Source organism: Amphiura filiformis, chromosome 12, assembly GCF_039555335.1.
Source record: "Amphiura filiformis chromosome 12, Afil_fr2py, whole genome shotgun sequence".
In the NCBI taxonomy this organism is placed as follows: Eukaryota; Metazoa; Echinodermata; class Ophiuroidea; order Amphilepidida; family Amphiuridae; genus Amphiura; species Amphiura filiformis.
This window is the reverse complement of record NC_092639.1, coordinates 52,893,420-52,946,479: the sequence shown is the minus strand read 5'-3', so window position 1 is coordinate 52,946,479 and position 53,060 is coordinate 52,893,420. Positions and strand designations below refer to the sequence as shown.

The window sequence follows — 53,060 nt, the reverse complement described above, 5'->3', positions numbered from 1 at the left end:
GAATAAAAGTATCTTCAGTAGTAGGCTGTGAGTATAAAAGTATCTTCAGTAGATTAGAGGACGTAATTATAAAACTATCTAGAGTAGATAGCAAAGTTTGAGTATTAATGTATCTTCAGTAGATAGCAGGGTATGAGTGTAAAACGAGCTAAAGTAGATGACAGGGTATGCGTATTAAAGAATCTGATGTAGATGACATATCTAGAGTAGATATCAGGGTTTGAGAATAAAAGTATCTTCAGTAGATTGCAACATGCAAGTATAAAACTATCTTCAGTAGGTAATAAAGTGTGAGTATCAAACTATCTATAAAGTTATAGAACCGTGACGCCGCAGAATGAAACCCCGATCGCATTAATAAGTCGGCCTACATAATCAAACTGGTGGTGTGATTATTGCGAATATTCGCAATAATTATTGCGAATATTCGCAATTATTGCGAATATTCGCAATGTTATTGCGAATATTCGCAATATTATTGCGAATATTCGCAATAATTGTGCGAATATTCGCAATATTATTGCGAATATTCGCAATAATTATTGCGAATATTCGCAATGTTATTGCGAATATTCGCATGTTATTGCGAATATTCGCAATGTTATTATTGCGAATATTCGCAATAATTATTGCGAATATTCGCAATAATTATTGAGTATAAAACTATCGACAGTAGATAGCTGGTGCAAAATGTGAACATAAAACTATCTACAGTAGATAGTGTGTGAGTAAAAACCTTTCTAAAGTAGATAGCAAAGTATGAATAAAACTATCAACAGTAGATATCAGGTTATGAGTATGACAGTAGGCCTATATATAGCAGATACCAGTGTGTGGGAATAAAAGTATCTTCAGTAGATAGGAGAGTGTGATATAAAACTATCTACAGTAGATAGCAAAGTGTGAGTATAAAAGTATATTCAGATAGTAGGGTATGAGTGTAAAACGAGCTAAAGTAGATGGCAGGGTGTGCGTATAAAAGAATCTTAAGTAGATGATAAGGTGTCAGTGTATATATATCCACAGTAGACAGCACAGTAGAGTAGATAGCAGGGTGTGAGTACAAAACGTTCCAAAGTAGATTTCAAAGGGTGAATAAAAACTCCCAAGTAAAAATCAGGGTGTGAGTATTTATAGTAGATATTAGAGTTTGAGAATAAAAGTATCTTCAGTAGTAGGCTGTGAGTATAAAAGTATCTTCAGTAGATTGGAGGGCGTAATTATAAAACTATCTAGAGTAGATAGCAAAGTTTGAGTATGAATGTATCTTCAGTAGATAGCAGGGTATGAGTGTAAAACGAGCTAAAGTAGATGGCAGGGTATGCGTATCAAAGAATCTGATGTAGATGACATATCTAGAGTAGATATCAGGGTTTGAGAATAAAAGTATCTTCAGTAGATTGCAACATGCAAGTATAAAACTATCTTCAGTAGATAACAAAGTGTGAGTATAAAGATATCTATGAAGTTATAGAAACATTTGCAAAGTATCAATGAGAAGCTCTGTCTTTCTGTCTTTTCAATATATATCTCATGATCATAGCACCTAAAATAAACAAGAGGAGTCTTTCAAAAAGACACAGTTCACGGATCAGGTGTATAGTAATTTGTTCTAACTTTTCATTTTAATATCTAACCTACTCTGCACTGATCTTACAATAAATTAGTGATTTGACGCATAATGATACCTACATCCTGACTCTAGCTTATATAACTCTCCATCCAGCAAGAAACTCATTGAAATAGAAACTTTCAAATCACTTACACTATCATAGGCCTATTGAAATTCAATAAATATACCATACAGATAATAACCTTGGCCCAATAATTATTAGGGATCCAATTATGATAAGCTAACACCACTGGGTAGATAACAGGAACTAGATTTTGTCAGTTGGAAGGAATTGAGTAAATCGCCTGTATCAAAATAGTAGTGTATTTTTTCATGCAGTAATATGCTCAGCCTTATCACAAAATAAACAATAGCATTGACCTTACCCACCAATCAGTAAAGCCTATTATAATCATGTGATGGCTCAATCCAATAGTGAACATGCTTAGAAAAAGCAAAAAAATAGTCTTGGCTGCCATTGTCTCAATACAAGATAAGATGTGCTAAAAAGTCCTTATCATGTGGGGCAGGATTAGATAAAGCCGGATACAAACCTGGGTATGAGACATTAGGAATTATTTCCTAGCCTCTTAACCACAGGGTTGTTGGGCTACAATAGCTACTTAACACACAGTGTATATAAGGGATAAACTGTGCATATGAGATATGGGTTCAAGTGGGGAAAATGTTCACTCCGTGAACAAAAAGCGCCAAATAATTGGGCGCCAAATCCAAAAGTTGGTGACCACCATGTGAGATCCCTTGTTATAAGCTTTTATTGATATAAGTATCATCCTCACAGCAACTACAATAAAAGAGCGCCCCATTGGGAGCCAAATCAAAAAATGTGATATGATCAAGGTGAATGAGTCACATGTCGGCAATTTTCAATTAGAAGTTTTATTTTACAGCATTTTCTGGCAGTTTATGAATGCTACATTTTGGTGCAAACCCCATCAAAATCAGACATCTGGTTACTGAGTTATGAACAATTTACCAATGGCTGAAAAATATAAAACAAATGAATTGGAACACTGTTTTTGCCAATATCTCAAAAACAATATTAACGACATCCGACTCATTCACCTTGATTATGTCACAAATTAGTGACCATCATGTCATCTCTTGCCCACCGTGACAACCCTTAACCCACCCTAACACCCTTACAGCAACCACACCCCTTGACCCACCATGGCAACCCGTTGATGTTGTCCGGGATGTTGTCCAGGAAAGAAAAGCAACTAGATGTCACAGCTGTGTTTTATCAAACACGAATATATATGCCCGTGGCCCCCTATGCTCACAAACGAAAACTTGGTGACCATCATGTAAAAGCCCTTGTTAAAAGCTTTAATTGATATCAGAATCATCCTCATAGCTCTTAGAATAAAAAAAAACGCCAAATTGGGCGCCAATTCCAAAAATTGGTAACCATCATGTGAAAGCCCTTGTTATTAACTTTAATTGATATAAGTATCATCCTCATAGCACCTAAAATTAAAAAGCACCCAATTGGGCGTCAAATCCAACAGTTGGTGACCACCATGTGGAAGCCCTTGTTATAAACTTTAATCGATATAAGTATCATCCTCATAGCACCTAAAATAAAAAAGCGCCCAATTGGGCGTCAAATCCGACAGTTGGTGACCACCATGTGGAAGCCCTTGTTATAAACTTTAATTGATATAAGTATCATCCTCATAGCACCTAAAATAAAAAGCGCCAAATTGGGCGCAAAATCCAACAGTTAGTGACCACCATGTGAAAGCCCTTGTTATAAACTTTAATCGATATAAGTATCATCCTCATAGCACCTAAAATAAAAAAAGCGCCCAATTGGGCGTTAAATCCAACAGTTGGTGACCACCATGTGGAAGCCCTTGTTATAAACTTTAATTGATATAAGTATCATCCTCATAGCACCTAAAATAAAAAAGCGCCCAATTGGGCGCAAAATCCAACAGTTAGTGACCACCATGTGAAAGCCCTTGTTATAAACTTTAATCGATATAAGAATCATCCTCATAGCACCTAAAATAAAAAGGCGCCCAATTGGGCGTTAAATCCAACAGTTGGTGACCACCATGTGGAAGCCCCTGTTATAAACTTTAATTGATATAAGTATCATCCTCATAGCACCTAAAATAAAAAGCGCCCAATTGGGCACCAAATCTAACAATTGGTGACCACCATTTGGAAGCCCTTGTTATAAACTTTAATTGATATAAGTATCATCCTCATAGCACCTAAAAATTTTAAAAGCGCCCAATTGGGCGCCAAAACCAAAAGTTGGTAACCATCATGTTGAAGCCCTTTTTATAAGCTTTAATTGATATAAGTATCATCCTCATAGCACTTAAAATTTTAAAAAGTGCCCAATTGGGCGCCAAATCTAAAAACTGGTGACCACCCCTTGCTCACCCCCTTACAAACCTTGACAACCCTTTACCCTCCTAACACCCATTAACCAACCACACCCCATGTCCCACAATGACAACCTTTTGAGGTGGTCCAAGGCACCAATATCAAAATGCCTACACATTCCCTTTTAAGGGAGTTTTTGTCAAGGATCAATTTCCTTGACGTACGATTCAGGCCGTTATCATTGTAAACCCATGTAGCTAACGAAATGCTACCTATTGCGTTACACTGTGTTAATAGGTCGTACCTATTTTGCCTTTTAAAGCCTTTGAACTTTGACCTTTGGGGTTGCAGCTACCATAGGATACATCTGGGGCCATGGGCCATCATTGTACCAAGTATGAACCCTGAGGGCGCTGTAGTTCTTGAGCTAGAGCTGTTTGAAATTTTACACATATTGGTCCCTGTAGCCCATGACCTTTGACCTCTGGCGTCGGGGCTACCCCAAAAAATTTATAGGGGTCATGGGCCATCATTATTCCAAGTATGGGCCCCGAGCCTACTTTAGATATTGTGCAAAGTTATTGCGAATATTCGCAATAACATTGCGAATATTCGCAATAACATTGCGAATATTCGCAATAATTATTGCGAATATTCGCAATAATTATTGCGAATATTCGCAATAATGTATGGGTGGCCGATAGCAACAAAACACGTCTAAATTATACGCCTGATCAAGATGCAATCTTGGACGTCCAAAAATTTCGCGGCAGACATAAATCGACGAATCACAGTGTCAGAAATCTACTGTAGATAGTTTTATACTCACACTTTGCTATCTACTGTAAATTCTTTTATACTCCCACCATGCAATCTACTGTAGCTCCTTTTATACTCACACCCCGCTATCTATAATGTTAATTGTTATACTCACACTTTCCGATCTACTGAAGTTACTTTTGTAGTAACACTCTGGTATCTACTGAAAATTGTTTTTATACTCACACCTGATATCTATAGTAGATAGTTTTATTCGCATCCTGCTATCTATTGTAATTTTATACTCACTTAAGTAGAGATTAAAGTGCGACAGGGTCGGAAATCTACTGTAGATAGTTTTATACTCACACTTTGCTATCTACTGTAGATTCTTTTATACTCACACCATGCAATCTACTGTAGCTCCTTTTATACTCACGCAAAATGCCATCTTTTGCACTATACTGCGTTAATAGGTCGAACGTCTTTGCTATTGACGTACGTTAAAATCCGTCATCATTGCAAATACAGGTAGCTACCAAAATGCCATCTTTTACACTACAATGCGTTAATAGGTTCAACGTACGACTCGTATTTGATATTGACGTACGTTCCAATCCGTTATCATTGCAAATACAGGTAGCTAGCCAAATGCCACCTTTTGCACTACACTGTGTAAATAGGTCGAACGTTTTTGCCTTTTAAAGCCTGTGAACTTTGACCTCTGGGGTTGCAGCTACCATAGGATACATCTGGGGCCATGGGCCAACATTTTACCAAGTATGAACCCTGAGGGCGCTGTGGTTCTTGAGCTAGAGCTGTTTCAAATTTTACACATATTGGTCCCTGTAGCCCATGACCTTTGACCTCTGCCGTCGGGGCTACCCCAGGAAATTTCTAGGGGTCATGGGCCATCATTATACCAAGTATGGGCCCCGTGCCTACTTTAGATATTGTGCAAAGTTATTGCGAATATTCGCAATAATTATTGCGAATATTCGCAATAACATTGCGAATATTCGCAATAACATTGCGAATATTCGCAATAATTATTGCGAATATTCGCAATAATTATTGCGAATATTCGCAATAATGTATGGGTGGCCGATAGCAACAAAACACGTCTAAAATTATACGCCTGATCAAGATGCAATCTTGGACGTCCAAAATTTCGCGGCAGACATAAATCGACGAATCACAGTGTCAGAAATCTACTGTAGATAGTTTTATACTCACACTTTGCTATCTACTGTAGATTCTTTTATACTCCCACCATGCAATCTACTGTAGCTCCTTTTATACTCACACCCCGCTATCTATAATGTTAATTGTTATACTCACACTTTCCTATCTACTGAAGTTACTTTTGAAGTAACACCCTGGTATCTACTGAAAATTGTTTTTATACTCAAACCTGATATCTACAGTAGATAGTTTTTATTCGCATCCTGCTATCTATTGTAATTTATACTCACTTAAGTAGAGATTAAAGTGCGACAGGGTCGGAAATCTACTGTAGATAGTTTTATGCTCACACTTTGCTATCTACTGTAGATTCTTTTATACTCACACCATGCAATCTACTGTAGCTCCTTTTATACTCACGCAAAATGCCGTCTTTTGCACTATACTGTGTTAATAGGTCGAACGTCTTTGCTATTGACGTACGTTCAAATCCGTCATCATTGCAAATACAGGTAGCTACCAAAATGCCATCTTTTACACTACAGTGCGTTAATAGGTTCAACGTACGCCTCGTATTTGCTATTGACGTACGTTCCAATCCGTTATCATTGCAAATACAGGTAGCTAGCCAAATGCCACCTTTTGCACTACACTGTGTAAATAGGTCGAACGTTTTTTGCCTTTTAAAGCCTTTGAACTTTGACCTCTGGGGTTGCAGCTACCATAGGATACATCTGGGGCCATGGGCCAACATTTTACCAAGTATGAACCCTGAGGGCGCTGTGGTTCTTGAGCTAGAGCTGTTTGAAATTTTACATATTGGTCCCTGTAGCCCATGACCTTTGACCTCTGCCGTCGGGGCTACCCCAGGAAATTTCTAGGGTCATGGGCCATCATTATACCAAGTATGGGCCCTGAGCCTACTTTAGATATTGTGCAAAGTTATTGCGAATATTCGCAATAACATTGCGAATATTCGCAATATTACATTGCGAATATTCGCAATAATTATTGCGAATATTCGCAATAATTATTGCGAATATTCGCAATAATGTATGGGTGGCCGATAGCAACAAAACACGTCTAAAATTATACGCCTGATCAAGATGCAATCTTGGACGTCCAAAAATTTCGCGGCAGACATAAATCGACGAATCACAGTGTCAGAAATCTACTGTAGATAGTTTTATACTCACACTTTGCTATCTACTGTAGATTCTTTTATACTCCCACCATGCAATCTACTGTAGCTCCTTTTATACTCACACCCCGCTATCTATAATGTTAATTGTTATACTCACACTTTCCTATCTACTGAAGTTACTTTTGAAGTAACACCCTGGTATCTACTGAAAATTGTTTTATACTCACACCTGATATCTACAGTAGATAGTTTTTATTCGCATCCTGCTATCTATTGTAATTTATACTCACTTAAGTAGAGATTAAAGTGCGACAGGGTCGGAAATCTACTGTAGATAGTTTTATGCTCACACTTTGCTATCTACTGTAGATTCTTTTATACTCACACCATGCAATCTACTGTAGCTCCTTTTATACTCACGCAAAATGCCGTCTTTTGCACTATACTGTGTTAATAGGTCGAACGTCTTTGCTATTGACGTACGTTCAAATCCGTCATCATTGCAAATACAGGTAGCTACCAAAATGCCATCTTTTACACTACAGTGCGTTAATAGGTTCAACGTACGACTCGTATTTGCTATTGACGTACGTTCCAATCCGTTATCATTGCAAATGCACTACACTGTGTAAATAGGTCGAACGTTTTTTGCCTTTTAAAGCCTTTGAACTTTGACCTCTGGGGTTGCAGCTACCATAGGATACATCTGGGGCCATGGGCCAACATTTTACCAAGTATGAACCCTGAGGGCGCTGTGGTTCTTGAGCTAGAGCTGTTTGAAATTTTACACATATTGGTCCCTGTAGCCCATGACCTTTGACCTCTGCCGTCGGGGCTACCCCAGGAAATTTCTAGGGGTCATGGGCCATCATTATACCAAGTATGGGCCCCGAGCCTACTTTAGATATTGTGCAAAGTTATTGCGAATATTCGCAATAACATTGCGAATATTCGCAATAATTATTGCGAATATTCGCATAATAACATTGCGAATATTCGCAATAACATTGCGAATATTCGCAATAATTATTGCGAATATTCGCAATAATTATTGCGAATATTCGCAATAATGTATGGGTGGCCGATAGCAACAAAACACGTCTAAAATTATACGCCTGATCAAGATGCAATCTTGGACGTCCAAAATTTCGCGGCAGACATAAATCGACGAATCACAGTGTCAGAAATCTACTGTAGATAGTTTTATACTCACACTTTGCTATCTACTGTAGATTCTTTTATACTCCCACCATGCAATCTACTGTAGCTCCTTTTATACTCACACCCCGCTATCTATAATGTTAATTGTTATACTCACACTTTCCTATCTACTGAAGTTACGTTTGAAGTAACACCCTGGTATCTACTGAAAATTGTTTTTATACTCACACCTGATATCTACAGTAGATAGTTTTTTATTCGCATCCTGCTATCTATTGTAGATAGTTTTATACTCACTTAAGTAGAGATTAAAGTGTGAATAAAAACTTCATCAGTAGATATCAGGGTGTGAGTATGAAAGTATCTATAGTTCTATAGTAGATATCAGAGTGCGAAAATAAAAGTATCTTCAGTAGAAAGCAGGATGCGATTATAAAACTATCTGCAGTAGATAGCAGAATGTGAGTATCAAACTTCTAAAGTAGATAGTAAAGTGTGAATAAAACTATTAACAGTAGATATACGGTTGTGAGTATAAAATTATCTACAACCAGATTTCGCGGTTCTCGGGTTGGGTGGTTCTCGTGACAGGACTATCTCTAATTACCCAACACCCGTTACCCATATAGGCCTACCTACCCTGACCTTTGAAACTACTATGATAATATACGTCTACTGTATGGCTTCTGTACGTGTGCCGTATTGAAATTGGGGAAAATAGGCCTCCGATGAGATGCACCTGCACGGTTAACCACACTGTTTGCAATGTTTGCCGATGCTCGCACTCCGCCCGTCGGTACCCTGCGCTGTAGTTGAAAGCCATCATATATAATATGTGGTTTCTCTCCTTCATGATCTGCTTTATTCCTGGTTATAAGCCATCTTCCTTGTATGTGCCGCCCCATAAGCCACCTTAGGGCCTTTTATGTAGTGCCGCCCACAAGCCACCCTCCTTCTATGTTTCACGACGTAGGCCCATTACAGTAACACAGCGTGATATACCGTTTTCCACTCCCTCTTTTCTCCTGGTTAAAAAACAACGTGCCGCCATTGATATGCGACTGACAAGCGTTTTCTCTCCTCCTCCCTCTACTTTTGTCCTGGTTACAAGTCGCCCTCCTTGTATGTGCCGCCTCACAGGCCGCCCTTCTTCACCAGCTTTCACCTATATTTATAACGCCTGTTGTATTTTTCCACCGCCCCTTTCTCTTGGTTACAAGCCAACATGTGCGGCCCTATAAATAGGTGGCTGATAAGCTTTTTCTCTTCACCTCTTACTTTTTTCCTTGTTACAAGCCGCCTTCCTTGTACATGTATGTGCCCCAAAAGCCCCCATACTTCTGTGTTCTTCCCCACAAGCCACCCTCCTTGTAGTGCAGGCCCATAGTTAAAACGTGTGATCTATCTTTTCCTTCCTAGTATGTGCCGCCCGTCACAAGCCGCCCTCCTTGTTATAGGTCACCCTGTAGGCATATTACGGTATAGTTATAACGCTTGTTGTACTTTTCCATCCCCTCTTTTCTCTTGGTTATAAGTTTACCATGTGCTGCCGCCCTTTATGGGTGACTGACACGCGTTTTTTCACAAGCCAGCCTCCTTGTACCGCTCTTCTTGTGAGTGCACACCATGTAAATACAAGTCTCCTACACCCTGGGAGGAAAAATCAGTGTTTCAAACGAGGAATCGTGCCAAAACGACTAAATTAAATACATTAGAAAAGGCTTAAAACCCAACTATTAGGCCCTGATTCATATTTAATCCTCATTTAGGCCTTGACTAAACTTTCAAAATGTGTTACATTTCAGAAACACCAAGCTATTCGTAAGGTGGCGTAGGCTGCATGGGCTATAGGGTGATCTAGTCGGCATTTTCTGGGAAAAATGCTGGACTCATATATAATTTCTACAATGGATGTCTTCATCTGACCTTCAACTTGCAGAAAGGGTAAGTTTTGAAGAACTGAGTCGCTCTGGAGTCAGTGCACCCTTGTATGTCGCCCCATAAGCCGCCCTCCTTGTATGTGCCACCCTGTAGGCCTAATAGTGCTCTCTCTCTCCTATTATTGCCTGATTACACACCACCCTACTTAAATGTGACACCAATATAGGTGATATGCGTAATTTTCTTTCTCCTTTTTCATCAGGGTTCATACTTGATAAAATATTGGCCCATGGCCCTAGATGTATCCTATGGTAGCCGCAACCCCAGAGGTAAAAGTTCACAGGCTTTAAAAGCAAAAAACGTTCGACCTATTTACACAGTGTAGTGCAAAAGATGGCAATTGGGTAGTACCTGTATTTGCAATGATAACGGATTGGAACGTACGCCAATAGTAAACACGTTCAACCTATTAACGCAGTGTAGTGCAAAAGATGGCATTTTGGTAGCTACCCTTATTTGCAATGATAACGGATTTGAACGTACGTCAATAACAAATACGTTGAACCTATTAACGCAGTGTAGTGCAAAAGATGGCATTTTGGTAGCTACCTGTATTTGCAATGATAACGGATTTGAACGTACGTCAATAGCAAATAGTTTGATACTCACACTTTTGATCTACTGTAGATAGTTTTATAATTACGCCCTGCTTTCAACTGAAGATACTTTTATTCTCGCACTCTGATATCTACTATAGAACTATAGATACTATCATACTCACACCCTGATATCTACTGATGAAGTTTTTATTCAATCTCTGCTTAAGTGAGTATAAAACTATCTACAATAGATAGCAGGATGCGAATAAAAACTATCTACTGTAGATATCAGGTGTAGATACCAGAGTGTTACTACAAAAGTAACTTCAGTAGATCGGAAAGTGTGAGTATAACATTATAGACAGCGGGGTGTGAGTATAAAGGGAGCTACAGTAGATTGCATGGTGTGAGTATAAAAGAATCTACAGTAGATAGCAAAGTGTGAGTATAAAACTATCTACAGTAGATTTCTGACCCCGTGATTCGTCGATTTATGTCTGCCGCGAAATTCTTGGACGTCCAAGATGCAATCTTGGACGTACATGGTTAGGCGTATAATTTTAGGCGTGTTTTGTTACTATCGGCCACCCATACATTATTGCGAATATTCGCAATAATTATTGCGAATATTCGCAATAATTATTGCGAATATTCGCAATGTTATTGCGAATATTCGCAATAACTTTGCGAATATTCGCAATGATTTTGCAAATATTTCAATAGCTTTTCTCAAGATCTAAAGTAGGCTTGGGGTCCATACGTGGTATAATGATGACCCATGACCCTAGAATTTCCTGGGGTAGCCCCGACCCCAGAGGTTAAAGGTCATGGGCTACAGGGACCAATATGGGTAAAATTTCAAACAGCTCTAGCTCAAGAACTACAGCGCCCTCAGGGTTCATACTGGGTAAAATGTTGCCCCATGGCCCCAGATGTATCCTATGGTAGACGCAACCCCAGAGGTCAAAGTTCACAGGCTTTAAAAGGCAAAAACGTTCGACCTATTTACACAGTGTAGTGCAAAAGGTGGCATTTGGCTAGCTACCTGTATGTGCAATGATAACGGATTGGAACGTACGTCATTAGTAAATACGTTCGACCTATGAACGCAGTGTCGGGCGCAGTGTAGTGCAAAAGATGGTATTTTGGTAGCTACCTGTATTTGCAATGATAACGGATTGGAACGTACGTCAATAGCAAATACGTCTGACCTATTAACACAGTGCAGTGCAAAAGATGGCATTTTGGTAGCTACCTTTATTTGCAATGATAACGGATTGGAACGTACGTCAAGAGCAAATACGTTAGACTTATTGACACAGTGTAGTACTGGTAGCTATCTATATTAGCAAAGATAAGGGCTTAGAACGTACGTCTTGATATAAAACTTATATAAAATTCCCTTAAAAGGGGAATGTGTACGCATTTTGCTTTTCTTTCTTGGCGTCCAATTGGGCGCTTTTTTATTTGAGGTGCTATGACCTTGAGATATAAGAAATGAAAGCTTATAACAAGGGCTTCCACATCGTGGTAATCAAGTTTTTGTTTGAAGGCAGGGCAAGGGGGGGGGGAGATAACGGATATTATATTCGTGTTTGCCTAAACACAACAGTGCTTTCTCGTTATCTTTCTTTTTGTCTTTCACATCCTGCTATCTGATGTAGATAAATTTATAGTTATTACTTTTTATACTTCACCCTGATATCTACTGTAGATTATTTTTTATTAACATCCTGCTATCTGATTTACTCAGACCACACTATCTATAATTTTATACTCTCACTTTGCTATCTACTGAAGACATTTTTGTAGTTACACCCTGGTATCTACTGAAAATGGTTTTCATACTCACACCCTGATATCTGCTGTTGATAGTCTTTATTCACTCTTTACTATCTACTTTGGAAGTTTTACTCTCACAAGCCTGCTATCTACTGGAGATAGTTTATACTCACACTTTGCTATCTACTGTAGATAATTGTATTATCATACACTGATATCTACTGAAGATAGCCTAATTTAATCTCACACTCTGATATCTAGGCCTACTATAGATACTTTCATACGGTTGATAGTTTTATTCAAACTTCGCTTATACTCACAGCCTGCTATCTACTGAAGATACTTTTATTTTCAAACTCTAATATCTACTATAAATACTCACACCCCGATTTTTACTTGTTGGTAGTTTTTATTCGCCCTTTGAAATCTACTTTAGAACGTTTTGTACTCATACCCTGCTATCTACTCTACATATTTTTATACGCACGCTTTGCTGTCTACTGTAGATATATTTACACTAACACCTTGTCATCTACTTAAGATTCTTTTATATACGCACACCCTGCCATGCATCTACTTAAGCTCGTTTTACACTCATACCCTGCTATCTTCTGAATATACTTTTATACTCACACTTTGCTATCTACTCTAGATCATTTTATAATCGCACCCTCATATCTACTGAAGATACTTTTATTCCCACACACTGATATCTGCTATATATAGGCCTACTATCATACTCATAACCTGATATCTACTGTTGATAGTTTTATTCACACTTTGCTATCTACTTTAGAAAGGTTTTACTCACACACTATCTACTGTATATAGTTTTATGTTCACACTTTTGCACCAGCTATCTACTGTCGATAGTTTTATACTCAATAATTATTGCGAATATTCGCAATAATAATTATTGCGAATATTCGAAATAACATTGCGAATATTATTCGCAATAACATTGCGAATATTCGCAATAATTATTGCGAATATTCGCAATAATCACACCACCAGTTTGATTATGTAGGCCTACTTATTAATGCAATCGGTGTTTCATGCTTCGGCGTCACGGTTCTATAACTTTATAGATAGTTTGATACTCACACTTTATTACCTACTGAAGATAGTTTTATACTTGCATGTTGCAATCTACTGAAGATACTTTTATTCTCAAACCCTGATATCTACTCTAGATATGTCATCTACATCAGATTCTTTAATACGCATACCCTGTCATCTACTTTAGCTCGTTTTACACTCATACCCTGCTATCTACTGAAGATACATTTATACTCAAACTTTGCTATCTACTCTAGATAGTTTTATAATTACGCCCTCTAATATACTGAAGATACTTTTATACTCACAGCCAACTACTGAAGATACTTTTATTCTCAAACTCTAATATCTACTATAAATACTCACACCCCGATTTTTACTTGTTGGGAGTTTTATTCACCCTTTGAAATCTACTTTAGAACGTTTTGTACTCACACCCTGCTATCTACTCTACTTATTTTTATACTCATGCTTTGCTGTCTACTGTAGATATATTTACACAGACACCTTGTCATCTACTTAAGATTCTTTTATACGCACACCCTGCCATCTACTCTAGCTCGTTTTACACTCATACCCTGCTATCTTCTGAATATACTTTTATACTCACACTTTGCTATCTACTCTAGATAGTTTTATAATCACACCTACTATCTACTGAAGATACTTTTATTCCCACACACTGATATCTGCTATATATAGGCCTACTGTCATACTTATAACCTGATATCTACTGTTGATAGTTTTATTCATACTTTGCTATCTACTTTAGAAAGGTTTTTACTCACACACTATCTACTCTAGATAGTGGTATGTTCACACTTTGCACCAGCTATCTACTGTCGATAGTTTTATACTCAATAATTATTGCGAATATTCGCAATAATTATTGCGAATATTCGCAATAATTATTGCGAATATTCGCAATAATATTGCGAATATTCTCAATAATTATTGCGAATCTCGGCAATGTTAGTGCGAAGACTCGCAATAATTATTGCGAATATTCGCAATAACATTGCGAATATTCGCAATAATTATTGCGAATATTCGCAATAACATTGCGAATATTCGCAATAACATTGCGAATATTCGCAATAACATTGCGAATATTCGCAATAATTATTGCGAATATTCGCAATAATATTGCGAATATTCGCAATAACATTGCGAATATTCGCAATAATATTGCGAATATTCGCAATAATTATTGCGAATATTCGCAATAATCACACCACCAGTTTGATTATGTAGGCCTACTTATTAATGCAATCGGTGTTTCATGCTTCGGCGTCACGGTTCTATAACTTTATAGATAGTTTGATACTCACACTTTATTACCTACTGAAGATAGTTTTATACTTGCATGTTGCAATCTACTGAAGATACTTTTATTCTCATACCCTGATATCTACTCTAGATATGTCATCTACATCAGATTCTTTAATACGCATACCCTGTCATCTACTTTAGCTCGTTTTACACTCATACCCTGCTATCTACTGAAGATACATTTATACTCAAACTTTGCTATCTACTCTAGATAGTTTTATAATTACGCCCTCTAATCTACTGAAGATACTTTTATACTCACAACCAACTACTGAAGATACTTTTATTCTCAAACTCTAATATCTACTATAAATACTCACACCCCGATTTTTACTTGTTGGGAGTTTTATTCACCCTTTGAAATCTACTTTAGAACGTTTTGTACTCACACCCTGCTATCTACTCTACATATTTTTATACTCATGCTTTGCTGTCTACTGTAGATATATTTACACAGACACCTTGTCATCTACTTAAGATTCTTTTATACGCACACCCTGCCATCTACTTTAGCTCGTTTTACTCTCATACCCTGCTATCTTCTGAATATACTTTTATACTCACACTTTGCTATCTACTCTAGATAGTTTTATAATCACACCTACTATCTACTGAAGATACTTTTATTCCCACACACTGATATCTGCTATATATAGGCCTACTGTCATACTTATAACCTGATATCTACTGTTGATAGTTTTATTCATACTTTGCTATCTACTTTAGAAAGGTTTTTACTCACACACTATCTACTCTAGATAGTGGTATGTTCACACTTTGCACCAGCTATCTACTGTCGATAGTTTTATACTCAATAATTATTGCGAATATTCGCAATAATTATTGCGAATATTCGCAATAATTATTGCGAATATTCGCAATAATATTGCGAATATTCTCAATAATTATTGCGAATATTCGCAATAACATTGCGAATATTCGCAATAACATTGCGAATATTCGCAATAACATTGCGAATATTCGCAATATTATTGCGAATATTCGCAATAACATTGCGAATATTCGCAATAACATTGCGAATATTCGCAATAACATTGCGAATATTCGCAATAATTATTGCGAATATTCGCAATAATATTGCGAATATTCGCAATAATATTGCGAATATTCGCAATAATTATTGCGAATATTCGCAATAATTATTGCGAATATTCGCAATAATCACACCACCAGTTTGATTATGTAGGCCTACTTATTAATGCAATCGGTGTTTCATGCTTCTTCGGCGTCACGGTTCTATAACTTTATAGATAGTTTGATACTCACACTTTATTACCTACTGAAGATAGTTTTATACTTGCATGTTGCAATCTACTGAAGATACTTTTATTCTCATACCCTGATATCTACTCTAGATATGTCATCTACATCAGATTCTTTAATACGCATACCCTGTCATCTACTTTAGCTCGTTTTACACTCATACCCTGCTATCTACTGAAGATACATTTATACTCAAACTTTGCTATCTACTCTAGATAGTTTTATAATTACGCCCTCTAATCTACTGAAGATACTTTTATACTCACAACCAACTACTGAAGATACTTTTATTCTCAAACTCTAATATCTACTATAAATACTCACACCCCGATTTTTACTTGTTGGGAGTTTTATTCACCCTTTGAAATCTACTTTAGAACGTTTTGTACTCACACCCTGCTATCTACTCTACATATTTTTATACTCATGCTTTGCTGTCTACTGTAGATATATTTACACAGACACCTTGTCATCTACTTAAGATTCTTTTATACGCACACCCTGCCATCTACTTTAGCTCGTTTTACTCTCATACCCTGCTATCTTCTGAATATACTTTTATACTCACACTTTGCTATCTACTCTAGATAGTTTTATAATCACACCTACTATCTACTGAAGATACTTTTATTCCCACACACTGATATCTGCTATATATAGGCCTACTGTCATACTTATAACCTGATATCTACTGTTGATAGTTTTATTCATACTTTGCTATCTACTTTAGAGAGGTTTTTACTCACACACGATCTACTCTAGATAGTGGTATGTTCACACTTTGCACCAGCTATCTACTGTCGATAGTTTTATACTCAATAATTATTGCGAATATTCGCAATAACATTGCGAATATTCGCAATAATTATTGCGAATATTCGCAATAATATTGCGAATATTCGCAATAATCACACCACCAGTTTGATTATGTAGGCCTACTTATTAATGCAATCGGTGTTTCATGCTTCGGCGTCACGGTTCTATAACTTTATAGATAGTTTGATACTCACACTTTATTACCTACTGAAGATAGTTTTATACTTGCATGTTGCAATCTACTGAAGATACTTTTATTCTCATACCCTGATATCTACTCTAGATATGTCATCTACATCAGATTCTTTAATACGCATACCCTGTCATCTACTTTAGCTCGTTTTACACTCATACCCTGCTATCTACTGAAGATACATTTATACTCAAACTTTGCTATCTACTCTAGATAGTTTTATAATTACGCCCTCTAATCTACTGAAGATACTTTTATACTCACAACCAACTACTGAAGATACTTTTATTCTCAAACTCTAATATCTACTATAAATACTCACACCCCGATTTTTACTTGTTGGGAGTTTTATTCACCCTTTGAAATCTACTTTAGAACGTTTTGTACTCACACCCTGCTATCTACTCTACTTATTTTTATACTCATGCTTTGCTGTCTACTGTAGATATATTTACACAGACACCTTGTCATCTACTTAAGATTCTTTTATACGCACACCCTGCCATCTACTCTAGCTCGTTTTACACTCATACCCTGCTATCTTCTGAATATACTTTTATACTCACACTTTGCTATCTACTCTAGATAGTTTTATAATCACACCTACTATCTACTGAAGATACTTTTATTCCCACACACTGATATCTGCTATATATAGGCCTACTGTCATACTTATAACCTGATATCTACTGTTGATAGTTTTATTCATACTTTGCTATCTACTTTAGAAAGGTTTTACTCACACACTATCTACTCTAGATAGTGGTATGTTCACACTTTGCACCAGCTATCTACTGTCGATAGTTTTATACTCAATAATTATTGCGAATATTCGCAATAATTATTGCGAATATTCGCAATAATTATTGCGAATATTCGCAATAATATTGCGAATATTCTCAATAATTATTGCGAATATTCGCAATAACATTGCGAATATTCGCAATAACATTGCGAATATTCGCAATAACATTGCGAATATTCGCAATAATTATTGCGAATATTCGCAATAACATTGCGAATATTCGCAATAACATTGCGAATATTCGCAATAACATTGCGAATATTCGCAATAATTATTGCGAATATTCGCAATAATATTGCGAATATTCGCAATAATATTGCGAATATTCGCAATAATTACGAATATTCGCAATAATCACACCACCAGTTTGATTATGTAGGCCTACTTATTAATGCAATCGGTGTTTCATGCTTCGGCGTCACGGTTCTATAACTTTATAGATAGTTTGATACTCACACTTTATTACCTACTGAAGATAGTTTTATACTTGCATGTTGCAATCTACTGAAGATACTTTTATTCTCATACCCTGATATCTACTCTAGATATGTCATCTACATCAGATTCTTTAATACGCATACCCTGTCATCTACTTTAGCTCGTTTTACACTCATACCCTGCTATCTACTGAAGATACATTTATACTCAAACTTTGCTATCTACTCTAGATAGTTTTATAATTACGCCCTCTAATCTACTGAAGATACTTTTATACTCACAACCAACTACTGAAGATACTTTTATTCTCAAACTCTAATATCTACTATAAATACTCACACCCCGATTTTTACTTGTTGGGAGTTTTATTCACCCTTTGAAATCTACTTTAGAACGTTTTGTACTCACACCCTGCTATCTACTCTACTTATTTTTATACTCATGCTTTGCTGTCTACTGTAGATATATTTACACAGACACCTTGTCATCTACTTAAGATTCTTTTATACGCACACCCTGCCATCTACTCTAGCTCGTTTTACACTCATACCCTGCTATCTTCTGAATATACTTTTATACTCACACTTTGCTATCTACTCTAGATAGTTTTATAATCACACCTACTATCTACTGAAGATACTTTTATTCCCACACACTGATATCTGCTATATATAGGCCTACTGTCATACTTATAACCTGATATCTACTGTTGATAGTTTTATTCATACTTTGCTATCTACTTTAGAAAGGTTTTACTCACACACTATCTACTCTAGATAGTGGTATGTTCACACTTTGCACCAGCTATCTACTGTCGATAGTTTTATACTCAATAATTATTGCGAATATTCGCAATAATATTGCGAATATTCGCAATAATTATTGCGAATATTCGCAATAACATTGCGAATATTCGCAATAACATTGCGAATATTCGCAATAATTATTGCGAATATTCGCAATAACATTGCGAATATTCGCAATAATATTGCGAATATTCGCAATAATTATTGCGAATATTCGCAATAACATTGCGAATATTCGCAATAACATTGCGAATATTCGCAATAATATTGCGAATATTCGCAATAACATTGCGAATATTCGCAATAACATTGCGAATATTCGCAATAATTATTGCGAATATTCGCAATAATCACACCACCAGTTTGATTATGTAGGCCTACTTATTAATGCAATCGGTGTTTCATGCTTCGGCGTCACGGTTCTATAACTTTATAGATAGTTTGATACTCACACTTTATTACCTACTGAAGATAGTTTTATACTTGCATGTTGCAATCTACTGAAGATACTTTTATTCTCATACCCTGATATCTACTCTAGATATGTCATCTACATCAGATTCTTTAATACGCATACCCTGTCATCTACTTTAGCTCGTTTTACACTCATACCCTGCTATCTACTGAAGATACATTTATACTCAAACTTTGCTATCTACTCTAGATAGTTTTATAATTACGCCCTCTAATCTACTGAAGATACTTTTATACTCACAGCCAACTACTGAAGATACTTTTATTCTCAAACTCTAATATCTACTATAAATACTCACACCCCGATTTTTACTTGTAGGGAGTTTTATTCACCCTTTGAAATCTACTTTAGAACGTTTTGTACTCACACCCTGCTATCTACTCTACATATTTTTATACTCATGCTTTGCTGTCTACTGTAGATATATTTACACAGACACCTAGTCATCTACTTAAGATTCTTTTATACGCACACCCTGCGATCTACTTTAGCTCGTTTTACACTCATACCCTGCTATCTTCTGAATATACTTTTATACTCACACTTTGCTATCTACTCTAGATAGTTTTATAATCACACCTACTATCTACTGAAGATACTTTTATTCCCACACACTGATATCTGCTATATATAGGCCTACTGTCATACTTATAACCTGATATCTACTGTTGATAGTTTTATTCATACTTTACTATCTACTTTAGAAAGGTTTTTACTCACACACTATCTACTCTAGATAGTGGTATGTTCACACTTTGCACCAGCTATCTACTGTCGATAGTTTTATACTCAATAATTATTGCGAATATTCGCAATAATTATTGCGAATATTCGCAATAATTATTGCGAATATTCGCAATGTTATTGCGAATATTCGCAATAACATTGCGAATATTCGCAATAATTATTGCGAATATTCGCATAACATTGCGAATATTCGCAATAACATTGCGAATATTCGCAATAACATTGCGAATATTCGCAATAACATTGCGAATATTCGCAATAATTATTGCGAATATTCGCAATAACATTGCGAATATTCGCAATAACATTGCGAATATTCGCAATAATTATTGCGAATATTCGCAATAATATTTCTAATTTTTTTTTTTTTTTTTGGCACTAATATGCTTCCGTAGTTTACTTCGAGTTAACTTGTTTTAATAATATATTCAAAAATATAAAAAATGTTAATTTTTAATAGCTTTTAATAATTTGCCATAAAATTTGTATTATATCGCGAATTTTAAAAAAAATCAAAATTATTTAATATTAGAAGGAAATTGTCTCGTACACTCATAGAAATTGTTCGTTGGCATTACTCAGTAAGTTGATGTAAGTCGTTGCGTCAACTTTCCGAGTAATGCCAACGCGTACAATTTTGAGTAACGCTGACTCGATATCATTATGTTGGTCGCACTCATTTGAACTTACTTTATTGAGTTGTTACAACTCAGAAAATGAAACTAGCCTAGGTTAGCATAATTTTCTAGAGGTGTGCTATAGTATACAAAATTTTGCACTGATTACAAAAATAAATATTTGAATACTGCTAATTGTGCAGAAAATTATCCAATTACGTGAATTAAGTAACAAAGTACCACATTGGAATAACTTAAAACAATAAGTACCAGTAACTTAATATGAACGAGTTACATCAACTTACATGTTGAGTTACAATAACTCAACTAATTGGTTCTTTGAACCTTGTTTATTTTTTTTAGTTTCCTGAACTTGAATTCAGAAGTTGGCATTACTTAAAAAGTTGACGCAACGACTTACATCAACTTTTTAAGTAATGCCAACAAAGTTGATTAGTTGACGGAACTTTTTGAGCTTTTTCAGCATTTTTTAAGTTCGGATAACTAAAATGAATTTAGTTTTGGCAACTTTTACACTATTTTTGAGTTGTCCAAAATTACTCCTTTTGAATTGCGCCAACAAGGCGAACAAGTCATTTCTATGAGTGTAGTCAGAATGCAATTTGGTGTGTCTGATGTGCTCTCAGGTCTCACAAACATACTACAAACGTCGCTATCCGAACCCTTAATGAGCACGCTTCAAGCAAACTCGCATTATTCTATAACAATTTCGTGTATAAGTTCATGTACCAGTAAAGAGTTATAAACGGTTCCATCAACGTCAGCCACCCCCCCCCCCAGACATTTTGGTATCATCCCAAACCAACTTGATCAATTATCTTGTTTAAAAGAGTGAGCGGGTCAGGGGGGTGACTTAATGAAGTTTAATTTCAATTTTAATGCATTCTAATAGTGTGATAATGAGCGCCAGCAAAAAAATGTGTTTTACACTATTTTTGGCCATGATCGGGGTAAAAAAAGGACTTTATCGGTACAATGTTGTAAAATTGTATGCTCTTCTTCTTTTGGTATTTTCTTGTTTAAAACTTTTTGACCCCCCCTCCTTAAGTAATCAAAACTTTTGCCCCCCCTTTGTGCAACTTTTTGTCCCCCCCCCCCACGTTTTACCCAGCCCCCCTCCAAAGTATTTATGAACACTCCCTAAATAATCATAAAATGTTTTTGAATGTTATGAAAACGTTTTATACGGTAACCCTTTATCGCTCATTCTACAAAATCGGGTGCCAATCGCCTTTTTCCCATTCTTTGGTCCACAAAAACTTTGTCGAGCATTTAGGGCATCAAATATGTTGTTTTTCTGGTAGAACTCAACGAGATCTACACGGACATATATAGTTTTCCATACTTTAAATGCTTTCTTCAGCCTAATTAACCCTTGCAAAGGCTCAAAAATCGCTAAAAATGTGTTTCCACTGCTCAAGTGTCAAATCTGACCCTTAATATTTTCTTTGCATAAATGCGTTTCCTTTCCTTTTTGTTCTTTTTTAATCAGATAACGCACCATCATTATTGTTTATCAACATTATTTTTTAGTGATTAAAACGTCTTTGTGTAATTCTAAAATAAATTGCACTTTCCACCAAAACGCTGAGCTACGTTACCCCTTTTTAACACACGTTATTGGAAAGAACTAAAACAGAGGTATCAATGTAGTTTGCGGTTTTTGAAAGGAAACACTCATCAGTCATAGCTTTTTAAAAATGACAGTAAAAATCGTGATGCTGTAGCATTTTTGGCATATAAATGTTGTAATTTCTATGCATCATTACATTGAGTTTTAGTGTTAAAATTTTGGAAAATTGGTTATGAAAAAGATTAAAAAATGTGTTTTCCAAAAAATTAGAATACAAAACTTGAATATTAGTCTTTGTACAAGTTTTGGGGCTTGATTGTCACAGTATACGAAAAACACCATAAAACACATGTTTTGGCACATATTTCCAATAATTCACCAAATTGGTAAAACACTATGATCATATTTTTAATCCAAAGAAATAGTGCTATGGAAAAATATGGATAAAAAAAAAAAAAAAAGACCTAATCTAGGTCAAAATTTTCAATTGATCGTCGGCTTTTTATCCCACCTACATACGAGGGCCGGTCAAAAAGTTCGTAGAACTCGGTATGCTACTTTATCGCACGGTACTGAATTTGGTCTCATTTGAAAGCTTGTTCCTTCAAAACATTACTGCAACGATATTACATTTTTGATTCACTGTATATGGGCAGGACACTCTTCAGAGGAAGACTACCTCCATGAATTCACAGGTACAACCAGAAGTGAATAGAGGGTCATCATGGAAATTTCTCCCGACGGTGGTGAAAACTCAAATATACTTTAACAATGTAGAGTTGTTGTAAATGGTAATGAAGTCCTTGGTATTCAACAGCAACGAAATGGTTCTTAGAGTTCAAGAATGGAATGAGCGTCCTTGAAGATCATTCAAGGTCCAAAAGACTTGCTGACGTCACCACTAATGATATACGCACTGGTACAATGGCATTGATAATGAATAAAGAGCCAAATAAAAAAGATGAGATAGCCACAAAATATGACAACTCTGATGAATGTGTTTTCAATATTAATCCAATAACATTTGGGTGTTCCAGGGTGTCTTCTAGATGGGGTCCCGCAATCTTCATGTACCAGTTGACATATTCAGGTCCACACCTTCTATACACTTAGAATGAGGACCAAGGCGAGTTTAATCTATATGTGGCTCAAGGCAATAAGGCATACATTAATCACTGGAATTATGAGTGAATTTAGTGGAACGCCTGGACCTTACACCCTTAAGAAGATCATCACTCGGTCACCGCAGTGCAAGGTCTTAATCGCTGTTTCTGAGATCCAGGGATAGTCTTGATGACAGATCATTTGCCAAATGAAAGTACAATCATAGGCATATATCAAACAATTTTGATAGCAAAATTGAGGCAAGCCAACATGTGAAGAAGGTTGATGGAAGGAATGTGGCTGTTCTCGGATTATGTCCTGTACGCTATTCTTAGTTTGCCAAGCTGCTATTCACGACAGAGGGGTCAGTTAATTAAAGTAACCATATTGTGGTCCAGGCATGGCCTCCAGTTAGTGAAACCTATTTTAGAATTTTAAGTCCTACCTTCATAATATCAGGTTTGCTGGTGATCAATGCTGGTGAGCCTTCACTGAAGAGTGGCTCAAGGAGCTATCGGAAGACTTTCATTTTGTTGACATAGAATGTTTCAAGAAAAATTGCGACGGGTGCATTAAATGTAGTGACCATGCTCAAGAGAGAGACAGAAAGAATTTGGCTAGTACTCTTTTAAGTACCTTGTTCTACGAACTTATTGACCGCCCCTCGTACACTTTAAGTATAAATCATCATATTTATAAAGTTTACTTCGAGTACTGTTAAATATCAAAAATATCAATTTTTAATGATTTGCCATAAAATGTGTATTACATAAATTTGCGAATTTCAAAAAATCAAAATTATTTGATATCGGAAGGACATTCTTCGTATTCAGAATGCAATTCGATATGTCTGATGTGCTCTAATGTCCCCAAATAAATAAATACAGTGACTTTAGCCGTGTGATAGTATACAAATATTAACTGTCTTAAATTCGTGTAATGGTCGAAATATAATTACTCGGTGAAAGATGGATTGTTCCATTCCACGAGCCGGAACGGCGAGTGGAATGGAACAATCCATCTACATCACATTCATCATTTTTTAACATCACTTGCAAAAAGCACATTGCTTTCAAGAGATGCATCATAGTATTATTAGTTTTATAATAATTATTATATTGTGCCCAATTTTTGTGGGCAAACTAATTACTGGGTGGCCAATATTGGGCAATGGGCAAGTTTGATTTACTGGGTGGGTAAAATAATTTACTGGGGGGAAATACCCACCCAGTTTCCTGTTATTTACCTTTTTGTTGCTACTTTGTATCATCTTCATTGCAAAATACAGCCATTTAGGAAATTTGCGGCCAAAAAGTTTCTATAATAGGCTTTTTAGGCTTCAATTTGTGTTTGACAACTCTTTGAGTAATTTAATCAAGAAGAAGCATCGATAATTCAATCAAAGTTAAGCTTTTCCTGATCTATAGGTGTTACACATTCAAAAACACTTTTTATGGTTCAGTGAATAAATTAAAATGAATGCTGCAGGTAATGTCTCAAAGGTCCCCCTTCATGTGAGATGGCTTCCAAGCATCCCTCATCTCTGCTGGTCAAGCTGGTTCCCCGCATGCTGCAGGATGAGTTTGTGATAGATGGACAGTAGATTGGGGTGACGCAAAGTGGTTTGAAGAAAATTGCGTTCAATGATAAACAACATCGGTGATCAACCAATTCAGAGCCCCCTGGATCGATTCTGCGCCCCCTCCAAGCGGTGAAAGACAAATTTCGCGCGCATTTCAACACAAATATCATTGAAAGACCATTATTTTTCAAGACCAAAATTCAACCTGATTATTATTTGTGCAATTTTTTGTGCGCTACGCGTATACGCGAGCAATTGTTTCAAGAATTGGGCGGGTGCCATATGCTGTATCCTTGCTCCTGGGCACCATAACCACTGTCACCCTGTATAGTCTTCAATTCAGCGGCTCCTGTGCTCTAAATCTAGATAGCTCTGTTACTTGCAGAATTCTGTAAAAAATGTAATAATTTAATATCAAACATCAATATACAGGAGGCTTCATTATGGTCTATTACGATTTCTAATATTACGCCCCACTTTATTATGAACTTCACTAAACTTTCCAAATTACCGAATAAATCATTACGTTTACAATGAACCGATTTCTTTTGCATATAAAGCTAATGAAAGTCGAGTCCCAGTTTCTCGTTACATTTTTTTTTCAAGATTGAGTAGGGACTTTTTCATTATTCATTATCACAGTAAATGCCGCATCTGAACTAGTCTGCTGTAGTAGACCATTTTAATTTATCATCCCTCTAATCATGGAAAATCCACCAATTACCTGTTCTAATCCAACAGCTAGCTATCCATGATTTCTCTGGGCAGGACAGTCACTGGGGAATGGGGATGTGTTGTGTTTTATGCATGGAATGGTATGAATTGTTTATCAAAAAGGGAATGCAGAGCAGTCTGCATCTGAACTAACATGTGACTAATGCAGACCTGTTAAATTACGATTGCGACGCGAACGATGTCAGGATGTCAGTTGAGTGCATTTATACCCCCCCCCATACATGTATATCCAAAAAGAAAATACTTGTAAGTATTTTCTTAAACTTAAAAGTTTATGTATTTCTGTCTTAGGTCCGAATCAAGTGAAAGTTTGGAAATACGCTTTTTTTTCGTGTACCATTGAGCCATTATAGGCCTATACCCAAAATGATGATGCTGAATTCCTGGGCTGAATTATGAAATACCCCTTTAAGTTACACTGGCGAATTTAAAGTTCGTTTTCCCACGCAATTCCTACTTACCCCGTACATATCATAGGTATAACATGCAATCCAGCAATAACATAGAATGCAGTCGCTGGAATGGTAGATACAGTAGCAGCATACACGGCATTGAGTAAAATGGGTGAGAGAAATACACCGATGTTTTCTACACTGTTTTGAAAGGCAAACATTACGCCTACAATGTGGGGAAAAAAAGAAATAGTAGGTATTATTGGTTACAAAGTCAAAGCCCGAATTGTTTTGGATGGATTTTAGTTTCATATTGTGATGTATACCCTGTATAATCCTGTATCATGAAATAGGGGAAGTTACCTTTATAATCATGCAATAGTTTGTTTATTATGACATCACTTCCTGAGGGGAATCCTGGGGTGTCATTCTTTCTTTACAGTCTCGGGGATTTTCCCCTTGACATAAATAGTCTTGATATATGATGTTTTCTTGCATTCATCTTAGAAAGGTAACTTCCCCTATTTCATGATACACAATTACACAGGGTACATCACAATATTCACTGTGTAAATAATGATCTCCTGTTTTACATTTCTTCTACCTGCAGTTTAAAGTTTAATACAGTATATACACTGTAAATCCCAAGCTGTAACACTTCTTAAACACGTCAGGCGTTTCGCCAAATTTTGATTATTATCTACATGTACTTTTTAGAAAAGGGTTTCATATCTTGAAACCTATTCTCCCACACACATCACAAATCCAAAATAACATCAACACCGTCCCTTTGATTTACAAGTTATGGCACTTTGAATTTGTATCTAAACACATACTAAACACTTATACCCCATCCTAAACACTTATATCCCATCCTAAACACAATGTTGTTAATTTTATTTTGGATTTGTGATGAGTAGAATGGGTTTCACAATATGAAACCTTGTAGATAATAATAAAAATTTGGCTAAACGCCTAACGTGTTTAAAAAGTGTTACAGCTAGTGAATTACAGTGTATACACACACAAAATATCCCCCCGGTCAGGACATAACATCACCACACAAATCCACTATTTTGGGCCTAACTCGCCCAATTTTAGGAAAATATTCCGATCCATCCAAACATTCACTTTGCTCCACCCCCTGAAAGTAAGTAGTAATCATACCTTGTTCGTGAGTGGTCACCAACTTAGACATGGTTGATCTCACCATTGGCGTGGCTAGTGTTCTTAGACATCCAACTGATGTAGCTGAAAGAACAGATGAAGTACCGTAGAGTTACGTCTACAAGCATATGCCTCTAGAATGAGTGATTTTTTTAACGAAAGAGACGAAACGCCGACACCCTCCACAAAAATAACAATAGATTGGTCTTATTAACTTACACCTATTTAGAATGAACACAATATATTTGACGGTTCAAAAAGTGAATGTTGTTTACTGAGTGGTATACACATTTATAAATGAGCTCAAACCATTAACCACCTTGCTCGTGAGTTAGAGCATACCTAACGTTATCAGGTTATGTTGTTGTTTTCAAATAATTTTCAAAGAGTATTTTAGTTCATTTATATTAGCCTTTATACAAAATGACAGGTTACCAATCTGGGTAATTACGCAGTAAAAAGTCTGCTTAATTAAACGGATATTTCCGGTAACGAAGTTGCCGAAACTGTTCCAGACAAATGTTTTAAAAACTATATCTAAAGTAAATATTAAATTACCTTAAGAATAAGTAGAATTTTTATTTTGTTACAGAAACGTTTGAAGGTTTCCATTCATCCAGGTACAATTAAATATTTAATTGGAATCATAAAATATTCAACTGGACTTACGAGGCTACGGTATCGCACCTTATCCTATGTGCATCTGCAGGCCGACTGTTGATCTGGCAGCAAGTGGTCACTGACCTGTGACAAGATGGGATGCCAGAGGTCGTTGATTTTGATTCAAACTTCTTATTAATGTTTTTGATTACAGAGTAATTCAATGTAAAAGACCGAATTAAAAAGACTAGTGTGCGTATGACGTCCTGTCAACCAGACTCAAAATGTTGTACTGCGCAGGTCAGCAACCAATCACGTCGCGCCTTTATCCTGACGGCAGACGCAAACTAGTCTTTTTGAATTCGGTCTTCAATTATAGGCCCCTTTAGCAACACCATCTCGTCACAGGTCAATGATCAATTGTCACCAGATCAACAGTCGGCCTGAAGATGCACCTACAATCAACGAAAAAAGTCTTGAAACGCTTGCGCTTAAATAACGGAAAACTGTCACCCCCTCTCCCCATCAGTCTTCAGCGGTTTCCCAATGTGTTCCAACATTGATTGATGGGGAGAGGGAAGGGTTAATCATTGTTGTAGATGTCATGCTTGTTCCCAGGCAAAATATACGTCATTTCCATGATCATATGAAATTCTGCACGGAATTTCGACAGAGTGTACCAAGCGTTCCAAGGACTTTTTTCGTAGATTGTCTCTGCCGAATGCAAAATATTTCATCTAAATTTCGTTTTTGGCTCATAACTCAAAAACGGAATGTCGTATGAGCTTCTCAATGCACACGATTTGAGAGTGGATTATATGCTTTGGAATCATAACAAAATTGTTGATAAAGAAATTGGTTTCTTTAGGAAGTGGTCACTGCAATCACCCCTATGCTAAAATACACACATTTGCAATTATAGCTCTAAACTGCTCTAAAATGTCGTTTTTGTCCCATAACTCAAAAAACAGAATGTTGTATGAGCTTCATATTTCACAGGATTTGGAAGTAGACCATGTACTTAGGAATCATAATACAATTGCTGATAAAGAAATTGGTTGGTTCAGGGAGTGGGCACTGAAACACCCCATACCCCAACTTACACGCATTTAATGAAATTTTTATGCTATATCTCAAAACCGAGAAATCGTTTCAAACACATATCTCGTAATTACGGCTCTAAGCTGCATGATTCCGAGTTGCCTAATTTATTTTTAAAATTAATATTAAAGTTCACCTTCATAGCACTTGTCAGATAGGTGAATGAACGTTAGAAAAAGAAAATTGAGTTTTAATTTAATACTAAAACCGCATGTACGTTACGATTTGTAATGAAGTAAATAATAAACTACGACTATCTTCAGTAGATAGCATTAACTTGTTTTTTGACATGATGTAACAACTATCTTCAGCAGATGTGTGCTTCACAAATTTGTGTATGTATAATGTGTGGGGTGTGTGCGTGCATGGTGTAGGGCGTGGGATGTATCTGGGGTAGGGCGGAGGGGGTTTGTAGGACTATTATAAGATCACATTTAAATCGGAAAGTATTTCATTTGGGAGCTTTTGGGAAAGAAATAAAGAAATGATAAAATCAAATAAAATCAAACATAGAGAAAGAAAGGAAGAAAAAAAAGACAGAAAAAATAAAGCCAAAATGTATACTTCATGTATTTATAATAAACAAAAAAATTTCACCAGGTTCACCGTCGCAAATAATAAATGAGACAGAAAAAGTGATACCGCCTGGGAATCGAACTCAGACCCTCAGGTTTATAAGACCTCTGCCTTAACCACTTCGCCACGGGAGCTTCGTGATTAAGACGCTTGTAATTTGAACCTATAAGCGGTCACTTCAACTTTTTTTCCACGTTCATGTTTTTATTTATTTAAAATGTCTTTCGTTCATTCTTTCATGATTGAAACTAAGTATTTTATTTAAAATGACTTTCGTTCATTCTGTCATTGATTCATTATTGATCTTTCTTTCCTTCTTTCTTTTCTTTCTTTCTTTCTTTCTTTCTTTCTTTCTTTTTTCTTTCTTTTTAATACGAAGAAAGAAAAAAGAAGCATAGAAATAATGAATTCATAATTTAGCAATGATTCACGCAATTAAAACACGAATAGTCAAATGGTGTAAAGTGTAAACCCATAATGGTAATCTGTAATGGTAAACTGCTGCATTAAACAACGTGCATACTGAGCAGTTTGCCCTGCATTGATATTAATATATACGTATAGATATCTATTTCAATTCAAAATGGTAAACTGCTAACAAATTTCATAAATGCGATCAATGTGTCATTACTTTTGTATTCAAACATTCTCAATTGGTATAGCCAATGTAAGCGAACATCACGCTTCATGAGATGCGGCCTAAAAACCATAAAAGGTCGATTTTGGACCATTTTGTCATTATGGTAAACTGATACACTTTGCCGTTTGCACTATACAGCTTTACACTTTCCCCGATACCTGACTACTATAAAAGACCAAAACTGGTTACTTCGATTGCGAAATGGCAGCGTGGCGCAACGGCTTAGTCCTTCGACTGGTAATCTTTTGACTATTGATTGATGCGAATGGTTCGAATCCCCGTGGTGGTCGATTTTTTTCTTTAAGTGTATTCAATTGTTGTTTTCTTTTTTCTTCTTTTTTCTCACCGCAAAAGCGTATTTTATTATAAATAATATCCAGAAATGAGTTGTTTCAAATTGTCACATCATAATCTTTCTGATTCGTTCGGATAAGCCTATACTCAGCAAACACAGATTTTACAGAAAACATTTACATGTTGGGTTATATTATAAAGGGTACAGAACGTTTTAATAAAATTCAAAAACATTTTGGAAAACATGCTGCAAAACATTGTAATATTTTTTAAAAACTATATTTGTAGTGTTTTTGAATTATGAGACAAAAACGGGATTTTAGTCATAATTACGAAATGTGTGTAATTTAGCATAGGAGGTGTTTTCAGTGACCATTCCCTAAATAATCCAACATCTTTATCAACAATTTTATTATGATTCAAAGAGATATTATATATTCCCAAATCGTGTGCAATATGAAGCTCATACAACATTTTGTTTTTAAGTTATGGGACAAAAATGACATTTTAGAGCAGTTTAGAGCCATAATTACAAAACGTGTGTTGTTTAGCATAGGGGATGGTTTCAGTGACCACTCCCTAAATAAACCAATTTCTTTATCAACAATTTTGTTATGATTCCAAAGCATATAATCCACTCTCAAATCGTGTGCAATATGAAGCTCATACGACAATCCGTTTTTGAGTTATGAGCCAAAAACGAAATTTAGATGAAATATTTTGCATTCGGTAGAGACAATCAACGAAAAAAGTCTTGAAACGCTTGCGCTTAAATAACGGAAAACTGTCACCCCTCTCCCCGTGCAATGTTGAGAAATACCAAAGTCTTCAGCGGTTTCCCAATGTGTTCCAACATTGATTGATGGGGAGAGGGAAGGGTTAATCATTGTTGTAGATGTCATGCTTGTTCCCAGGCAAAATATACGTCATTTCCATGATCATATGAAATTCTGCACGGAATTTCGACAGAGTGTACCAAGCGTTCCAAGGACTTTTTTCGTAGATTGTCTCTGCCGAATGCAAAATATTTCATCTAAATTTCGTTTTTGGCTCATAACTCAAAAACGGAATGTCGTATGAGCTTCTCAATGCACACGATTTGAGAGTGGATTATATGCTTTGGAATCATAACAAAATTGTTGATAAAGAAATTGGTTTCTTTAGGAAGTGGTCACTGCAATCACCCCTATGCTAAAATACACACATTTTGCAATTATAGCTCTAAACTGCTCTAAAATGTCGTTTTTGGAAAATAAAAAAAAAACAGAATGTTGTATGAGCTTCATATTTCACAGGATTTGGAAGTAGACCATGTACTTAGGAATCATAATACAATTGCTGATAAAGAAATTGGTTGGTTCAGGGAGTGGGCACTGAAACACCCCATACCCCAACTTACACGCATTTAATGAAATTTTTATGCTATATCTCAAAACCGAGAAATCGTTTCAAACACATATCTCGTAATTACGGCTCTAAGCTGCATGATTCCGAGTTGCCTAATTTATTTTTAAAATTAATATTAAAGTTCACCTTCATAGCACTTGTCAGATAGGTGAATGAACGTTAGAAAAAGAAAATTGAGTTTTAATTTAATACTAAAACCGCATGTACGTTACGATTTGTAATGAAGTAAATAATAAACTACGACTATCTTCAGTAGATAGCATTAACTTGTTTTTTGACATGATGTAACAACTATCTTCAGCAGATGTGTGCTTCACAAATTTGTGTATGTATAATGTGTGGGGTTTGTGCGTGCATGGTGTAGGGCGTGGGATGTATCTGGGGTAGGGCGGAGGGGGTTTGTAGGACTATTATAAGATCACATTTAAATCGGAAAGTATTTCATTTGGGAGCTTTTGGGAAAGAAATAAAGAAATGATAAAATCAAATAAAATCAAACATAGAGAAAGAAAGGAAGAAAAAAAGACAGAAAAAATAAAGCCAAAATGTATACTTCATGTATTTATAATAAACAAAAAAATTTCACCAGGTTCACCGTCGCAAATAATAAATGAGACAGAAAAAGTGATACCGCCTGGGAATCGAACTCAGACCCTCAGGTTTATAAGACCTCTGCCTTAACCACTTCGCCACGGGAGCTTCGTGATTAAGACGCTTGTAATTTGAACCTATAAGCGGTCACTTCAACTTTTTTTTCCACGTTCATGTTTTTATTTATTTAAAATGTCTTTCGTTCATTCTTTCATGATTGAAACTAAGTATTTTATTTAAAATGACTTTCGTTCATTCTGTCATTGATTCATTATTGATCTTTCTTTCCTTCTTTCTTTTCTTTCTTTCTTTCTTTCTTTCTTTCTTTCTTTTTCTTTCTTTTTAATACGAAGAAAGAAAAAGAAGCATAGAAATAATGAATTCATAATTTAGCAATGATTCACGCAATTAAAACACGAATAGTCAAATGGTGTAAAGTGTAAACCCATAATGGTAATCTGTAATGGTAAACTGCTGCATTAAACAACGTGCATACTGAGCAGTTTGCCCTGCATTGATATTAATATATACGTATAGATATCTATTTCAATTCAAAATGGTAAACTGCTAACAAATTTCATAAATGCGATCAATGTGTCATTACTTTTGTATTCAAACATTCTCAATTGGTATAGCCAATGTAAGCGAACATCACGCTTCATGAGATGCGGCCTAAAACCCATAAAAGGTCGATTTTGGACCATTTTGTCATTATGGTAAACTGATACACTTTGCCGTTTGCACTATACAGCTTTACACTTTCCCCGATACCTGACTACTATAAAAGACCAAAACTGGTTACTTCGATTGCGAAATGGCAGCGTGGCGCAACGGCTTAGTCCTTCGACTGGTAATCTTTTGACTATTGATTGATGCGAATGGTTCGAATCCCCGTGGTGGTCGATTTTTTTCTTTAAGTGTATTCAATTGTTGTTTTCTTTTTTTTTCTTTTTTTTTTCTCACCGCAAAAGCGTATTTTATTATAAATAATATCCAGAAATGAGTTGTTTCAAATTGTCACATCATAATCTTTCTGATTCGTTCGGATAAGCCTATACTCAGCAAACACAGATTTTACAGAAAACATTTACATGTTGGGTTATATTATAAAGGGTACAGAACGTTTTAATAAAATTCAAAAACATTTTGGAAAACATGCTGCAAAACATTGTAATATTTTTTAAAAACTATATTTGTAGTGTTTTTGAATTATGAGACAAAAACGGGATTTTAGTCATAATTACGAAATGTGTGTAATTTAGCATAGGAGGTGTTTTCAGTGACCATTCCCTAAATAATCCAACATCTTTATCAACAATTTTATTATGATTCAAAGAGATATTATATATTCCCAAATCGTGTGCAATATGAAGCTCATACAACATTTTGTTTTTAAGTTATGGGACAAAAATGACATTTTAGAGCAGTTTAGAGCCATAATTACAAAACGTGTGTTGTTTAGCATAGGGGATGGTTTCAGTGACCACTCCTAAATAAACCAATTTCTTTATCAACAATTTTGTTATGATTCCAAAGCATATAATCCACTCTCAAATCGTGTGCAATATGAAGCTCATACGACAATCCGTTTTTGAGTTATGAGCCAAAAACGAAATTTAGATGAAATATTTTGCATTCGGTAGAGACAATCAACGAAAAAGTCTTGAAACGCTTGCGCTTAAATAACGGAAAACTGTCACCCCTCTCCCCGTGCAATGTTGAGAAATACCAAAGTCTTCAGCGGTTTCCCAATGTGTTCCAACATTGATTGATGGGGAGAGGGGAAGGGTAAATCATTGTTGTAGATGTCATGCTTGTTCCCAGGAAAAATATACGTCATTTCCATGATCATATGAAATTCTGCACGGAATTTCGACAGAGTGTACCAAGCGTTCCAAGGACTTTTTTCGTAGATTGTCTCTGCCGAATGCAAAATATTTCATCTAAATTTCGTTTTTGGCTCATAACTCAAAAACGGAATGTCGTATGAGCTTCTCAATGCACACGATTTGAGAGTGGATTATATGCTTTGGAATCATAACAAAATTGTTGATAAAGAAATTGGTTTCTTTAGGAAGTGGTCACTGCAATCACCCCTATGCTAAAATACACACATTTTGCAATTATAGCTCTAAACTGCTCTAAAATGTCGTTTTTGTCCCATAACTCAAAAACAGAATGTTGTATGAGCTTCATATTTCACAGGATTTGGAAGTAGACCATGTACTTAGGAATCATAATACAATTGCTGATAAAGAAATTGGTTGGTTCAGGGAGTGGGCACTGAAACACCCCATACCCCAACTTACACGCATTTAATGAAATTTTTATGCTATATCTCAAAACCGAGAAATCGTTTCAAACACATATCTCGTAATTACGGCTCTAAGCTGCATGATTCCGAGTTGCCTAATTTATTTTTAAAATTAATATTAAAGTTCACCTTCATAGCACTTGTCAGATAGGTGAATGAACGTTAGAAAAAGAAAATTGAGTTTTAATTTAATACTAAAACCGCATGTACGTTACGATTTGTAATGAAGTAAATAATAAACTACGACTATCTTCAGTAGATAGCATTAACTTGTTTTTGACATGATGTAACAACTATCTTCAGCAGATGTGTGCTTCACAAATTTGTGTATGTATAATGTGTGGGGTGTGTGCGTGCATGGTGTAGGGCGTGGGATGTATCTGGGGTAGGGCGGAGGGGGTTTGTAGGACTATTATAAGATCACATTTAAATCGGAAAGTATTTCATTTGGGAGCTTTTGGGAAAGAAATAAAGAAATGATAAAATCAAATAAAATCAAACATAGAGAAAGAAAAGGAAGAAAAAAGACAGAAAAATAAAGCCAAAATGTATACTTCATGTATTTATAATAAACAAAAAAATTTCACCAGGTTCACCGTCGCAAATAATAAATGAGACAGAAAAAGTGATACCGCCTGGGAATCGAACTCAGACCCTCAGGTTTATAAGACCTCTGCCTTAACCACTTCGCCACGGGAGCTTCGTGATTAAGACGCTTGTAATTTGAACCTATAAGCGGTCACTTCAACTTTTTTTTCCACGTTCATGTTTTTATTTATTTAAAATGTCTTTCGTTCATTCTTTCATGATTGAAACTAAGTATTTTATTTAAAATGACTTTCGTTCATTCTGTCATTGATTCATTATTGATCTTTCTTTCCTTCTTTCTTTTCTTTCTTTCTTTCTTTCTTTCTTTCTTTCTTTCTTTCTTTCTTTTTCTTTCTTTTTTTCTTTCTTTTTAATACGAAGAAAGAAAAAAGAAGCATAGAAATAATGAATTCATAATTTAGCAATGATTCACGCAATTAAAACACGAATAGTCAAATGGTGTAAAGTGTAAACCCATAATGGTAATCTGTAATGGTAAACTGCTGCATTAAACAACGTGCATACTGAGCAGTTTGCCCTGCATTGATATTAATATATACGTATAGATATCTATTTCAATTCAAAATGGTAAACTGCTAACAAATTTCATAAATGCGATCAATGTGTCATTACTTTTGTATTCAAACATTCTCAATTGGTATAGCCAATGTAAGCGAACATCCCGCTTCATGAGATGCGGCCTAAAAACCATAAAAGGTCGATTTTGGACCATTTTGTCATTATGGTAAACTGATACACTTTGCCGTTTGCACTATACAGCTTTACACTTTCCCCGATACCTGACTACTATAAAAGACCAAAACTGGTTACTTCGATTGCGAAATGGCAGCGTGGCGCAACGGCTTAGTCCTTCGACTGGTAATCTTTTGACTATTGATTGATGCGAATGGTTCGAATCCCCGTGGTGGTCGATTTTTTTCTTTAAGTGTATTCAATTGTTGTTTTTTTTTTTTCTTTTTTTTTTTCTCACCGCAAAAGCGTATTTTATTATAAATAATATCCAGAAATGAGTTGTTTCAAATTGTCACATCATAATCTTTCTGATTCGTTCGGATAAGCCTATACTCAGCAAACACAGATTTTACAGAAAACATTTACATGTTGGGTTATATTATAAAGGGTACAGAACGTTTTAATAAAATTCAAAAACATTTTGGAAAACATGCTGCAAAACATTGTAATATTTTTAAAACTATATTTGTAGTGTTTTTGAATTATGAGACAAAAACGAGGTTTTAGTCATAATTACGAAATGTGTGTAATTTAGCATAGGAGGTGTTTTCAGTGACCATTCCCTAAATAATCCAACATCTTTATCAACAATTTTATTATGATTCAAAGGGATATTATATATTCCCAAATCGTGTGCAATATGAAGCTCATACAACATTTTGTTTTTAAGTTATGGGACAAAAATGACATTTTAGAGCAGTTTAGAGCCATAATTACAAAACGTGTGTTGTTTAGCATAGGGGATGGTTTCAGTGACCACTCCCTAAATAAACCAATTTCTTTATCAACAATTTTGTTATGATTCCAAAGCATATAATCCACTCTCAAATCGTGTGCAATATGAAGCTCATACGACAATCCGTTTTTGAGTTATGAGCCAAAAACGAAATTTAGATGAAATATTTTGCATTCGGTAGAGACAATCAACGAAAAAGTCTTGAAACGCTTGCGCTTAAATAACGGAAAACTGTCACCCCCTCTCCCCCGTGCAATGTTGAGAAATACCAAAGTCTTCAGCGGTTTCCCAATGTGTTCCAACATTGATTGATGGGGAGAGGGGAAGGGTTAATCATTGTTGTAGATGTCATGCTTGTTCCCAGGCAAAATATACGTCATTTCCATGATCATATGAAATTCTGCACGGAATTTCGACAGAGTGTACCAAGCGTTCCAAGGACTTTTTTCGTAGATTGTAGGATAAGGTGCGATTCTGTAGTCACTCAAAAACGCAGCAGAGTTTAATAGTTTTATGGTTCTAATTTAATATTGTTACGGAAAGTTAAGTATTTTACACAACAATTTTACAGAATAATTCCGGCAACTCTGTTTCGAGAAATTTGCGTAACTTAATCAAACATACCAATAAATATCGCTGATGTTGACGACACCAACCCGGTGGCTACCATGGAGATGATGGCGCTCATGCAAGATATTTGTAGAATCCAGTAGTCATTAAGACAGAATGAACAAACTTTGGCACCAAGTAGCATACCTAATATAAGTTTGGACATAAAAAGAAGATACACTATGTCAGTAGATTAAGGTATCAATCTTCAAATTACTAAAACAAGGTACATATGCATGCACATAACAATAATTGTTGCAAAAGAATGAGTAACATGATTAAACTGCGTGGTGTTATCAATTAAGAATACTCGGGGGAGGGGGCTTCATTTTGTATTGGGTAGGGGTGTGCGACTGCAATTCTGAAAACATAGGGGCCTACCCTAAAATGTATACCCAATTTGACGAAAAAGAGAACAAAAATATACCTCTACATGTTGATTATTTCTCTTCAAAACGGGGTTCAAAATTACCCAAAAGTTTCCCAATTTTAGACAAATTTTGCTATACTTTTGCTCAAAAACAATAAACGGAAATTTTGGATTTGGAGGGAAATTTTGCTTCCCTAAATTAAGAAATGCATTATATATTGAAATAAATATTGTTACTTTTGTGGATAAAATAGCCTTATATCTTCCAGGGAAATGGACATTTTTTTCTGTATGCCTATAGGCCTGCAGATGACGAATACGTACCTAACCCAGTTGTCAGAAAGCTGGTCGCTGTAATATACCCAACAAGAACCGATGACCAGCAAAATGGGAACGCAATAACGTAGAGAATCAGTATTGAGAAGAAACCTATAGTAGCTGTGTCTATCACAATAATTTGAAAATTCAACAGTAACAACTTCCATCGTCTGCCATCCGTAGTATCTTGAAACAAATTATGTGCGTCTTGAAAAACTTTGACTAAAAACTTCCGTGGTACTTTCTTTCGTTCAACAGTTTCAATTAAAAATGGCGGAACGATAACATACAAGAAAGCTATGACTAATATTCCAAGTGCAATCCAAACGGGAATTTCATATCCTAAAGCCTGAAGCATGTAGCCGTTGACAATTTGCATCACTCCACCTCCAGTAAAAAGTGTCACTTCGACGATGACGATACGCCAGGTCCGTTGGCTCGGAGTAGTTATATCAGCGATATAAGCAAAAGCACCGCATATAAGTAGCGCTACGCCGCCCGTACATCCTTGTAGGACTTCACCTATTAGTAACACCCATAGAGGTAGATGATAGTGTATAACTAACAAGAAAAACGCATTTTGAATGATAAATCCTAGCATTGGAATACCGAGAGCAAGTTTGCGTCCTAAACTGTCACTCAATGTTCCTAAAACTACAGTTGCTATAAGCGCGGGAAAGTAGCTACATATACTAAGATACATTAACCATAGTGATGCTTCAGCTTGAATTCGATCCTGAATATCCGTGACATTGGTTGAATTTATAAAGCATGTTTCATTTTGACCATCAAGATGGCTGCTGTAGTTGTAGTGGTCTTCTCCGATTCTCTCATGTAGAAACTGTGGTCTGAGAGCCAAAGAGATTCCGTAACTTACGGATTCTAAGAAGGTCACGGGTTCTATGGTAATTAGTCTCCTCACAGATCGGTAAGGATGAGGAATTGATGAGGATGCGTATGAGACTAGTGGTGTTGTTTCTTTGGATGACTCTGCATCATATCTCTGGTCTTTTTTCGCAACCATTCTTTAATCAATCAAGAGCAATCGGTCCCAATCTGTGGTTAAAATGGAATAAACAACATATGCATAATTGGGATCAACTTCCATCAGGGAGATAGTGAAGAAACTGTTTGCATGCATGCAGTGGATTATTAGGATCCTGAATCGATCCGAATGTATTTCCATATCGCGTCCGATAAACACTTCGGATTGAACGCGTCCGATGAACTCATCGGACGATTCATATTTGAACACCTCCTGAATGACCGTGTGTTCAAATTTAACAGATTTTGAACAGGGGTAAAGTGTATCCTTGCTCAAAATTCGAAACAATAAACATGCTTTCACACAAAAATGATTAGAATTCAGTAATTTCAGTCCGAACGCTATACCAACCATAATTTTAAAGCTGAAAGTGTAAGGAAGACAAATTTGCAACTTGTAATTAAATATACAGGGTGTCACAAATGTCGTATAGGGTGGAAAATTTTGGTTCAAAACGTACAGAATGTTCTACTCTTATTTACTGCCATAGAAACGTATATAGCCTACTATGTTAAAACATCGACGCGACAACACACACACACTAATGCTATAATGAATGTTTTGATTCCTCATCACATATCTTAAAAAAACAAAACACCTTTATCAAAGTAGGCTTAATTCTTCAAAAACTGTTCGGGACACTTTGCACACTTTGGATTGCTCATTTTTGAAAAAATCTGCCATGGTAGTAGGATATTCCTTGCATCATTTTCTTTCTGAAAATGTATACTTTTATGTATTTATCATCATTATTTTTAAGGGTCTGTGCAATAATTATGAGCCCACCCCCCAACCAAAAACATGCGTTACCCACCCCCCACCCGGGGTAAAATTTCCCCCGCCTCTCGGCCAGCCAAAAATTACTTCCCCACCCCCTCTCGGCCTGCCAAAATATCTTTGCGCCCCCTTTGCCTTTTTAGAGTGTTTTATTTAAAAGGCTTCCTAAGAATATGTGCCAAAAATCGCATGCCCCACCCTCTCGGCTTGCCAAAAATTGCTTCTCCCCTTGTCCCCCCCCCTTTTTTTTTTACCCTCCCACCAAGGCTCATAATATTGCACAGCCCCTATACAATACAAAATGTATGTCTAAAATGTCCCATTTTCCCACTGTCTGGCCCCGTTTAAGTTCAAACCCCGGGGTTCAAACCTTTTGCTCAAAAGATAATCGACTCACTGAAATAATTCAATTTCATCCTAAGCACACTGAGCACTGAACAATTTAACGACATTTTATTTACAAAAATGTTAACGCTGATCTAGCGAAAAACGAGAGCTTCGGAGTCTGGCTTATAAATGCGTGCAATCTTACTATAAATAGGGGAATGTTGTATCTATGTGAGTCCATCAAAGGCTCCGTCAGTTTCGATCCAAATGTCGCGAAATTCATACGGGAGATTGAGGAATATACCGAGACTCAAGTGAAGAAATTTGGTTGAAAACGGTCAAGAATTGGCTTCAAAATCAGTGAAAATGTGGTCCGTTGCTATCCTAGGTAAACAAAAAGGAGACAGTTGCTAAGCTAGCCATGCAGGTCGTACGGGCGTATCTAATGCCAAGCCGCTTGCGTAGCGCAGCGATACCGCGCGGGTAACGCAGCACTACGCCATTGCGCGCGTAAACGACGCAGAGTCACGTAATGAATGATAATCGGGTGAACGACCGTAAATACGGGAAAAAGATGTGTGTTAAAAAGTACAAACAACATGAAAAGGTAGGCCTACTATAAATAAAAAAGAACTTGAACAAAATGAGGACAAACAGGTACGAGTATGTGGGTTATATAATAGTTAGTCACAGTAAGAAACTGAAAACGGGAATAAAATAGGCTAAAGAAGGAAAGAAAGAAACTAATCAGGAAATGTAAGAAAAAAAAGCTATAATAAGATCAGATAATTTAAATAAAAAAGCTATTAAACTGAAGAAAGAATTAAATAAATAACATGCAAACGGGAAATCACAACCTAAGCCGCAAAAAAAAAAAAAAAAAAAAAGAAGCTAAAAGGGAAATGTAAGAAAGGACAGATTTAGAAAATAACGGGAACGGGATTGAATAAATAAAAAAACATGGTAACGGAAAATCACAAGCTTTAGCAGCAAAAATTTTAAAAATGGAACAAAATTGGCCCACGTATAGAAGAAACTAAAAAGAAAGAAAGAAGCTAAAATGGAAACGTAGGCTTAAAATGATTCTACTTGTTCAGTAATTCCTCCTGTTTTAGTGAACGCTCCCATTTACTCACCTAGCGGGGACCCGCGCGTAGCGCGGGTGTCCCGCTAGTCATATACAATTCGAAGCAAAGATTTCTCGAGGAAAATAGATGTCTTTCCTATCCTTCGTGTGCAGTGGAAATCATTATTATGAGTGTTTCGTAGCCGTAGGCCTATACAATTACAGTGTCAGTGATGCAGTACTATGCTACACTACTATATACTAGGACTAGGTAAGCTTAAAAATTAAAATAACTTCATGATTGTGTACTTACATGACTTACTCCGCTATTAATGAATAGATGTTCGGTGTGCCATTAAACATGCGGTAAATTACATTGTCGTGTAAGCATGATAAGGGACACTACGTAGGCATATATTAATGATAAATTGATAATACGATTTTTTATCGCAGTGTGTCCTTGCTTCCCTTCCGCATTGTGGATTTGTTTTGTTTACATGCATTGACCTGTATTTGACCTGTACATCGCCCTCTTGAATTATTGTTCTTTTTTTTATTCCAAAACATTTAGGTGGCGCTAACACATTTTTTTTATAAAGTTTTCTGTAATGTTTTTTTCCCACATGTATCCGTAATTATACTAGTAATCAGGTGATGTCTGCCACGACAACCTGAGTTGAGGTCACCCAAAGGCCCATTTTTCCGAACCGTGCTCTGTCACCCAAACACACCTTATTTTTCCATTCGATCTGGCAAAACCCAAAGACCGCCCTTCTTTCTTTCAAATTGAACAGCAATTTAAGCCTACGTATTTTGAAGAAAAAAAGAAAACCACTCAATATGTTAGAGGTTTCCGTGTGCCGACTGCCACCTGGTTCAATGGCCCTTGTTCCATTCCGAATGCCACAAAAATGAGACAAATAGTTTGACCTATGGACCTATTTTTGTTTTGTTTGTTCATTTTACCTGATTAGGCCTACCTGAAGTCTGTGTTTTGTATGATTCTTTTCTTTTTTACTCATTTCCTTTACTTTTAGGCCTATGTATTTTGCATTCATAATGAAAGGTTCAGCCTGGCCTTGACCCTATCGACAGCTTCACCCCCCATAAAATACCATAATTTGAACATTGCATTGTTCTTGAGGTTTTAGGCCCGATTACATTACCGAATCTTACTATAAATAGGGGAATGTTGTATGTATGTATCTATCTATGTATCTATGTATCGTGTATAAAGGCTCCGTCAGTTTCGATCCAAATGTCGCCAAATTCATACGGGACATTGAACCATATACCGAGACGGTTATGCGAAAATTTGGTTGGAAACGGTCAAGAATTGGCTGCAAAAACAGTGAAAATATGGGTAAAAACGGGGTTTTTGTTATGAAAATCGGTTACCAGCCTACGCGTCACTGCAGCTGGCTAGCAGCGCGTCGGCGCCGGGTGCGTAATGCGCATTACGCCAATGCGCGCGTAAACGGCGCAGAGCCACACGACTTGCGAGCCAGAGACCAGTGGACATGATAATCATGATAATACGGAAAGAAGGAAAAATAAAGGACAAAAAAGTACATGGACGGGTCACGGGATACCGGGTGAACACGTCCGCAGACACGCTATGAGAGGACGTAATAAATACGGGAAAAGATGTGTGTTGTATAAACAACATGAAGCGGTACTATAAAGAAAAATAAAATTAAAATGGGGACAAAAAGGTACGAGTAATTAGGCCAACGGGGTAAAGTAACTAAATGAAACTGGAACGAAACAAAGAAGGAAAGAAACTAATCAGGAATTGTAAAAAAAAAGAAGCTAAAATAATGAGAACAGAATTAAGTAAAGAACATGGAAACGGGAAATCACAAGCAGCAAATAAAAAAAAAGATGCTAAAAGGGAAATGTAAGAAAGAACAGATTTAGAAAATAATGATTCAATGATTCTACGTGTTCAGTATTTCTTCCTGTTATAGTGAACGCTCCCATTTACTCATGTAGCGGGGACCCGCGCGAAGCGCGGGTATCCCGCTAGTCTTCTTACTATAAATAGGGAAATGTTGTATGTATGTATCTATGTATCTATCTATGTATCGTGTATAAAGGCTCCGTCAGTTTCGATCCAAATATCGCCAAATTCATTCGGGAGATCGAGGAACTTCCCTAGACGGTTATGCGAAAATTTGGTTGGAAACGGGCAAGAATTGGCTGCAAAAACAGTGAAAATATGGGTAAAAACGGGTTTTTTGTTATGAAAATCGGTTACCAGCTTACGCGTCACTGCAGCTGACCGGCAGCGCGTCGGCGCCGCGTGCGTAATGCGCATTACGCCAATGCGCGCGTAAACGGCGCAGAACCACACGACTTGCGAGCCAGAGACCAGTGGACACGATAATACGGAAAGAAAGAAAAATAAAGGACAAAAAGGTACATAGACGGGTCACGGGATACCGGGTGAACACGTCCGCAGACACGCTATGAGAGGACGTAATAAATACGGGAAAAAGATGTGTGTTGTATAAACAACATGAAGCGGCACTATAAAGAAAAATAAAATTAGAATGAGGACAAAAGGGTACGAGTAATTAGGCCAACGGGTTAAAGTAACTACATGAAATGGGAACGAAACAAAGAAGGAAAGAAACTAATCAGGAAATGTAAAGAAAAAAAGAAGCTAAAATAATGAGAACAGAAATTAAGTAAAAAACATGGAAACGGGAAATCACAAGCAGCAAATAAAAAAAGATGCTAAAAGGGAAATGTAAGAAAGAACAGATTTAGAAAATAATGATTCAATGATTCTATACCTGTTCAGTATTTCTTCCTGTTATAGTGAACGCTCCCATTTACTCATCTAGCGGGGACCCGCGCGAAGCGCGGGAATCCCGCTAGTAGGGTGTAACTTGCTAGACTTGAGTCAAGTCCTCGTTTACGGAGCATGGTTGGGGTAACTTGGCAGTCTTGTAATGAGACTAGTCGAGTTTCACCCTATTCGGCAATCGCCCCTTTAATGGGCTTTAAATTTGTTTCCCTGTTACCCCGGTGACAAAACACCTGAGATATTGAAGTATTTTGGGGTACCTTTTTGGGTGTTTTGTTACCGGGGTAACAGGGAAACATATTTAAAGCCCATTAAATCATGTTAATTTTGATCTATTTTGTGATGTTACCACGGTAACAAAATACCTGAGATATAACAAACTGGTCTTTGTTTAAAATGTTGTGTGCTTGTTCTAAGCGGCACAATTTGAGATCACTTTGAGCGAAATCGGAGCATTTCTTTATTTATTTTTTTACCCCTGTACATAATGATGTAGACAAAAATTTGACATTTGATCTTTATGCCTATAACTCAAGAACTATACATCGGAGATACTTTTTCTGAATCCTAATAATGAGAGGAATACAATTAGATGATTTTTTAAATCCATATCCCCCCAATTTTGACATTTGAGGCATCATTTCGGCCATTTTGTAAATATGCAAATTAAAAAATGTTCCCCTGCCCTTTTTTGCCCTTTTGGATATATTGTTGGTGTTTCGAGTCACTAGTAAGCATAAACATTGGTGTTCCATTTTTGTCTAAAATTGTCGTAAATTATGACTCGTCTATATCGCCTTTGCGAAATATATTGTCATACAACATTTCACTTTCCTCCGATCTAAATGCTACATGAGTTTCGCATTGCATGTTTTATCGTCTTTGCCTGACGATGATTCGTCATACATGTCTGCCACACGTTTGTTATCGTGTTTTTGTATATAGTAACATTGCCTGACGATGATTCGTAAGATTTGTTTCTTATCGTCTTTGTGTAGTATAACATTGCCTAACGATGATTCGAAAGATTTGTTTCTTATCGTCTTTGTGTAGTATAACATTGCCTAACGATGATTCGAAAGATTTGTTTCTTATCGTCTTTGTAGTATAACATTGCCTGACGATGATTCAAAAGATTTGTTTCTTATCGTCTTTGTGTTGTAACATTGCCTAACGATGATTCGCAAGATCTGTTTGTTTCTTATCGTCTTTGTGTTGTAACATATTGCCTGACGATGATTCGTAAGATTTTGTTTCTTATCGTCTTTGTGTTGTAACATTGCCTGACGATGATTCGCAAGATCTGTTTGTTTCTTATCGTCTTTGTGTTGTAACATTGCCTGACGATAATTCGTAAGATTTGTTTCTTATCGTCGTTGTGTAGTATAACATTGCCCGATGATGATTCGCAAGATCTGTTTGTTTCTTATCGTCTTTGTGTTGTAACATTGCCTGACGATGATTCGTAAGATTTGTCTAGCGATCTTGTGAGAAAATCTTTCTCCCGTGGATCTTCCAGGACCATATATGATGAATCTTGCTGTTTGATTTGTAAAATTCTGAAACAAAAAACAAAACAAAAAACCAGAAAAAATGATCGAAAATTTCTGTTTTATCTTACTCATATAACAATAATGACGTGTTGTGTAGTGAAAGAATTACGTCATCACAAGAAAGAAAGAACGAAAGAAAGAAAGAACGAAAGAAAGAAAGAAAGAAAGAAAGAAAGAAAGAAAGAAAGAAAGAAAGAAAGAAAGAAAGAAAGAAAGAAAGAAAGAAAGAAAGAAAGAAAGAAAGAAAGAAAGAAAGAAAGAAAGAAAAGAGGGAGGGAGATAAAGAGAAAGGTTGTTTTCACCGGTGCGGTTTTGAGCCACCTACCTATAGGTTGCGGAGGACAAGACCGGGGATAGCCAACTAGAGTGCTAACTCTGCGGCCCGGTCAGCTATTTCATTTCGTTTGTATGCACGTTCAGATCACGCGCTCGGATTACGTGGGGTGCATGGCTTGGAGAAGTTGTTAGATTTCGTTGGATTAGAGGGAGGTAGGGTTTTAAACTTACAATGTCAGAAGACTAGCAATGGCCAACAGACCAACCATTACATAAAATACTATGGTTACTTCCGATTTGATAGTTGCGTAGAAGATAGTGTTGAATATCAGCGGAGACACAAAATTCATTAGACCCTGCATACAGCCAACACACGCAAACATCACACCTGAAAGAGAACATATTAATCAGAGATTAATCGGTTAGAGTAATTCAGTTAACGTCATGCCTATATATCAAATAGTTATGTTAAAGTGTATACAATTTGACGAAACCGTTGATGGTATCACCCCATACATAAACTGATGCTATTGATTGCACACTAAAAGGGAATTAAATGAAAACTAAGATTGATTATTAAAAAATGAACAATCAGTTAAACTATAATAGTTGAAGAATATTGTGCCACTCCCCTTTTGTATCACGGAAATTGCTCCCCCGCTATTCACCACCCTGCCCATATAGATGTTCAAGCAGCCCACCTCTTGCCTACCAATTGTATACATCCACCTACCTTGCTCAGAAGGGAATGCTAGTTTTGACATTTGTGATCTAACCATCGGGAGAGCCAACGCCCGGAACAACCCAACAAGAATAACTGAAAAAAAGATGAAACGTTGTACAAGTTCTATCAGTAGAGAGTCATCGATGTAGTGTAAAATCCTTAATTTGCCGTATTGTTGGTGAGGAATTATAGACATAGTAAGGAGACCAACATAGTGTCAAATATGGACATATGCATTGCATTGAAGCTATGCAATCTGACTTTATAGCAGAAACTACCAGGCTTTCCAAAAGATGTCCGTAGTACCAAGGCCAAGAAACATTAACCCAGAGGGAAGTGAGACGGTTGTACTTTGTGGCCACGCAAAACTAGTTGAATCTGCCAAATCATGGTTCGAAGCCCAATAATCAATGGAGTTGCATGGCTACCAAGCACAAGGACTATATTGACAACCCCGTTGCATTCAAGTGAAATTCCCTAAGAGTGTACGGTACATCCTAAAACGGGTCCGGCCAGTAGGCACACTTGACGTTGAAATCACGTTGAAATCAGGTTGAAATTTCCACGTCGACTGGTTGAAATCAGGTTAAAATCATGTTGTATTTGCAAATGGATTTCAACCTGATTTCAACAATTTGAAACCTGATTTCAACTAACCTTTAGGTTGAAATCAGGTTGAAATCTGGTTAGGTTGAAACTTCGTCGAAATCCTAACCTGTGCCCCTGGGGTGGCTGAGCTCTAAAGGTTTGTGGTAGTTGCCAATGATCTACATTTTTTGTCTGCCAGAGGAAGAGACTGCCAGTTCGTAAAAGATACTAGTATGCTCTCTACATACCAACTCAAGGCAAAAGAAGGAAGACATGGGCGTCCAAGTACCTCATATCTAACACACCTTCAACGTGCGCTATGCCCGTTATGACAGGTGATTCAACAAGCAGACGCACTAGCCAAAGCTCGCTGTGCATGAACAAGTCTTGTGATTGCCTGCTCCGCAACCGAAAGATGTATACTTGTATCTGGGCATGCATAACCGCATAACCACTATTCAAGAAGGAACTGTTCTCATTCTTAGTCAGTAAATTATGATTTTAATTCATACGCGCCCCTAGACAAGCGTATTCCGCGAATGATCCGGCTACTATCCTCTATCGCCGCATAGACGACATCCAGTAACCAATGAAATTTAGCGATTACAAGCTAAACCACACCCACTGACTAAGAATAGTCTCATACTTACCAAAGAAAAATGCTATAGTAGTATTGGCCAACGCAATCAGAAGTATGCTGAGCATGGATGACACAAACCCAAGCTGCATAAGAGTTGGTTCGCTGAAAACCTTCGACAACAACTTGCCACCAATCAGCATTCCTGGATCATGCATAAAATGGGTGGACATTTTTTTAATTTACATGAATCACGGAGTATTATTTTATGTGTTTTTGTTGTGATTTTTGTTTATAAAGCATTAAAACAATCAGCTGGTGTAAGATATATCGATCGAATAGTGTACGATTAAGATGTTTGACATTGGCTAAACAAATAAACAAACAAACACACCCTTAGAAAATGCATGCTTCCGTTATCAAATAGTATATATCAATGTCAACTTACCAACCGCGCCTATTATATATTGCCCAGCACTAAAGAATCCAACAAGTATGGAATCCCAACAGAACGGTACTCCCAATCCGTACAACAAAGTCAACGAAGGTAGGGAATAAAATACAACCATACGCAAAATGAGGATAACTAACAGAAGTATAATTCTCCACCTTCTGTTGTTACTGTTATTTTGAAAGAAGCTTACGACAGATTGGAGAGTCTTCTTCAGAGAGAGACCTTGACGTTTCTCTGGATGTATTGTATCTTTAATCATAACTGACGAATAGATTGTACATGTAAATACGACGCTCAAAATGAACCAAAAGGCGGGGAGAAATCCTTGTGCATTGATCCAAAATCCAATTGCTATTTGCGATATCCCTGCGCCTACAAAACCGAAGAAGTCCAATATCACTATGCGAAACATGCGTTCTTTCTTGGTGGTAATATCAGCCATATAGGAGAAACATCCCGTAAGAAGCAGAGTAAAGTCGCCGCTGATTCCCATTATAAAATGACCGATTAAAAGGTATTCAATTCTAAGATGTAAAAATATGACTACTAGGTACACGGCTGCGTATAAAGTAAACCCAATACCAGGTAGGATCAAAGCAATTTTTCTACCAGCTTTGTCGCTATATGCGCCGAGCATAGTAGTTGTGAAGACTGCAGGTAAAGCGTTTGCTGCAGATAGGTACATCGACCACAAAGCCGTGTCCTGTTGTATCTGGTCCTTGATATCATCATTGGTGGTGTTATTATAATTGCTGCAAAATGCTCTGTCATTGTCTGCATCGATGTCAAAGTAGGTGAGGTTGTAATTCTCCGAGAAGCGTTCCGTTAAATACTGCAATTTTAAAGGTACAAGAAGGCCATAGCAAAGCATCATAAAAAATACTATCGGTTCTACTGTAATGGGAAGGCATTTCTTTGATGTCAGCTCCCCATTTTGCTCATAGGTCTCAGGTTTCTTGTCGGTTGGTGTGCCAGCGGTGCATTCCTTGGCGCTATTATTTGGTGATGGAGTCGACAATGGCGCCATGTTTGTAATCCACTATTGCTTTACTTATCTATCATTATATCTGGAAGAAGTTGCAGGAGAAAATCTGAAATTATAAGTAACGAATAAAATAAACACGTGCGTCCTGATAGTTTATTGTTACAGCACAAGTTATAACAATGTGCAAATCAGCTCTCCAAATTGACCTTGTCGAATTATGTGATGTCGCATAAACGTAAAAATCATGAATACCATTTCCATATCAAAACTGTACGCTTCGACATGACACTAAGGCATTGAAAACATATAAATCCAGGAAGATAAATAATTCGTTAAAATGGTGATTTCAAAACAAGGAAGTTATTATAATGATTGTCGCTACATATGTCAACTGAAACAAGTGTGGTTACCATACAGGGTGTTTATCCGGGGACACTTATACAAATGACCATACAGGTATGCTCCCACGGAAAGACCCCGTTTGTGGACAGCGCATGCATGCAGTTCCTAGAGACCCCTGAATTTGACCAAAATAAGGCAGTTAAAGAGACCCATGATTTTGATCATTTCATTTCGTCTTTTTTTTCAGACGAATCGTGATTTTGACCGTTCGCAGCTCCGAAAGACCCCTTTTTTCGGTACGCCGTCAGCTCCCAAAGACCCACCATCTCCATTCCGGGGGAGCATACACCAAAAATAGATAATGTGCCCCCGGGTGAAAGATTGGTACTGGAGCTAGTTTGGTTCCTTTGCTTTACTTTCAAGGATACATATCCTAATAGAAACTTAGTAACACAGCGTATGGGGATTTACCAATATTGTTCTTTTTATATTTAAGGTTAAGGTTAAACACTGAAAACCAAATCCGAGTCACATTGACTCATAAGCACGAGTCCAGCCCTATGTCTAAAATGACCCAGTTAAGTGAGTCAGTAAAACGTTTTAATGACTCACTTAACTGGGTCATTTTAGACATAGAGTCAGTGTGACTAACATGGGTGAATGGATGGGACATGGGTGAATCAAGCTATGTCTAAAATGACCCAGTTAAATGAGTCGGTAAAACCTTGAGTCAGTGTGACTAACAAAGATGAGTCCAGCCTCGACTCACATGGGTGAGTCAAGCTATGTCTAAATTGACCCAGTTAAATGAGTCAATAAAACCTTGAGTCAGTGTGACTAACAAAGATGAGTCCAGCCTTGACTCACATGGCGTGAGTCAAGCTATGTCTAATTTGACCCAGCCAAGTGAGTCAGTAAAATCTATGATGACTGACAAAGATGAGTCATCTCATGAGAGCAAAAAGCTGACCCATTTCAATGGTTTTGGATAGCCATCAAGTGTATTTGATAGCATAGTGACACATACTCTAGAAATTATCTTTACAATATCCCATGCTGAATGAGTCATGTGATACAGATTGACCAATCTAGATGAGTCACATCTGGTTGTCATTGTTGCTGGACTAATATTAATGACTCAATTTGACTCACGTTGACTCACTTCGTCTAGTCAATATCCCTTTGACTAACCAAGATGAGTCATGTGATACAGATTGACTAACATAGATGAGTCACATCTGGTTGTCATTGTTACTGGACTCATTTTGATGAGTCCAAGTGACCCATTTGAGGTAGTCAATATCACCAGACCCGGTTGGATGAGTCATTTGACTTGGATTTGGTTTTCAGTGTTAGCAACTATTTAAACTGTTGCGATATCGATTTGGTAGTTCACAGCATCTTGCAAATGGGAGTGAGCTTTGGCAAAAATTGCATTGATCAATTCATAGCGAGTGTGTAGAAGAATTCAAATATCACAGATATATTTTTGTAGGTCCTGTGGTTCTTTACTTATGCTGCAAAGAGGGCTGAAATAACAACACTTTTGTAAAACGAACATAACTCATTAACAACAATAAATTAAGCAAGTTTGCAAAATGATTTGTAGAATGAACTTTTGTGTTACTTTTCAATAATATATTGATTCAGATAATGAAAATCGAGAATTTACTTTATATGTAAAAATGCAAATGATCCAACGAGCACCGGTATACCAATCTTTTTAAACACCCTGTAAGTAAACATAACGAGCAACGGAAAGATGTGTACAATATTACGATGTCAATACACAGTAGACTTCGGTTGTATATATAAATGCGCATTTATAAATGCGCACGTGACCAGATGGCCAGCGCCATATTTGCATTACATCACTGTCAATCACTGAAATGGCGACCATTGAAGGAGTGGCTACAGTTGGCTGGAGGTTCGATGCTATAAATTTGCAAGGATAAATCATGGATATCGATGGATCATGATTATTGCACAGCACCCCCCATGTACAAACATAACGAATGTTTATTTATTTATTTTATTTATTTATTTATTTATTTATTTATTTATTTATTTATTTATTTATTTATTTATTTATTTATTTATTTATTTATTTATTTATTTATTTATTTATTTATTATTTATTTATTTATTTAATTATTTATTTATGTACTTAGGCGACGAAAATTGAACAAATTGGGAAACAAATTTTTCCTGTGCAAATGAATGCCGACCCCAAATTTCGGAAATTTCAGGATAATTTTTTTTGGTATTTTCTCAAATTGAAATTTATTTACAGATTTTTTTTTTTGGGTTATTTAAAAAAATAGAAAAAAATACCAACCGACCGACCGACCCTACTTGAAAGGTCCGTCCGCCCGTAGAACAGGGTTTCTTTTTTTTTCTCGCCTTACTTATAATTTTATAAATATTATTTGCCCCCCCCTTTCCCCCAAACCACCCTCCCCTTTTACACTCATAAATTAATTGTTTTTTGCTGAATTTCCCCTTCCGTGTAAAGTAAAACTTTATAAGCCGGTTGAATCAAACTGAACAAAATTGACGTATACAATTACAATATAAATACCATGACAATAATGTGTATGACGAGATCTAACTTACTAGCTGAATACTAATGTAGTAAACCTCCAACCATGCATCACATACGTGATTGTACGTCAAATTGTCATATAACGTATGAGCGTGATGTATAGTATACGAGTCTTCCTCAACATCTTCCAGCCGGGATGATTAGATCATGTACAGTCATCTACGTGTTTATACTCTAAATTGTACGTCAACATGGTCAAAGGGTGTACAGATCACCGATTTAGCATGGGGGACACAAAAAGGTGCTTAAAACACATTTTGAATTAGTTTTTTGTCAATTTTTGATGTGAGCATTTGTGATGTGAGCGAGCGAATGAGTAAGTTAGGGTTGAGGAGGTCGGGCGGGGACATCTAGCCTATTAGTTCGAGAGGGTCATTATTCCGAAAAGGGCTAAAG

General features: G+C 36.5%; 2 protein-coding genes across 2 annotated transcripts; both read right to left on the bottom strand.

Moving 5' to 3' along the window:
• Positions 1–25,100: 25,100 nt before the first annotated feature.
• LOC140166392 (proton-coupled folate transporter-like) lies at positions 25,101–42,216 on the bottom strand. Its single transcript, XM_072189844.1, has 6 exons — positions 42,059–42,216; positions 38,537–39,586; positions 37,858–37,989; positions 27,634–27,717; positions 26,536–26,692; positions 25,101–25,728 (listed from the first exon to the last, which is right to left on the bottom strand). The coding sequence occupies exons 2-6, from the start codon at positions 39,552–39,554 to the stop codon at positions 25,674–25,676; spliced, it is 1,446 nt and encodes a 481-aa protein (XP_072045945.1). The 5' UTR covers positions 39,555–39,586; positions 42,059–42,216; the 3' UTR covers positions 25,101–25,673.
• Positions 42,217–45,112: 2,896 nt separating this feature from the next.
• LOC140165413 (proton-coupled folate transporter-like) lies at positions 45,113–49,828 on the bottom strand. The gene is made up of 5 exons (XM_072188718.1): positions 48,727–49,828; positions 48,352–48,483; positions 47,123–47,206; positions 46,621–46,777; positions 45,113–46,119 (listed from the first exon to the last, which is right to left on the bottom strand). Exons 1-5 carry the CDS (start codon positions 49,757–49,759, stop codon positions 45,987–45,989), a joined length of 1,539 nt encoding a protein of 512 aa, XP_072044819.1. The 5' UTR covers positions 49,760–49,828; the 3' UTR covers positions 45,113–45,986.
• Between the last annotated feature and the right edge of the window lie 3,232 nt (positions 49,829–53,060).

Coding starts and splice junctions, on each gene's coding strand:
- LOC140166392 (XM_072189844.1), bottom strand. CDS start 39,554: ATGGTTGCGAAAAAAGACCAGAGATATGATGCAGAGTCATCCAAAGAA. Junction 37,990..38,536: donor CTTTCTGACAACTGGGTTAG/GTACGTATTCGT, acceptor AACTTATATTAG/GTATGCTACTTGGTGCCAAA. Junction 26,693..27,633: donor GGTGACCACTCACGAACAAG/GTATGATTACTA, acceptor CCCACATTGTAG/GCGTAATGTTTGCCTTTCAA.
- LOC140165413 (XM_072188718.1), bottom strand. CDS start 49,759: ATGGCGCCATTGTCGACTCCATCACCAAATAATAGCGCCAAGGAATGC. Junction 47,207..48,351: donor TACTATAGCATTTTTCTTTG/GTAAGTATGAGA, acceptor TCTTTTTTTCAG/TTATTCTTGTTGGGTTGTTC. Junction 46,778..47,122: donor AGCATTCCCTTCTGAGCAAG/GTAGGTGGATGT, acceptor GTTCTCTTTCAG/GTGTGATGTTTGCGTGTGTT.